Source organism: Hemicordylus capensis, chromosome 4 (assembly GCF_027244095.1).
Source record: "Hemicordylus capensis ecotype Gifberg chromosome 4, rHemCap1.1.pri, whole genome shotgun sequence".
NCBI lineage: Eukaryota > Metazoa > Chordata > Lepidosauria > Squamata > Cordylidae > Hemicordylus > Hemicordylus capensis.
In genome coordinates this window covers 271,838,211-271,910,299 of record NC_069660.1, presented here as the reverse complement: position 1 = coordinate 271,910,299, position 72,089 = coordinate 271,838,211, and the positions used below count along the sequence as shown (strand labels likewise).

The following is a 72,089-nucleotide window of genomic DNA, read 5'->3' as shown; positions in this document are numbered from 1 at the left end:
TCCCATTTTTTAAAGAGTCACTAGAATTGTTCAAAGCAGCTCTGCTTCAATTTGGAGGAAACTTCTCTGCTTTGGGCACCCCAGTTCAATTCTGGGCTTCAAGAGTGTGTGTTCTCACGTTTTTTTAGTATCTCCCTGTCTTGGGGAGGTGCAAGTTTCTTAGAAATTGTAGTCTTTTCTGAGGCTACTGTCAATGTAGCTCATGCACAATAACAAGTTAAACAACATTAACATAAAATACAAACACAAGAACAAATAAAAACACTGATGAAATTGAATTAAATCAAATTCTAAAATTAAATTAGATACTAAAATAAAAGTTTTATCTGCACACCTGATGTCAAGCAGTGAGGTATCCTGGCAGATGTCACCACCACCACCACCACCCTGAAAGGCTGGTGAGTCCTCCTCAGACCCCCCCCCCCAAATTTTGGGGAAATTCATATGAGAGAAAACATTGCCTGCATTTACTCTGTGCTGAAGCTCTTTAGGGCCAGGTAATTAAATAATCACTCTTCCTGGACTAGCATGTTTTACTTTGAAGTCCATTGTATTATACTGGCATGGTAGTATATTTCATGAGGAGTTTTTTCAACATTCTACTATGATAAGCCCTGTCAAATCTACCTGACCATAAGCAGACATTACGACACAAATATGATGAATATTTATATACCGCTTTTAAACAAAAAGTGCCCAAATCAGTTTATAAATAAATAAATAAATAAATAAATGGCTCCCTACCCCCACAGGGCTCACAATCTAAAAAAGAAACATAAGATAGACACCAGCAACTGCCACTGGAGTTATGCTGTGCTGGGGATGGATAGGGCCAGTTGCTCTCCCCCTGCTAAATAAAGATAATCAGCACTTTTAAAAGGTGCCTCTTTGCACAGATAGCTAGGTGACATTGTTAGGAGGTTCAGATGTGGGCCTCCATACAATCCCATCCCCCACTCCTTAAGGATATGTAAACATGCTCGATGTCGAACAGGTTCGATGTTGAACAAGTTTGACATCGAACCTTTTCAGTTCAATGGTCCAATATCTAACTGACCCCTACCCCCACCGGTTTGGTTCAGTATCAGACCAACCCCCCTCCCAGCTGTTCATGTGGTTCATGATTTTTTAGATTTTTAAAAACTTTTTTTAACTCACCCTCTCCAGGGGGCTTTTCTGAGGCTTCCGGGGGGTCTCTGGAGTTCCTCTGTCCCCTTCTCTCCACTGTTTTGGGTCTTTCCTGCATGGCAGAGACCATTTTGGAGGCAGCCATTCATACCCAATGGGCCTCTGCACACAAGGCAGGCCTGGAACAGGCCAATGACCACCAGGACCGGGTTATTTTTACCATAATGGAGGCCAGCAGTGGGGAAGGGGGAACTCTGGATATCCCGGCCCCGGCAGCCTCGGAGAAGCCCCCTGGAGGGGGTGAGTAAAATAAGTAAATTTTTTAAAAATTGTGAACCCCCCATACTGAACTGAGGGGAATTTGGGGGGTGCAGAACATAACTGGCCTGGTATGGTTTGGGTCTGGTTCGGGGCCAGCCGGTTTTGTGCACACCCCTACTGCTCCTAAGGAGACACATAGTTTGGACCCGTCTGCCCACAAGATGGTCTATGAGCAAGACAGCATCAACCACTGTCACTAGAACCATCATAGGGAGACCAGCAAAGGAAGGAGCCCAATAGCTGCTCCCTAGAGGCTCAAACTGGGTACCCCAACACCACAAATGAGCTTCCAGTTTGGAGAGCCCAGGGCAAGGCAGACATGGTTCACATGTCTTAACCTAGTCACATTGGTGTCCTCCTGACTTCAACACTCATGTCAGCTCAGCCATACCCCCCAGAACATCCTAATCCTCAGAATCAACATCCTACATCCTGCTCAGGAGATCAGGCCCTCAGGTAATGGCTAACTACCCCCAAACCCATTGTTCTCTGCCAGACACTACCCCAAATAACCAATAAGCCGAGGAAGCCCTAATTCAGCAAGTAGCCCTCACCATGTGAGCCATCTTTCACCATGTACCCAGCAGAAACCCCTCCAATTTGCTCAACCCATGGAATTCATCTTGGAGGTTGGGATCCTCTGCTCCCCCATCATCTCTTCACTTTCACCACCGAGAATCCAGGCTCCCTTTCCATCCCATTGAGAGCAGGTAGTATAGGGACTTCCCCACTTCCTCTGCCCCTGGGACATCTCACTTCTCTCCCCCTTTCTGGAGTATATCAATGAGAGTGTGATTTATGGGGAATGTTCTTACATAGTCTTCTTCCTTTCTCTTTTCCTTATTAGGCTTTCAGCAAACCTCAGCTCATCCTCCTCACTACAAATTTCAGCAAACCTCAGCTCAGCCTCCTCACTCACCTGATAGTGCAAGAAATAATTAATTTCCCTGATTCCATTTCCTGATTCCCAGCAGCCTCTTTTCTAGGTTTTGATTTCTGGATGGCTAGGGGGTTGTTTTTGACAGGGCAGTTTCAGTTTCAGTTTTGCCTAGAGAAACCATGAGTGGCGATTAGCAGCAGGGGAGTCACACAGCTTGTGGGAGGGGCCACAGTCCTGAGGTAGCTTAGTTTGGAATCAGCTCTTGAGAAGACAAGGCTCAGAACAGGGGATCTTTGTTTCCCAGAGCTTTGTAAACAGGAGTCTAATAACAGATATCAAAGGGATTTTGCACAGAGTGCAGGCAGGCATACAAACCTTCCCCCTTTATCACAAAGGAGACACCCAACAGGAGGAGAAAGTGAGCAATACACCATTTTTGTAATTTTCTTGGAGGACAGTGCATAAAACCTATAATTAGCTGACAACTGCAGCCAAGTCCCAGCTTTCATGTAAAGAAGCTCTCTGTATTCTAAATAGCCAATAAAACTAGTTATTAAGGTAGAATGCCAGCAGGGGAGGGGGTGCTTTCCAGTGTATTGCATTGAGTGTTGCTTGCAGGACTATCTGCCTAAGGGAAAGAAGTCGTGGGTGTGCACTCAGTGCAAAGAGCTCCTGGCTCACAGGGAACAAATTTCTTCCCTCAAAACCAAGCTGGCTGACCTGGAGAAGCTCAGGGAGGCAGAGAGGTATGTGGATGAGACCTTTAGGGGTGTGGCAGAGACATCCCACTCCCAGGCTGATAGCTCCTCTGCTGTTATGGAGAATGAAGGAAATTAGTCTGCGGAAGAGCAGGTAGTATAAGGACTTAGAAGGGACCACTTTCTTGGGTGATGCACCCATATCCTTTTGCACAGAGGATTTTCCTCGAGGGTTGGGGGTCTCCTAGTAATGGGTGATTTGATCATTAGGTGTATAGAGAGATATGCTGGATCTGGTTTCTGCCAACCAGGAACTGAATGATCTGCTTGTTGGGGAGTTTGATATAATTCTTTTGTCATGGACAGATCATCATCTGATGAGGTTTAGTTTGACTGCTTTGACCAACCTCTGCAGGGTTGGTAGACCAATTAGAATGGTCTGCTTCTGAAGGTTTATGGATCCACTCAGTTTCCAGACAACCCTGTGCTTCACACAGGTCCCAGTGTGATGGGAAGAACCATCAGCAGCCCACTGTGACCAGTCAGCTTGTCACTTTGCAGATAACGTTGCTCACATCCGTGCTGATTTGCACTCCAAGATTTTGGCAGATCCAAGAGACGTGCCTCAGTAACCATGTGGACCAATTGTGATGGATTATTTTCAGTTAGTGCAGTCTGAGGAAGTGGACAAGATCCTTGGCAGTGTGCGAGCAACATCATGCACTCTGGAGTCTTGCCTTCCATGGCTAGTAAAACCTGCCAGGGAAGGAACAGGTAGGTGGTTGGAGCCAATTATTAATGCTTCACTAAGGGAGAGTAAGATGCCATCAAGACTCAAGCAGGTTGTGGTAAGACCACTATTTAAAAAGCCCTCCCTTGAGTCCACCAACCTTGATAACTATCAGCCAGTTTCAAATCTTCTCTTTTTAAGCAAGGTGATAGAGCGTGTAGTGTCTGAAAACAGTGTCTGTGCAGCTGAAAAGGGTCTTGGATGGGGTCAGTGGTATTTGGGGTCAGTGGTCAGTGAGAAAAGGGTCAGTGGCATTTGATACCATCGATCATGGTATCCTTCTGGACTGCCTCTCAAATGTAGGGATTGGGGGTGGTGCATTGGAGTGGTTCCAGTCCTTTCTTGGGGGGAGGTTCCAGAAGGTGGTCCTGGGGGACTTCTTCTCGACTCCCTGGCTTATGGGGTCCCACAAAACTTACTATTGTTCCCAATGCTCTTTAGCGTCTACATGAAACTGCTGGGAGAGGTCATCAGGAAGTTTGGACTGAAGTGTCATTAATATGCAGATGACACTCAGCTCTACCTTTTTTGATATCAGATCCTAGGAAAGCAGTGGATGTACTGACCAGGGGCTGGAGGAGATGATGGGCTGGATGTGGGCTAGCAAACTGAGGTTAAATCCAGACAAGATGGAGGTGCTACTGGTCAGTAGAAAAGCCAAATGGGATAGGCTAGTTCAACCAGCTCTGGATGGAGTTGTACTCCCATTGAAAGAGCAAGTGCGCAACTTGGGGGTGTTGCTGAAGCTGGCTCTGCTTTTGGAAGCTCTGGTGGAGGCGATTTCCAAGTGTGCCTTTGCACAGTTTCGGCTAGTGAGACAGCTGCATCCTTTTCTTCATAAGGCAGATCTGCGCATGGTTACCCATGCCTTAGTCATGTCATGGCTGGATTACTGCAATGCACTTTACATGGGGGCAGTCCTTGAAGAATATGCAGAAACTTCAGTTGGTGCAGAATGCAGCTGCCAGGGTTCTCTCTGGAATTCCTTTTTTGGAGCATATTACACCTATTTTGAAAGAACTGTACTGGTTGCCAATTTGTTTCTGGATCCAATTCAAGGTGCTGGTTATTACCTTTAAATCCCTTAATGGGTTGGGTCCTGGATATCTGAGGGACTGGCTGCTCCAAAGTGTTTCTTCCCCCTGAACAAGGTTATCAGAGGGGCCTTTCCTCCATGTGCCAACATTTAGGAAGGCTAAATTGCCATGCACACAGGACAGGACCTTCTCTGTTGCTGCCCCCAGGCTCTGGAATGCTCTCACAATGAATGTCCATTCTTTGACTTCTGTGGCTGCTTTTAAAAAGCAACTGAAGAACTTTTTATTTGTTCAGGCTTTTACCCCTTAGGGGCTGCTAAGTCTCTCAGCTCTCCTGCTTCTGTTTATCTTTTTTGTGGTGGTTCTTTTTTGGTGTGTTATAGTTTTTATTGTTAAAGACTTTAAATATTATTTTATTAGTTTTTATTGTTTTAAGGCTTTAAATATGATTTTTTATGGAGTTTTATTGTATTTTAACTTTTGTTAACCGCCTTTGGATGCCTTATGAAAAGTGATATAAAAACTAAACAATCAATAAATCAATTAATAAAAGAATGGCTAGAATCCAACAAGCTAGAAAACCTAGGATGATCAGAGTCCTCCACAAAATCATTATGGGTGACAATACGAGGACTGAAAGGAAATGTGTTACTAGGGACCTGCTATCATTCTCTGGATCAAAACTCTGAGAATGACCTGTAGTTGGAGAAGCAAATCAGAGCGGTGTCAAAGAGAGACAGATCTGTAATAATGAGTGGTTTCAATTACCCTCATGTAGACTGGGCAAATTCACGTTTGGGTATTGACAGAAAGGCCAAATTTCTAGACATGCTAAATGACTGTGCCTTAGAATAGTTGGTCATGGAACCAACCAGAGAGAGAAGGCAACCTTGGACTTAATCCTGAGTGGTGTCCAGGACCTGGAGCGAGATGTCAGAGTTGTAGAACATTTGGGGAACAGTGACCATAGAGTGAGGGAATTCAGCTTATATGCAAGTGGAGCATTGCCAAGGAAGTCCAACGGACGCATTGGACTTCAGAATAGTAAACTTCTCAAAAATGAGGGGATTGGTAAAAAGGAAGGTGAAAGGGAAAGTCAGGAGGGTCAAATCACTCCAGAAAGCATGGAACTTATTTGAAACCACAAAAATAGAAACTCAGCTAGAATATATACCAAAGAGGAGGAAAGGTACCACAAAGTTAAGGAGGAGGACACCAGCGTGGCTAACAAGTAGAATCAGGGAAACTATAAAAGAGAAGACAACCTCCTTCCGAAAATGGAAGTCCTGCCCAAATGAAGAGAACAGGGAAGGAACATAAACTCTGGCAAAAGAAATGCAAGGAGACAATAAGGGATGCAAAGAGAGAGTTTGAGGAACAGATAGCTAGAAGTGTCAAGGGGAATAACAAAAATTTCTTTAAATGTATCAGAAACAGAAAACCTGCCGGGGGGGCGGTTGAACCCTTAGATGGTGAGGGCATGAAAGGGATTATAAAGGTAGGTGAGGAGATTGCAGAGAATCTGAATGAGTTATCTGCATCTGTCTTCAAGGCAGAGGATACTGATATACCCACTCCAGAACTGATCTTCTCAGTGTTGGAGGCTGAAGAACTGGGCCAATATAAGGTGACGAGAGAGGATGTTCTAAACTTTCTTGAAAAACTAAAAAACTAAAAATTAAGAAATTGCCAGGGCCAGATGGCACCCACCCAAGAGTTCTGAAGGAACTCATATATGAAATTGCTGATCTCCTTGCAAAAATATGTGCCTTGTCCCTATAATCAGGCTCTTTACCAGAGGACTGGCAAGCGGCTAATGTAACTCCAAATTTCAAAAAGGGATCCAAGAAACTACAGGCTGGTTAGCTTAGCTTCTGTGCTGGGTAAATTGATGGAAATTAAGGACAAGATTGTTAGGCATACAGAAGAACAGGCCTTGCAGAAGGAGAACCTGAATGGCTTCTGGAAGGAAAAGTCTTGCCTCTTTAACATTTTGGAGTTCTTTGAGAGTGTCAATGGGAACATGGATAAAGTTGGGTTAACACTGTATACTTGGACTTCCAAAAAGTTTTTGACAAAGTTTTCCACTAAAGGGTCTTGAGAAAATTTAGCAGTCATGGGATAAGGCGATAGGTTCATGTGTGGATTGATAACTAATTGAAGGAGAGGAAATAGAGCGTAGGAATAAAAGGACAGTTTTCACAATGGAGGGAAGTAGGAAGTGGGGTCCTCCAGGTAACTGTACTGGGACCAGTGTTCTTTTATGTGATCATAAATTAACTAGAAGTTGGGAAAGCAGCAAAGTGGCCAAATTTGCAGATGACACTAAACTATTTAGGGAAGAGAATCCAAAATAGATTGTAAGGAGCTCCAAAAGGATCACTCCAAACTGGGCATGTCACTGACCAGGAGATCGATCTTGGGGTTACATAAAAACATAAGAAGATCCCCTGCTGGATCATGCCACCTGGTGCTACTAGGAAGCCCATAGGCAGGAGCTGAGCACATGCCCTCTCTCCTGCTGTTACTCCCCTGCAACTGGTATTAAGATTCACCCTGTCTCTGAGGCTGGAGGTGGCCTATAGCCCTCAGACTAGTAGTCATAGATAGACCTCTCCTCCATGAAGTTATCCAAATCCCTCTTAAAGCCATCTAGGTTGTTGGTTGTCACTGCATCTTGTGGCAGAGAATTCTTGTGTGAAAAAGTACTTCCGTTTGTTGGACCTAAATTTCCCGGAAATCAATTTCATAGGATGATCCCTGGTTCTAGTGTTATGTGTGTGAGAGAGAAATTTCTCTCTATCAATTTTCTCTACACAATACATGATTTTATAGACGGCTATCATGTCTCCCCACAGTCATCTTTTTTCTAAACTAAAAAGCCCCAGGTGTTGTAGCCTTGTCTAATAAGGAAGGTGCTCTATGCCCCTGATCATCTAACTTGCCCCTCTTCTGTACCTTTCCCAGTTCTACAACGTCCTTCTTTAGATATGGTGACCAGAATTTTAAGCAGTGCTCCAAATGTGGCCACACCATCATTTTGTATAAGGGCATTATAATATTAGCATTTTTATTTTCAATCCCCTTCCTAATGATCCTGAGCATGGAATTGGCCTTTTTCACAGGCTCAGTATGCCTTGAAGATAGGTGCAAAGAACTCATTTAGCTTCTCTGGAACTTCCATATCTTTCTTAACAATCAATTTCACTTCCTCATTGTCTAATGGTCCAACCACCTCCCTTGCAGATTTCCAGCTTCTGATGTATTTAAAGAAGTTTCTGTTATTCCCCTTGATGCTTTTAGCTAAATGTTCCTCAAACTCTCTTTTCGCCCCCATTATTGTCGCCTTGCATGTCTTTTGCCAGAGTTTGTGTACCTTTCTGTTCTCTTCCAATTTCCAGCAGGCCATCCAATTTCTGAAAGAAGTCTTCTTCCCCTTTATAACATCCTTGACTTTAGCCATGCTGGCATCCTCCCGGTCTTGGTTGTACCGTTCCTCCTTTTTGAAATACATTCTAACTGCGCTTCTAGTATTGTGGTTTTAAATAAACTCCATGCATTCTGGAGAAAAGTGACTCTCCTGATTTTCCCTTTTAACCAAACTCCTCATTTTACAGAAGTTTCCTCTTCTGAAATTCAAAGTGTCTGTGTTAGATTTCCTTGGTGATTCTCTCCCTGAATATATGCTGAATTTGATCGCACTATGGTCACTGTTCCCTAAAGGGTCCATGGCAATGACATCACACATCAGGTCCTGGGTGCCAATCAGGATTAGGTCCAAGGTCACCTTCTCTCTGGTTGGTTCCATGGCCAATTGTTCTAGGGCACAGTCATTCAATGTATCTAGAAATTTGACCTCTTTGTCATTACCTGACTGTGAATTTACTCAGTCTATGTGTGGGTAATTGAAGTCACCCATTATTACTGCCCTATCTGTCCTTGACACCTCCCTGATTTCCTTCTGCAATTCCCAGTCACTGTCAGCATTTTGATCCAAATGGCAACAGTACATCCCCAGTAGCACATTTCCTTTCAGGCCTTGTATTGTTACCCGCAGGGTTTCTGTGGAGGACTCGGGTCCTCTTAGGTTTTCCAGCTTGCTAGATTCTATCTCTTCTTTAACAAACAGTGCTACTCCACCTCCAAAGCTCCCTCCCTGTCCTTTTTATAGAGTTTGTATCCATTGATAACAGTTTCCCACTGGTTCTCACTGTTCCACCATGTTTCTGTTATGCCCACTATATCTATTTCTTTCTTAGCAACCAAGCACTCCAGCTCACCCATCTTGGCTCGGAGACTTCTGGCATTGGCATATAAGCACCTATACACTGAATCTCTTACCTGGTGTGTGCTATCTTTCTTTTTGTCTCTTTGACCAGCTAGCACAGACTTCTGTCTGATCTTTATGTGGTTCTACTTCGGTTTTCTCTGAATCTTTTACACCCTCACACCTTAAGTGGTGGCATTTGCCCAACAGAAAACTGCCCAGCTCCTGTCGGCTATTCCCCAGGTGTCATTTTAAAAGCTGCTCTGCAATCTTTTTTATCTTAAGCACCAAGCCCCAAAATGTATCCCAGTGCTTAACAAATCTAAACTCCTCCTCCCGGCACCAACATCTCATCCATGCATTGTGACCCCTCAGCTCTGCCTGTCTCACTGACCTAGCGTGTGGAACTGGCAGCAATTCTGAGAATGCTATATTGGGGGTCTTTGACTTCAATATGCTGCCTATCAGCCTAAATTTGGCTTCCAGGACCTCCCAACTACATTTCCCCACTTCATTGGTGCTACATTTCATCACATCATGGGTTATGGTGAACAGCTCATTGAAAGTGTCAACTCAGTGCGTGGCAGCTGTGAAAAAGGCCAATTCCATGCTAGGGATCATTAGGAAGGGGACTGAAAATAAAACTGCTAATATTATAATGCCCTTATAGAAATCTATGGTGCAGCCACATTTGGAGTACTTCGTGCAGTTCTGGTCACCATATCTTAAGAAGGACATTGTAGAACTGGAAAAGGAGCAGAAGAGGGCCACCAAGAGCACCTGGAGCACCTTCCTTATGAGGCAAGTCTACAGCATCTGGAGCTTTTTAATTTGAAAGAGCCAACTACAAGGAGACATGACTGAGGTGTATAAAATTATTCATGAAGTAGTGGACAGACAGAAATTTTTCTCCCTCTCTCACAAGACTAGAACCAAGGGTCCTCCCATCAAACTGAAGGCAAGGAAATTTGAGGCCAACAAAAGGTGTTAAATTTTATGTTGCATGTTTTATATATTAATCCACAATAGTGATAGTTATCAATATAAATAAGCTTATATTTGGCCAAATGGAGAGCAGGTCTTGTGGTAGCAAGCATGACTTGTACCCTTAGCTAAGCAGGGTCTACCCTGGTTGCATTTGAATGGGAGACTACATGTGAATACTGTAAGATATTCCCCTTAGGGGATGGAGCCACTCTGGGAAGAGCAAAAGGTTCCAAAGTTCCATCCCTGGAGCCCCTGGTGGCACAGTGGTAAAACTGCCGCCCTGTAACCAGAAGGTTACAAGTTCAATCCTGACCAGGGGCTCAAGGTTGACTCAGCCTTCCATCCTTCCGAGGTCGGTAAAATGAGTACCCAGAATGTTGGGGGCAATATGCTAAATCATTGTAAACCGCTTAGAGAGCTCCGGCTATAGAGCGGTATATAAATGTAAGTGCTATTGCTATTGCTATTGCTATCTCCAAGATAGGGCTGAGAGATTCCTGCCTGCAACCTTGAAGAAGCTGCTGCCAGCCTGTGTAGACAATACTGAGCTAGATAGACCAATGTTCTGACTTGGTATATGGCAGCTTTCTATGTTCTATGTTCCTAACCAAACTTCAGCAAAGGCTCGGATTAGCAGTACAAGATAAACAGGCCTCTTGTCATCAAAGGGACCTTACAGAAGTTTGTGTCAGAAATTAACATATGCTGATGCTAGTATCATTAAAAGCGTTTCAGCATGGGGCATAAGAATAGGAAAACAACTAAACTGCAAACATCATGTGTGTGAAACTGGGCAATGATTCTGGAAATACTGAATAACTCACAGGGTGTACATGATCATGGTGGCATGCATAATCATAATGTGTACGTGATTAGACGCACTGCCAATTAGAATCTAATAAGCAATTGTGGTCATCAAGCTGTTTGTACTGAAGGTATAAAATGGATTGTATTATATTCTTTGGGGTCCGACAAGATATCTGACATAGGATCTGTCAGTCCCTCCCAACCAGTTGTAAACCTGCCTTACTTCTACACACTTGGATGGTGGTAAGATAGAAATAAAGCCTTTGCAGATTTTTTACCTAAGTTTCTTTTTCTTAGTGGGGTTCCTGTGACCAGCTTGCCAAATCTTTCATAGCCTAAGATAAATGAGAGAGGATTTCCCAAATAAACCTAACGTTTTGAACTGGATGCTTCATTTGGGCAAGTCGAAGTCCATTTGAATAATCCCTTACACATAATTAAATTAAGATCAATTTTATACCTAAGGAAATACATAATTAATCTGTGGAATTTTCTGCCACAGGATGTGGTGATGGTCACTAGCTTAGATGGCTTTCAAAGGGGCTTAGACAAATTCATGGAGGACGGGTCTATCAATGGCTACTGGTCTACACCTCCAGCTTCCGATAGAAAATGCCTCTAAATACCAGTTGCAGGGAAGCAACAGCAGGAGAGAGGGTATGCCCTCACTTCTTGTCTGTGGACTTCTCAGGGCATCTGGTGGGTCACTGTGTGAAACAGGATATTGGACTAGATAAGCCTTGGGCCTGATCCAGTAGCTCTGTTCTTATGTTCTGTTTCTTGGGGACAGTAGAACTTGGGAGAGTTCCCAAGAGTGTTCACATGCAATGGTTTTTCCTTCCATGTCTGGCAGAGACAATTTTAGTCTCCTCTCTTCCTGCAATTTGGCTTCCTGTACCCATGATGAGACAGGAAGTGGTGCTAGTAGGAAATGTTGCTTTGGCTGGAGTGGCTATTTTGGGCCAATTTTGGTGTCCTTATTTTTCTTTCTTTCTCCAAGTTATGGCTTTTAATGCCAATCATTTCAAGCTATTCTATATTTATTATTTGTTTGACCACTTAATTTAGTGTTTATACTGCTAGTTTTTATTAATCATTTGATCAAGTACCTGTTTTCACTTTTCCCCCTATTCTAGATATAAGCCAAGATCGTGAAATTAATTTCAAACATCTGCAGGAGTTTTGTTTGTGTTTCTGTTGCTGTATGTCAAACCCCATGCCACATCACAAAGCTGAAAATGAGGGAAATATCCCAAGTGAGTCTTGGTATGGAATGGATGCAGGTTTTTCCAAGAAAAGAGGAAAGGCATCTGGTCAAGAAACAAACTTCCTCACCGAGTAACTTGGGCTGCAACCACAAATTGAGACTTAAGAAACAGGGGCTGATATCCAGTGCAGCATAACACAGGTGGTACCAATCTACCCACACTGCTGTGGGCTCTCTGTGAAGTGCCTGTGGCCTTGTGCTTTTTCACAATAGTGCAAATGCTTTGAGGTTCTGCGCCCATGTTCCAGGAACACAAGTTAGATTGGGGGCAGTCAAGTGATGTGTTTCCTATCCAACTAGCCTTTCTGCAGTGCAGGCATGTTGACTGAAGTATTTTCACTCATGCACAAGACCACTGGTGTTTCACAGAGACAGCACAGATGGATCATCACCACCTGCGTTATACTGCCCTGGATGTTGACCAGACTGAAAATATCTAAGGGGCCATGCTTAATGGGGTAGCTAGCCTGTGTTCCATCCCATGTCTTCAAACTTTTCATTTTCAAAATTAAGCATGGCCCCTTAGATACTTTCATCTGCATCTGGTACTATTCCCAAGTCATATTATGCTCCTTTTCAGACCTGATACTCCTCAGATCCAGTCTCTCAAACTCCTCAAATAAAAAGCTGAGGAGAGATAAATTCCATGAAATATGATGTTTAAAAGAGCCAGTAAGTTTCTACCCCCCACTGTCTGCAAACAGATTTGGCACCAGTTGTGGTCCAATTAACTGTAAGAGTTCACAGGTAGCATTACAGAGATGACCATAAGAGACAATTCTATTTACAGCCATTTATATATGCTTTTAGAGCTCATTTTATACATCAGCAAAAGCAAACCAAGCCAGAAAGCAGTTGGGAAGAAGAAAATGACAGATGATAAAAGCCCCGTGTTCAATAAACTATGCCTTACCCACTCAATAATCCACAGGTGCTTGGAATTATTAGGGTATTCACAATTTACTTAATAAGTTTCACTTTTCAACAGAACATCCCTTCAAGCTTTTCCTTATTAAGAGTTGAACTGTATAGATTTTTTAAAAAGTTTTGTTCAGCAAGCACATTCATTGCTTATTGTGTATAATGCCAGTGTCAGATAACATATCTTCATGGCTGAAGGCACAAAGTTGGAGGGATATGATATGAGTGCTGCATTACATAAAGTTTTAAAACAGATTTTGGAATAATGTTCTCCTGCAGATAATTCCAACCAATTTGGATTTTTAAAATAATTTATGATCAACATGAACCATCATCATTTTACATGTTTTCCCCATTAGTGTTTCTGGAATATTAGGACAACACTAGAGGTCCATTCACATGTTATGTTCAACATTCATACGATGAGTGTGCTGTGTAGACAGGTACAAATCTGTTCACAGGTACAGTCATTTACACAGAGGCGTATCTAGGGAAAATAGCGCCTAGGGCAAACACTGAAATTGCGCCCCCTGTCCAAGCATCTGACACCCATCTTTCAGATAATGCTACCATAATATCAGCTCAAAAATACAAGTCAAGCTTGTTAATCTTTTAAGATTTCAAAAAATATTTAGCAGTGGGCATAGCCAGACCAAAAAATGCTGGAGAACTACAAATTTCAGTATGCTGGGGCTCATGAAATACTCAAATACTATGTGGAGGTGTACTTGGAAAACTAAATAGAAGTGCCTGTCTAATTCTCTACTATGTATTGTAGCATCACTATTACATAGGTTTTATAAATAAATGGAGAATTTGACTTTTCCCAGATACTCTGAGAATAATTAAAGGATATGCACAGTAAACTGTGTCACTGCTTGGAATATATTCTAGTCTTTCAGAAAGACAGTTAAAATGAGAGAAAGAGAGCAAGAAACTCCCAGTGGGCCTTAATACTACAGATTTCACACTGATTCAAAGACAAACTCACCATTAATAACCATATTATTAAGACATCACATTTAACTCACTTATCACAAGAAGCAAAGTAAGCGCAAATGAATACAATCCTAGCTCATAAACTTCAGCTCATTATTCACAAGCCCTGATTCTCTGTACATAGTGCTAATCTGAATATGTGTAGTCTTATATTATACTAATTTTTCAAAAAAAAATTCCCTGTAGCCCTTTCGGGGGGCTTCCTAAAGGCTGTGGGGGTCTGCCTTCCCCCTGCTGGCCTCTACGGCCTCGCAGGGACCATTTGAGCATGTGCGGTGGTCATTTTTAAAAATAATCTTTAAAAAAAATGGCCACTGAAAACAAAATGGCCGACACGCATGCTCAAATGACCTCTGCAAGGCCTGGCATGGCCTAGGGCCTCACAGAGGCAGTCTGAGCATGCATGGTGGCCATTTTGTTTTCAGCAGCCTTTAAAAAAAATAAATAAATTACAAAATGGCGCCCCCCTTCAAGTGGCGCCTGGGGCACATGCCCTGCCTGCTCCACCCTAGATACGCCCCTGCATTTACAAGTACACTTCCTATCTGTATCATGCATTTGGAAGGCCTTTATACAGGTTTACATGAATGCAGGTACAATCATTCATACAAAAACATTTTCAAGTATACAGATGTACACAGCATAATGTCTGAATTGGACTTAGGATTTGTATAAATTGATGGCCTGAAACAGAATGGGAGTATTGTCTCAGAGTCATTTTATACATTATGTGGAGTACTGGGTCAGAATTCTGGGCTGTACCACTTCAGAGTACCACACACCACCAACATATGTACAACACTCCCTGGTTGTCACACTGCTATCGGATCTTGTTTCTGTTGTCATTATTTATTAGTGTTGGCACAACAATCTCAGAAATGTGAAACTGAAAGAAATTTTCAGCATTGGACTCAGCTTCAAGCAAGATGATTCCTCTCTGGGAGGCAAGAGGGGAGGAGTGTCAGGCAGGAACCTTCCCTTTAACAGACTGACTGGCTAGAGTCTGGTAAAGCCTACGCCTCCCTCAGGCTCAATAGTGAAGAACATCAGCCAACCAGTTATGAGGAGAAGGGGGAGATGCTCTCTGATACCCACCCCCAAAGTTGACACAGACCTGAAAGAATCTTCATTAGAGAAGCTCGGGGAATTCTATTATTATTATTATTTCTTGTTTACACAGTCAGACAGGTGTTATTGACTGGTTTGTTTTATCCAGACATCGAGTCTTTCCCAAGGACCTGGGATGGCTGAATTTTATCATTGATACTGTTGGTTATTGTACATATCGTCGCAAATTATAGGCTGTTCCCAGTAAAGCTGCTTTTTGTAATTGGCTGATGGTGATTTCTGTGGCCCCTATGGTGTTGAGGTTCTCTTCAAGGTCTTTTGGGACTGCACCCAGGGCGCCAATTACCACTGGGATTATTTGAGTCTTTTTCTGCCACAGCCTTTCAATTTCAATTTGTAGATCTTTGTATTTGGTTATTTTTTCTATTTCTTTTTCTTCTATTCTGCTATCCCCTGGTATTGCTATGTCGATTATTTTGACTTGTTTTTCTTTCTTCTCGACTACAGTTATATCTGGTGTATTGTGTGGCAGATGTTTGTCTGTTTGTAGTTGGAAGTCCCATAATATTTTTACATCATCATTTTCTCCAACTTTTTCAATTTGATGGTCCCACCAATGTTTGGCTACAGGTAGCTTGTATTTTTTGCAGATGTTCCAGTGTATCATCCCTGCTACCTTGTCATGCCTTTGTTTGTAGTCATTCTGTGCGAACTTCTTACAACAGCTGATCAGGTGGTCCACTGTTTCATCTGCTTCTTTACAAAGGCGGCACTTGCTGTTTGTGGTGGATTTTTCGACTTTTGCTCTTATTGCATTTGATCTTAGTGCCTGTTCTTGTGCAGCCAGTATTAAACCCTCTGTTTCTTTCTTCAAGTTGCCATTCTTAAGCCATTGCCAGGTCTTGGTGATGTCTGATTTTCCACTTATATTGTGCAAATATTGACCATGCACGGGCTTATTTCTCCATTTTTCTGCTTGTTTCTTGACTTGTTCTTTCTTGTAGGCCTGCTTTGTTTCATTGGTGTTGAATAGTTTCATGTTATTGACCATCTGAAGTGCACCTTCTTCACTGTCCTTGATATATTCTTCAAGGCCTCTTTTCTCCTCCTCTGCTGTTTGATGGACTTGCAGCATTCCTCTTCCACCTGAGCTGCGAGGGAGGTATAGCCTATCGACATCACTGCGGGGGTGCAGAGCATGATTCATGGTCATGATTTTCCTGGTCTTACGATCTAGCGTCTCTAGCTCTGCCTGGGTCCAGTCTATTATTCCTGCAGTGTATCTGATAACAGGTATAGCCCAGGTGTTTCTGGCTTGTATGGTGTTCCCGCCATTGAGTTTGGACTTGAGGATTTTTCTAACTCTCCTGATGTATTCACTTCCAATTTTTCTTTTAACTTCAGTATGTGTGATGTTATCAGCCTGGAGAAAGCCCAAGTATTTGTAATGTTCTTTCTCTTCCAGGTTCTTGATCTTGCTTCCATTGGGCAGTTCTATTCCTTCTGTTTTTGTTATTTTTCCTCTTTTCATTATTAATGCAGCACACTTGTCTAGTCCAAACTCCATTGCTATATCGCTACTGAATATACGGACAGTGTTTAGCAGTGATTCGATTTCTGACTGGGACTTTCCATACAACTTCAGATCGTCCATGTACAGCAGATGGTTTATTTTACTGGATGTTTTAGATGTTTGGTATCCGAGGCCTGTTTTGTTTAGTATTTGTGAAAGTGGGGTCATGGGGATTACAAACAATAGAGGGGATAGTGAGTCCCCTTGGAAAATGCCTCTTCTAATGCTAACCTGTCTGAGTGCCTCGCCATTGATTGTTAACTGTGTATTCCACATGCTCCTTGCTTTTTTAATAAATATCTGAATGTTTTTGCTGACACCAGTTGTTTCTAAACATTTTAGTATCCATGTGTGAGGCAATGAATCGAAGGCTTTCTTGTAGTCAATCCATGCAACACTTAGATTGGTTTTTCTTCTCTTGCAGTTTTCTAAAATCATTTTGTCAATCAGCAGCTGGTCTTTTGTGCCTCTGGTGTTCGGGCAATTTCCTTTCTGTTCAACTGGAAGCTGTTTGTTAGTTAATAAGCGTTGCATCACTTCATCTGCTATTATTCCAGTTAATAATTTGGACATGGTTGGCAGGCAGGTTATCGGTCTATAATTACTTGGAACTGCCCCACCATGTCCTTACTGTTCTTTGTAGCATAGATATGGAGGTGACACAGACCTGAAAGTTGACACAGACCTGAAAGAATCTTCATTAGAGAAGCTCAGGGACTTCTTCATTATTATTATTATTATCATTATTATTATTATTATTATTATCCTGCTCTTCTTTAAAAGAACAGGGTAACACCTCTTTTCTCCACTATGTCCTTACTGATCTTTGCAGCATAGATATGGAGGTGGGGTGGGGGAGACTTTTGTCCCAGGATCCACTCCAGCCTTGCTACACCCCTGTCCTCCAGCCTGACTGCTCCTTCCTCCTGAAGGTCAGATTCCATATTACTGCTCAGCACTGGTCTCATGACACTTTTTATCATATCCTAACTGATCAAATTAATAACATGGGAGATCCCAGTCAATTGGGATCACATTGTGAATGGGCTGGCATAACAGAAATACATAGCAAATCATATTTGGTTTCTTGGCAATGCTGCTTAGGCCAAATGTTATTCCATTTCCAAAAATTTCACTAACCGTATTCAGACATTTGTCGTATTTGAATACTGCACAAGTGTCTATACAAATGTATGGTTTAGTCTGAACGACATACACACTTTCATTTTGAATGTTAACCTAGATACAAGTCCCTTTTGATGCACGGTTCAGTTAGGAAATACACTGAATACACAATGTGTAAGTGAACTAAATACACAAATAACTGTGCATGCATACACAATAAATAGATTGAATGTACACTGAACATTAGGGATGTGCAAACTGGCTGGACGTCAAGCCAGTCTGACGTCAAGCTGGTTCGGATAAACAGTTTGGGGTCAAACTGAACCACCCCCTGTTTGGTCCGACCTCGGACCGAACACCCCCCCCCCCCGACTGTTTGGGGATTCACGGCTTTTATATATATATATAAAGAAAAACATTTTTATTTCACTTACCCCCTCTGGGGGAGTCCTTAGAGGTGGTAGGGGGGTCCGTAGAGGTTCCCCCTCCCCCGCCGGTCTTTCTTGCAGCCCAAACCGGCCATTCGGCCAGCTCTTCAGACCGTTCAGCCTTCCCCCTCCAGTGCCGCAGCCATTTTGGAAGCTGCCGCACTTGTACAGTTGGCCTCTGAATGGCCAGTTTGGGCTGCAAGGAAGGCCAGCAGGGGGAGAGGGAACCTCCACAGACACCCCCCTCGCCACTTCCAACACCTCCCCCAAAGAGGGCAAGCGACATAATTTTTTCCCCTTATTTTTTTAAAGAGGTCCACTAATCAAACCACGGGGTGGGGGAGTTCAAGGGGGTGCTGGACCAAACTGGCCCTGTCTGGTTCGAGTCCAGTCCAGACTCGAACCGAACTGGGCCAGCCGGTTCTGTGCACATCCCTACTAAACATGTGTAAAGAGGGCTTCTGTTTGCAGCTATTCCATCTTGTTGTATCTGAGGAAGAAGTAAAACCAGTTGGGACCCACTATGATTTGGCTCCTGGTCATGTCTCATAGGAACATAGGAAGCTGCCATATACCGAGTCAGACCATTGGTCCATCTAGCTCTCAGCCCTGTATTGGAGATGCCCGGGAGGGAACTTGGAAATCTCCCATTCAGATGCAAACCAGGGTGGACCCTGCTTAGCAAAGGGGACAATTCATGCTTGCTGCCACAAGACCTGCTTTCCTCCCTGTCTCCTGCAGTGATCATTCACTTAGTAATTATGTATCTTATTTATTGATTGATTGATTGATTTAACACATTTGTATGCCACCCAAAATGCAAGTCCCTGGGCGGTTCACAACAAAACAATAAAAACAACAAATAAAAAGGTTAACACATTACAACAATTTAAAATTTAAAATGTTAAAACTATTAAAAACACTGATCTCAAAGAGCTGTAGATGACTCCTCCCCCATTGTCTGGGGGGATGTGTGGAGCAAGGTTTTTACCACACGAAACAGCTCTGTTTGTCTGCACTGAGCAGACACAATGGAGGCAGAGAAAAAGCATTTCTTCACCCCCACCCCCACCATGGAGTAGTCCCCAAAATGGGCTCTAGCCCGTGTTCAGTCAGATTCGTGACGACTCTTCCTCCAGCGTCGTTCCAGCCATCGCCCGAGTTGCTTCATCGCCCTAAGCTCCGAGGAAAACCAAGGAGCAGATTGGGCTCCACCAAGCCGGAGAGGGCATTTAGGAGCAACCGTGTCAACAGCCCGGGCCATCTCTCCATTCCAGAGATCAACCAGGGACTCGACAGGGTCACCAGCTCTGAACACTGGAAACTCCCCGAGGGCCATCTGGAATCCAAGCGGATCCATAAGCCTCCGGGGGTGGACCATCCTAATCGGCCCACCACCCCTGCAGATGGCAGATGGAGCAGTCAAACTAAACCCCACCAGATGATGATCTGTCCATGACAAGGGAGTCGTCTCAAATTCCCCCACCTCCAGATCATTTATTTCCCGGTCGGCAAAGACCAGATCCAGAGTGTGTCCCACCACGTGGGTAGGGCCCAATACCAATTGAGACAGGCCCATGGTTGCCATGGAGGCCATGAAATCCTGAGCCACACCCACTAGGGGGGCCTCAGCATGGACATTGAAATCCCCCAAAACAATAAGCCTGGGGGAACCCAAGGCCACTTCCGAGACCACCCCCACCAGCTCAGGTAAGGAGACTGAAGTGCAGCGGGGTGTTCGGTACACCAGTAGAATCCCCAGCCTATCTCGGAGGCCCACCCTCAAGGACAAACACTCAAAATTCTGAGATTGCCTGACCGGGCACATGGAAATGGGGAGGGTCTCTCGAAAGATAACTGCAATGCCTCCTCCCCAACCCTCGAGGCGGGGCTGCTGCACAATCTGGAAACCTGGAGGACAGAGCTGAGAGAGACCACCCAGCTCATCCAACCAGGTCTCCGTCACACATATCAGGTCAGCACGCTCATCCACAATCAAATTGTGGATGAGAGAAGTTTTTGCATTAACTGACCTGGCATTCAGCAGCAGCACCCTAATCCTTGAGGGAGTGTTCTCAGAGCTCCCTGGGGTCAGAGGGTTGGGAGAAGGGCCGGAAAAAGGAACAGGCCTCAATTGCCTGGACCGTTTCCCCCTGTAACGGCCTGCCCAACTCCCACCACCATACCTCCCTCTGCCCGCTACCTGTGATATTGCTGCCCCCACTCCATACCCACTTTTTCGCTCTCCCAGACATATCTCCCCAGACTAACCCACCACAGCTTCTTGGCTTAATAAAAACCAGAACCAGACTTATGCAATCTCTTGTTGGCTTCTTGATTGCAGGAAGAAGGATCTTCAGGACAGAAGGAGAAAGGTCTTCTGGGCCCCCAGCAGCTCGCCCCATGGCTGAGAGCCACAAGGGTGCGAGCCTCTTGGCGCGAGCCGGAGAGCCACAAGGACGAGAGCCCTTGTGCTCTCGCCCTTCGGCTCGCACCAAGAGGCTCGCGCCCTTGGGCCAGCCTGCCCTATATAGCAGCAGAGCCCCCAGCCACAGCAGCAGCAACAGCCCAAGGAGATCCTACACACCTGAGGAAAGGTGGGGCAGAGGCAAAGACAGCACAGTCAGTGCCCCACCCAAGCTGTTCCCTTCTTTCTTCTTCAATCAATTCATACATTTGATACCTCCTTATCTGGCAGCCTGGAGTAGTACATTCCAGAACCTCATTCTGTATAATATGTAGCTTCCCATTTCATGTACATGGCCTGTTTTGATGGTTTGATCACAGGAACACAGGAAGCTGCCATATAGGTATTCAGAGGCATCTTGCATCTCAGACTGGAGGTGGCCTATAGCCCTCAGACAAGTAGCCATTGGGGCGATTCTGGCGATCAGCAAAAATTGGGCTAGCCTCCGCTAGCCTGATTTTTGCTGATCGTCAGAACCACCAGGCTCGCAGCCGAGCCTGGTGGTTCTGGAGCGGCAAACGCGCTCTGGAACCCCTGCTAAAAAGCAGGTTTGCGAAGCGAGTGCTCCAGCAAATCTGCTTTTTAGGCTTCTGAGTAGCTGTGGCGTGGCTTCACGCCACACCTACTTATGAGTAGACCCCCAGCCGGGAGGCGAAAAGTCGCCTCCCGGCTTGGGGGTCTCCCCAGTATGCCCTGTGCACTCGCGCAGGGCATACTGGGACTTCCGGACGCCGCGTGGCCCCCGAGCTCCCCAGCCCCCACTGGCTCCGGCTCGTAGCCGGACATCATGTGGGAGGCCGATCCGGCCGCCCAGGGCTACCTGCCCGCTCATGAGCGGGGAGAGCGTGCTTAGCCCATTCTTCCTGCTCACTTCCCAAAACCGGGTCTCACGGATTGTGAGACCCAGTCCATTGATAGGCTTATCCTCCATGAAATTATCTAGACCCCTCTTAAAGCCATCCAGGCTGTTGGCTGTCACCACATCCTGTGGCAGAGAATTCCACAGATTAATTGTGTGCTGTGTGAAAAGTACTTCCTTCCCAGAGCGGATGGGGCCGTTCTGGGAAGAGCATCTGCATGCTTGCTTGCAGAAGGTTCAGATTTTCCTCCCTGGCAGCATCTCCATGACAGGGCTGAGAGAGACTCTGCCCATAGCCTCAGAGAAGCCACTGCCAGTCTGTGTAGAAAATACTGAGCTAGATGGACCAAGGATCTGACTCAGTAGATGGAGGCTTCCTATGTCCCTATGTAAAAATACTTAGTCAGACCATCGGACCATCTAACTCAGTATTGTCTACACTGACTGGCAGTGGCTCCCCAAGGTTACAGGCAAGAATTTCTCCCAGCCTACTTGGAAATACAAGGGAATGAACTTGGGACCTTCTGCATGCAGATGCTCTTCCATTAAGCTATGGCCCCATCCCCTAACAGAAATATATTACAATTCTCACATGTAGTCTCCTATCCAAACCAAGGTGGATCCTCTACCACAAGACCAGCTCTCTTCTTAAAGAATATTATTCTTTATTCACACAGACAGATGTTATTGACTGGTTTGTTTTATCCAGACATCAAGTCCTTCCCAAGGACCTGGGCTGCCTGCATTTTATTGTCAATTTTGTTGTTGTTGTTGTTGTTATAAATATTGTTGCAAAATGTAAGCTGTTCCCAGTAAATTTGCTTTTTGTAATTGACTGGTGGTAATTTCCGTAACCCCTATGGTATTGAGGTGCTCTTCAAAGTATTTTGGAATTGCACCTATTGTGCCAGTTACTACTGGGATTATTTTTGTCTTCTTCTGCCACAACCTTTCAATTTCAGTTTGTAGATATTTATATTTTGTTATTTTTTTCTATTTCTTTTTCTTCTATTCTGCTGTCTCCTGGTATTGCTATGTCAATTATTTTGACTTTTTTTTCTTTCTTCTCGACTACAGTTATATGGTGTATTGTGTTACAGATGTTTATCTGATTGCAGTCGGAAGAACCATAATATTTTTACATCTTTATTTTCTACATTTTCAATTTTGTGGCCCCACCAATCTTTGGCTACAGGTAGCTTGTATTTTTTGCAGATGTTCCAATGTATCGTTGCTGCTACCTTGTCATGCCTTTGACTTGCTCGCTACCACAAGACCAGCTCTCTTCCATCATCATCATCATCATCATCATCATCATCATCATCATCATCATCATCATTATCATTATCATCCTCATCATTTATTAATTCAGATTTATATATCACTGTTCAACAAAAAATTGGATTCTCATAATGGTTTATATATTAAAAATTTATGTGAAAATGGTTCTCAAAGGTCTCACAATATATATATTTTTAAAAAGCACAAGTGAGATACAAGCAATAGCCACCGGAGAGAAGCTATGCTGGACTGGTAAGAAATAGTTGTTCTCCCTCTGCTAAATGTCAGAGCTGCCACTTTAAAAGGGCCTCTGTAGGTAGCCTAGAATGGAACCTCAGGTAGGTCCATTTTAGCTTGTGTTGTACAGTATTTCTGTGTAAATGCAACCGTTATGCCTCTGCTTTTCAACTCTAGCACAGGCTGAAGTTTTCATTTTGCAAATGGAAAAGAATTCTGACTCCAGCACCTAATAGCTTACAACAAAATTGTAGCTATAAAACAAAAAATAAATGGAGGCAAGGAGCCATCTTTTGTAGTGTAGAAATATCTTATTCTGTCAATGTGATTTCATAGCAGGATGAAAAATGTCAAAAATGAGGATGACAAATCAGTCTAGTGAAGAAACATGACTTTCAGACAAGAGATGTCATTTGTCATGATTGCCATGTGACTGCACTTCCCCCTGTCTTCTCTTTTAGATGAATGTGATTTTTGTTGTTAATTTAAAATTATCTCAAATCAACAATGGGTCAGTGAAGAAAAACACAAGTACTGTATGACTGCTGCTGCTACTGGAAAGTTTTGAAATATGAATTGGGAAACTTTCCACATTATGAAAGAGGTTGTCATCATGAATTGTTAACTCATCAAATATTCTAGGGCATCTGTTCAGAAGTGTATTTTTCCCAAACATAGGTAAGCGTGTGGCTTTTGTTCAAAACGGACGCAGCTGAGGCCAGCTCTCTCAGCCACTGCATAATATGGGTGGTAATTAAGCCACAGCTTCAAGGTTGCATGGGCACAAGACAATTCAGCCTAATGAAGTATCGATCGGCTCCAGTCGAGGTAAAACAAGTTGACATTCATTTAGAGGTAGCAATGTGAATATACCACATTGCCACCAAAGAAAGAAGGTGGTGATGATGGGGGCGGGGGCAACAAGACTGAATTTTAATGTTGCAAACACAATTAAGAATCTTATTTACAGCATGTTGCTATCATTTAAACCAACGCTAATTATATACTTAGAACTCTGACGTAAAGATACTTAAATCAACAGAAATTACTGATGGTTAAAAAGCACGGGAGATTCAATGCTTCAATAAGAAACCACACTAGGTTTTTTCAATATTTAGAACTACATTTCCTAATTTTGAGCTTATTTTGAGATGGTGTGCAAAACCTTTGTTGCCATTCATAACATTATGATAACTTGCTATGACCAGATGTCAACATATCAGTTCGTTTAGAAACAAAAAAGTTGCTGACTGTGCAATAACTTTATGCTACTTTTCACATCATTTCTCAAGCTTCAATATTTTGCAGCAGCAGCAAAATTAAAAAAACCCTACAAAAAGCTACAAAACAAAACCCAACACCAACAAAATATAATTACTGAAATGGTCATCTTGTGACCACAATTCTTGTGACCACAATTCTTATGTGGTGTTATGAATTAGGCTGTCTTATTTGCATGAGTGAGCTTATCTTATGGTTCGACTTCACCTTACAAATGCAAGGTCATCTGATAGGTTATCATGCTTGTAATGCAAACCATATGATAGGTTCATAAGACTGTTAATAGTCCTTAGTGGTCTGGAATCGTCCCAGCCTTGATAATGTGCCATCCATAAAAGTTTGTGGGAAAGCAGTTTAAACATTTTGAATTCAGGACACAGAGGTTTACCTGGGAGTGCTATTACACACTTGCTATTTGGGAATCTGAAGCAGGATTAGCAGCTGTGCTGCCTGCCTGTTGAAATCTCCTAGCCTACCATAAGCTCTGCTTGTATATTTGTAAATATTACAAAGACATCAGAAGCCCCCAGTATTTTTCTCATCCAAAGAATTCTGGGTATAATCCAGATTTTGTACTACTTTGGGGAGTGGGGAACATTATTTATTTATTTAGTGTATTTGTATACCACCCCAAATCCACATCTCTGGGTGGTTTATAACAAATATAATACAAAAATTTTAGAATGTGAGCCCTTTGGGGACAGGGAACCATCTTATTTGTTTGTTATCTCTCTTTGTAAACTGCCCTGAGCCATTTTTGGAAGGGCAGTATAGAAATCGAATTAATAATAATAATAAAATCAAAACAAGTTTACAAATCTAATTAAATCTAATTAAAAGTTTGGATGAAGCTCTTTTAAGGCTCTTTTTAAAAGCTGTCAAGTATCGGGGGGGTGCTCTTATTTTGGTCAGGAGCACATACCAAAACATATTATGTTCAATATAGAAACATACAAACAGGAACGTAAATAAAAGCCTAAGAAAGTTGGGTCTGCATGGTTTTTGGAAATACTGCTAGAATTGTTTGAGGTGAACATTGCTTTAGCCAAGCAAGTCTCAGAATGACTATCATGACTATCTGAAAGGACGACCTCCTGGGAGACCCTTGTAAGCAGGCCAAAGAAGAAGTGGAATATAAATGTAATAAAGAAATAAATTATTGGAATGAACTATTTCTTAGACAAGCAGGAATGCTCACTCAGAGAATGAGAGGCAATTATGCGGTGAACTCATCACCATAGCATTTTGTGGCCCAGTCTGCTATGTCTGCAGGTTAGGGTGCTGGCTTGAAGGCTCAACTTCAAGCCAGGCCCAGTTCTCTTTGAGGTCAAGCCAAACCCACTGAGCCAGTTTGAGCCTGGTTCGAGGGTAGTGGGATGGGATAAAATTGAGTTTTAAAAGTAATGCCATACCACCACTGAGGGCTACAGCAGCCCTTCCCCCTGCTGGCTTCTCCCCGAGTCTCCCTCGGCTGGTTCGGCCTGTTTCGGGGCCATTTTGGCAGGTGATAAAATTGAGTTTTAAAAGTAATGATTTACTACTGCTGAGGGCTGCAGTGGGCTTTGGGGAGTGCTGTGGCAGCTGTGGGGGTGGGGTCATGGAAATGGCCAGTGCGCATGCATAGTGACCCAAAAATGGCTACCATGTGCAATGTCTGGTTCAAATCCACTTTAGCTTTGAACTGAATTGGGTTAAGCAGTTTTGTGCCCATCCCTACTAGATGACCATCAGGACCAGTTGTAGCATACAATGGGACAGTATAAAATACCCTGGAAAATCTGGTGGGAAGGCAGTAGAGTACTGTTAAGAATGGCCTTGTGTGGGGGATCCTTATTTCAGGGTCCATGGTACTGGAGAAGCTATCCTTTTATCTTTTCAACCAAATGCTTCTTCCCCTTTCACCACACAAATTCAATAAGGCAATGGGCAATTCAGGCAAGTAAATAGGCAACCCAGCCACGAAATGATGAGGAGAAATAAAGGTTTAAGAGTTTAATTTTCAAAAAGAATGTATTTTAGTTCCAAAATGAATGTATCACTATGTGCAGGTTTAGATTGGATGACTTATTATTTTACTTATGCATCTGGGCAATAAGTCTTAACTCAGTTCCTTGCCTTATCAAAACTCTAAGCACATACTTTTTCCCCTTCTGGGATTATTTCCCCATTGATAGCTTTAGGCTCGGCTGTAAAACAGCCTCCTTGCTTTAAATAGTTACTTTGTACTGGATGTAGGCTATTACGTATCCCTGAAGCAGGCTCTGCAGTCTGAAGTGATGAGTCCCTCACTGGAAGTTACTCTAAAGGGTATTTAAGAGACTTCCTCTCTTTTCTACACCCTTCTGTCTACTTTTCTCCTGACGACAGTTCTCTCTTCCATTTGCATGCCTATCCCCTCAGCTCCTTTCTTTCTCCGTTTAGCCTTTGCTCTTAGCTGGCTCTTTTTCTTGGCAGCTCACAGCTAACCTCTGTCTAACTGCCTTAACTGTCATTTCCCCACTGCCAACACCAACTTGCCACACCCACTTAGCAACTGAACCTTCTTAGCAACCACAATATACATATTAACCCTTTATTTAACCTTTCTTCCCCAAGACTCTTCATGGCTTGCTTGATTAAATCAAAGGTCCAGCACTTTGTCTCAGTGAGCAGTGAATAAAATGACCAAATCACAAGCACAACATATTGGTGACAATGGCCATTTCTGTATATCAGGTGGTAAACTGCAACAGGTATTTCACATCAGCGAGTTTGGAACTGTCATTTTTGCCTTGGAGGCAAAGGTAACGATAAATTCCATGCTCACCAGCACAATATGATGCTCCGAGCATCATTTCCAGTGAAGGAGAGATGAGGAAGACCCTAATTATTGGTATTTATCCCATAGCCCTTCCCAAAAGCATTGGGGGGGGGCTTGGAAAGAGAGTGGGGGACTATCAAGGAAAGGATGGCCCTCTGTAGTTCTAATAAAACTTAAAAATTCTTTTAAAAACTCTTTAGGCTTCTGAGTAAAATGTAGGCATTCATAATGAAACCTTGAAAAGAAAGAATGAATTTTGAGATGAAATTAGGAAAGTTCACCCCACAGACAAAACTGGCAGCAGTGATTATATGAACCGGCAACCACTTCTCCCCAGCTATGTGGAAGTGGGCTTTCACTGAATCAGACAACCCTTTCTACCACCACCTGCCCTGTGAAAATACCAAACCTCTGCAGGAGTGGCCCCAGGCTTGTTGAGTTCTGAGACCCAGAGAACCTGGCTTCAAATTTGGTTGAATGGGGAAAGGAATTGGTGGCAGTAGGGGTATAGTCCAAATTAGGCAAGGCCACGTTCCAGATAATTCAACTGAGGACCAAAGGGCAGGAGTCCCATCAGTGCACAATTTTTGAATAGATCAGACTTCTTTTCTGTGGGTGGGGGTGCTCAGAGTTCTGAAGGCATACAGTTAAACTGTCTCTGTGATGGCTTCATGCACTCCCTTCCTCATCCTCCTCCCTTCTCCTGGCTTCCTAACATCCATTGTCCAGGGGGAAGCTGGAGTGGGGGTGGTGGGGTTCTTCTGCATCATGCAGGAAAGTTCCTCACATTGAAGACAAGTTGCTCAAAGTGAAAAGCAGATGCAAATGAGTGAGTTTTAAAGAATTTGGTGAACTACTTTGGTTTGAGGCCCGCTAATAATGCTCAGGCATTTTGGGATTGTAGCATCCATGGCACCACTGAGCTTAGTCTGTAAGGTTTGCTGACAAACCAGAGAGTATTGTTTGTGTTAAAGTGCTTGTTGCTAGTTCAAGACACCGAGCACCTTACAGAGCATCAAATCCACCTACAATAGTTATCATGACTCTTCAAAGTAGTCAAGATTCTAAAGCAAGAGAAGAGGTTATTGCTGAGGCAGGTGGTCCAGATCCTTAGAGAACATTTCCCAGATACCTTCCCACTGCACTTTGCATTGCACCTTCGTATTTTGATGATGTGGTTTGTATTTTATTGCATTTTGAATTCTTTTGTGAGTTGCCTTAAATGTAGTTATGCATAAAGGCAGCAAATACACTGAAAAATAAATAAAAGTAACTGTATAGCACAAGGGTTTGTGATCCACCTGCTTCCAACAACCAGGGCAGGCAGCAACAGGAATTTTTATAATGTATTGGCTGACATTCTGTGCAATGTTAAAACTGCATAGCAGGAGCTGCGACAGTCGAAGATTCAGCATCAACGCTCTGTGCAGTGTGTTGCCGAACAGGGAAATGCGGACAAAGGGGGAGCGTTTTTCACAGCACATCCGTCAAGGACATATTCCTGAAGTCAAAAAGTCCTTCTGGAGAGAGGAAAGGGCAGTGAAATCACTGCCCCTCCACTTTCATTTCCCTGCTCAGGAGCACATTGCACAGAGCCGCAATGCTGTCTTCCACTGATGCAGTTTCCATGTGCAGTTCTAAAGCTATACAAGATGTCGGCCACCATTATTTAAAATATGTACATACCTCTTTTCAACAAAGAGTTCACAAAGCTGTTTACATAGCAAAAGGGATTTTAAAAAGAATGAGAAAATGGCTCTTCATCCCAAAGGGGTTCACATTCCAAAAAGAGACCTAGAGAGACATCAAAAACAGTCTCTGCATAAGACCCTATGCTGGGCTGAACAGGGGCTGTTGACTTCTCCCTACTAAACACAAGATAGCCACTACCTTAGAAGATGCCTCTGCCCAGTTAACAGGGGTCTCCTCATTAGTATTCTCTATTGTACAGTAGTAATTTACTCCTACAGTGAAAACACGACAATGAGCAGGTATGATTGTACTTGTGTGACTCAGCTGATGCTGATACATGTAAACAAAAGTGGGTGTATATTAGGGATGTTCATGGAATCAGTTCGAGGCCCTTTATGGCCCTCCAAACTAGTTCGAATGACCGGTGGTTCTGCCAGTTTGAAGTGGGGGGGTTGAATTTCAGTGCAAGGAGGGTGCACTTACAACATGCACACACACACCTGGTACTTCTGCTTACTTCCAGTCCAAGGAGTGGACGGGGCGGCCGGGAGTTACGCTGCTGTCCTGCTGGACTGGTTTGCACTGGAGTGCCAGCAGGGGGAAAGCAGAGCGAGGGGTAAGTGCACCATCTCCTATCCTTAAAGTCAACCCTCCCACCTTCAAACTTCCCCCATCTGGTTCTGTGCACATCTCTAGTATATCTATCTATCTATTATTTTGAAGAATGTATTTTGAGCAAAATAAAGTCATACTTCCTGATGGTCTATATATACAAATTTTGCGTGAATAATCCTGCAACTAAAATTAGATGAATGCACTATTTTTTTCTTACCTCTGAATATGCTCAGTGAAAATTTAAATACTTTTAAAAATAGGTTTTTTAAAAAAGATGTTCTGAATATCATACTTCTCGATTACCCACAGATACCAAATTTTGCATGAACAACCTTGCCATTTAAATTAGCTGGATGTGCTACCTTTTACATCAGAATATGCTCAGGGAAAGGTTTGAATATTTTAAAAATGTTTTTAGTAGAATATTTGAATATAATCAGCACATTTTAATTGTTATTGTTCTTAACAGATCTTTAACACTCAATAATCAGATCAATAATTACAAAATAACATCATGCCCAAGAAAAACAGAAGATCTTTCTCAGATTCAAATTTACTATGATTTAAATTTACCATATATGGTCATTATTCAATGAAACGAATAATGTTTGAAGCTGAATTCCTACAAATTTCAAAATGTTCTTTACTTTCTTTTTGCAAGCACATTAATAAAAATCATATTACATATATTTAATTTCTTGAACTTTCCTATAAGACCCACATCTCCCATCCAGTTACATCCTGTCTGGTTAGATAATATCAGATGGCCCTTTTGTCGATCCCTGATTTCCGAGAGGTTTGGGGCTCTAGAACTCGTGAAAGGGCCTTTTCAGTTGCTGCCCCACTTATATGGAACTCTCTTCCCCTTCATATTCGCCTAGCCCCCTCCTTACTGATCTTCAAATCTCAACTGAAGACTTTTCTTTTTCACCAGGCTTTTGCCCTGTAGTTTACTTCATTTGTTTTTGTTAGTTACTTTAGTTTTTAATTTAGAATGTAATTTTTAATGTTGCTTTGTTTGCATGTTTTGATGCATTGCCCAGAGTCTCTAGAGTGGGCAGTATATTAAATGTTTCTAATAAATACATAAAAATAAATAAGTATAATCTATGTAAAATGACTTTGCCTAGTCAGGGATGGGCTCACCTACGTGTGTGTGTATGTGTACCATGATAACTGTCATAGAGGAAATAAATGTGTACCTTCTGTGGGGGAGGTTACTTTTAATTTTCAGACTGTTTTTTAGATATGTTTCACTCAGAAATAGATGCAGAATCTGATAGATGGTTATCAAAAGCAAGCTAAATATACATTATTTTCTCAATAAGATTTCTGACATTGTAAACAAACCTGCTGCGCTCCTGATCTATGCTTGTCTGTGAATGGAAATGCCAGTTAAATCACCCAGAAATGATTGTGTACCAGTGGTGATTGGCGTGGGCTAGTCACCTTACGTGGCATGGTGGGCAAATGCTTGACTAACAAGCAAAAGGTAGCTGGTTCAAATCCCCACTGGTATGTTTCCCAGACTATGGGAAACACCTATATCAGGCAGCAGCAATATAGGAAGATGCTGAAAAGTATTATCTCATACTGCTCGGGAGGAGACAATGGTAAACCCCTCCTGCATTCTACCAAAAGAATGGGCACCATGAGTCAAAATCGACTTGACGGCACACTTTACCTTTATCCAGGATTTTAAATCTTGGATCAGACCAAGGCTGGCTAAGTACAGCCTCCCATGTGGCACACAATAGATTTAGGAGGATTTAAACAAGATTACCACTTTTAGATGGGTGAAAATTGGGAGTGTGCTAGGTGTGTTATCCTGGATAAGAGGTGAGTTAGCCTGGTCGCTGATCATGTGAACGTGGCCTTAGAAGATTTACAAAGCTAGAGCATTTTTCTTGCAAGGCCGACAAGTTCTGCTGTTTTCTCTGTGCAAATGTTTTATTTATGCAAGGAGAGTATTAATTTCATATTTTTCTCATCTTCCTAAGGTGCTAATTTTGTTTTTTACAGCTTACACCAACCATATTTTCCTTAGGAAAATACTCCCAAACAATCCAGAAATGTGCTAATGTGTCTAATTGCATCTCTGCTCCCTCCGGCAGACAGACATTCCTTTAAAAGGTAACTCATTAGAACATTCTTATTGCCAGATGTTAAGAGTCACATAAATTACTCAACTTCTGTATCAAGTGAAGACAGTATTTGTACTGAGGTAAATCTTAAAGTATTTTAATAATTAATACATAGCCACACAGAATATAGAGAATTGATGTCTGGAAATCAGAATATGCTCCCTCTTGGGTTTTAAACAGTGCTGTGCCTTTCCCAATTTTAAATATTTTGCGAATGCTAAAGACTAACAGTCTACCTTTATTAGGTAGTGCTTTCATCTGCATTTATTAATTCCAGAACCATGAAGGCACACTCTAAAATAAAAGGAAATCTAAGTAAATCACCATTACCCAAACTGCCAACAAACTTACCTTTCTACCCTTCTTTAATGCTTCTAGTGACTAGATTTAAAACAGTGGATACTTTTGTAGGAAATCTCTAAAGGTCTTGCACTAATGAAGACCCATGCCTCCAACCCCATTCTAAGATGTCATTGGAATTATGCACACAAACTTCCCTTTCGTATATTGCTCTACATTCTGCTCTGGAGTACAAAACCTCCCCTGCTAACTTGGCAAAGAGGCACCTTTTAATGTGGTGATTCTCTTTTATTTAGCAGGGGGAGAGTGACTGGCCCTATCCACCCCCAGCACAGTACCTCCAGTGACTGTTGCTGGTGTCTATCTTGTGTTTTTTTCAGAATGTGAGCCCTTTGGGGACAGGGAACCATCTTATTTATTTATTATTTCTCTGTCCCTGAGCCATGGTCCCTGAGCCATGTTTGGAAGGGCCATGTTTGGAAGGACCAAACCAAGCCATGTTTGGAAGGACCAAACCAAGCCATGTTTGGAAGGACCAAACCAAGCCATGTTTGGAAGGACCAAACATGGTCCCTGAGCCATGTTTGGAAGGGCGGTATAGAAATTGAATGAATGAATAAATAAATAATATAAAGATGTAGAAAGGGCTTTGCAAAAACACAGTCCAAGAAGCTATTCTCAGGAGCAGCAGGAACTGGGCTAAGAGGGCCCAGCCTGGTTCCTGCTCCTCGTGTGGTGCAATGGGAGCTGTGTGGTTCCTGGCAGTGGCTTGGTGGCAAACCTGCTTATGCAGCCCACCGCTTAACCAGGGATTTGCGAACGAGAGCACCCGAAAAGTGAGTTAAATGACTGTGTGTCACTGCAGCATGGCTCCGCACCATAACGACTCATGAGTAGCCTCCCAACTGGGAGGCTACAACAAGCCTCCTGATGTCGGGAGACTCCCCAAAAGGCACCGGTGGTTTGTGGGACTCCTGGGGGCCAGGAGGTCCCCAAACCCCACCACCCCAACCAGCTCCATGACAGGAGGGCTCCCTGCTCATCTGTGGGGAGAGTAGGTCAAGCCTTCTCTCCCCGTACCCCCCCCCTTTTTGGCTCTACACATGGATTGTGTGTAGAACCTTCAATTGTCTTAAATGGGATTAGATGAGGAAATGCATGTTGAAGTTCCAAGCAGCTTTAGATCACTAGCTCCCAGAAACACCCACATTTCTTCACTTTTCCACAGGATGGTTAATAGTTACCTGTGATATAACCTAGTACGGTAAAGGTAAAGTGTGCCATCAATTTGATTTCGACTCCTGGTGCCCACAGAGACCTGTGGTTTTCTTTGGTAGAACACAGGAGGGGTTTACCATTTCCTCTTCCTGCGCAGTATGAGATGATGCTTTTCAGCATCTTCCTATATCGCTGCTGCCCGATATAGTACCAGAGGGGATTTAAACCAGCAACCTTCTGCTTGTTAGTCAAGCATTTCCCCAGTATTGTTATATTCTGTCATACAATTGAAAGAAAGGGCTGATGATGTACAATGTGCTGAAATAAATGTTGATTTCAACACACTGTACATCATAAGCTATTTATATCAACACTTTGCATGTCATCAGATTTTGACAGATAGCCTTTCACAATTCTGTCATACTACAGCGTGCTGCATACTACAGAACTGCTGAAATTCAGATAAAGCATTGTTTTTCACTTTCTCAAAGATTATGTAGTCACAAAGCACCAGTTTTACTTCAGCATATGTGGCATCTTCTCTTTCAAGATCAGTTCAGTGGCAAAGTTCATTTGCGAGTTCAGTGGCAAAGCATATGCTTGCATGCACAAGGTCCCAGGTTCAATCACTGGCATCTCCAGGTAAACCTCAAAAAGACTCCTGTCAAAAACTCTGCAGAGCTATTGCCAGCCAGTGTAGATGATCCTGAGCTAGAAAGACAAATGGTTTGACTCAGAATAAGGCAGCTTCATATATTCCAGTACTATATTCTTACAATATAGTAAGATGATCTGCAAGCTCTAGTAATGCAAGTCAAAGAGCACAGTGAAAAAATGGGACTACAACTAAATGTAATGAAGACTAAACTAATGACAATTGTACAACAACTAGCCTCAGAATTGACAATGAAGACATTGAAGTGGTGGATAGCTTCTGCCTTTTAGGATTGACAGTCAACAGTAAAGGATCCAGCAGTCAAGAAACACGCCGCAGACTAGCACTTGGTAGGGTTGCAATGAAGGCCTTGGAAAGGATATTAAGATGCCGTGACATGTCTTTACCTACAAAGACTAGGACTATGATTTTTCAAAATCTGGACTTTGAAGAAGCAAGTTAGAAAAAACATTGACACTTTTGAAATTTGGTGCTGGAGAAGACTTTTGAGGATACCATGGACAACCAGGAAAACAAACAAATGGATCATAGAACAAATCAAACCAGAATTTTCATGTGAGGCACAAATGACCAGGCTCAAACTATCATACTTTGGACACTTTATGAGAAGACCCAACTCCCTTGAGAAGTCCATAATGCTGGGAAAAGTTGAAGGCATGAGAAGAGGACGACCAGCAGCAAGTTGGATAGAGATGATCACAACAGCAATAAATGCACCACTAGGGGTGTGCATGGAACCTGCTGGCCTGGTTTGGTTTGAGTCCGAACCGGACTCAAACCAGACCAGGCCAGTTCAGTCCAGCACCCCTTCAACCCGCCCCACAGTTTGTTTCAGTCTGGGGTGGGGTTCACGGACCATTTAAAATAATAATAACAACAACAACAACAACAACCTGGAAGAGAAAGAACGTTACAAATACTTGGGCATTCTCCAGGCTGATAACATCGCACACACTGAAGTTAAAAGAAAAATTGGAAGTGAATACATCAGGAGAGTTAGAAAAATACTAAAGTCCAAACTCAATGGCGGGAACACCATACAAGCCATAAACACCTGGGCTATACCTATTATCAGATACACTGCAGGGATAATAGACTGGACCTAGGCAGAGCTAGAGACTCTAGATTGTAAGACCAGGAAAATCATGACCATCAATCATGCTCTGCACCCCCACAGTGATGTCGATAGGCTCTACCTCCCTCGCAGCTCAAGTGGAAGAGGAATGCTGCAAGTCCATCAAACAGTAGAGGAGGAGAAAAGAGGCCTTGAAGAATATATCAAGGACAGTGAAGAAGATGCACTTCAAATGGTCAATAATGCGAAACTATTCAACACCAATGAAACAAAGCAGGCCTACAAGAAAGAACAAGTCAAGAACTGAACAGAAAAATGGAAAAATAAGCCCCTGCATGGTCAATATTTGCACAATATAAGTGGAAAATCAGACATCACCAAGACCTGGCAATGGCTTAAGAATGGCAACTTGAAGAAAGAAACAGAGTGTTTAATACTGGCTGCACAAGAACAGGCACTAAGAACAAATGCAATAAGAGCCAAAGTCAAAAAATCCACAACAAACAGCAAGTGCCACCTTTGTAAAGAAGCACATTTTATTTTATTTTATTTATTTATTTTTGCATTTATATACCGCCTTTCATTAAAAAGATAACCCCAAGGCGGTTTACAAAAGTTAAAAACATACAATAAAAACACAATAAAACATCATGTTAAAAGTACAAAAACATATAAAAACAGGCATAAAAACAACACAACAAATACAACAAATAGAAACACAGAGAAGCCGCAGTAGAAAACAATCATGTAAAAGCCTGGGTAAAAAGCCAAGTCTTTAAAAGATTTCTAAAAGCCGTGATGGAGTCCGAGGAATGAATGGCCACTGGGAGAGCATTCCAGAGTCTGGGGGCAGCAACAGAGAAGGCCCTGTCCCGAGTGCACGACAACCAGGCCTCCCTCATTGTCGGCACCCGGAGCAGGGCCCCCTCAGATGTCCTCGTCAAGCGGGCAGCAACCCTTGGGAGCAAGCGGTCCCTCAAATACATGAAACCGTGGACCACCTAATCAGCTGTTGTAAGAAGATCGCACAGACTGACTACAAACAAAGGCATGACAAAGTAGCAGGGATGATACACTGGAACATCTGCAAAAAATACAAGCTACCTGAAGCCAAGAATAGGTGGGACCATCAAATTGAAAAAGTGATAGAAAATGAAGATGTAAAAATATCATGGGACTTCCGACTACAAACAGACAAACATCTGCCACACAATACACCAGATATAACTGTAGTCGAGAAGAAAGAAAAACAAGTCAAAATAATCGACATAGCAATACCAGGGGATAGCAGAATAGAAGAAAAAGAAATAGCAAAAAATCACCAAATACAAAGATCTACAAATTGAAATTGAAAGGCTGTGGCAGAAAAAGACCAAAATAATCCCAGTGGTAATTGGCGCCCTGGGTGCAGTCCCAAAAGACCTTGAAGAGTACCTCAACACCATAGGGGCCACAGAAATCACCATCAGCCAATTACAAAAAGCAGCTTTACTGGGAACAGCCTATATTTTGCGACGATATGTATAATAACCAACAGTATTGATGATAAAATTCAGCCATCCCAGGTCCTTGGGAAAGACTCGATGTCTGGATAAAACAAACCAGTCCATAACACCTGTCTGACTGTGTAAACAATAAATAATAATTTTAAAAAAAATAATAATAACTTTGCCTCCTTCGAGGAAGTTGTTGGAGGTAGTGGTGCGTGTCCGGAGAGGCTCCCCCCTCCCACCGTTGGCCTTCCTTGCAGCCCAAACCGGCCATTCAGCTGGCTCTTCAGCCCATTTGGGCTTTCACCCTCCTGCGTGGCAACCATTTTGGAGGCCACCATGCCAGCAATTGGCCTCCAAAATGGCCACTGCGGCAGAGAGGAAAGGCCCGAATGGGCCAAAGAGTTGACTGAACTGGCTGGTTTGGGCTGCTAGAAAGGTTAGTGGGGGGAGGGGAACCTCCAAGGACCCCCCCCTCCACTGCCTACTACAACTCTCCCAAATGGGATAACGTTAAATTAAAAAAAAATTAACGTTCGCAAACCCCCAAACAGTCGGGGATGTTTGGTCCAGGGTCAGACCGAACAGGGGATGGTTCAGTTTGACCCCAAACCTTCAAAGCAAACAGGTTCGAATGTTGAATGCGTCGAACGTTGAACCTGTTCACACATCCCTATGCATCACTGAGAGACCTTAAAGGCCAAGTTGAAGACAGATCATCCTGGAGAGAATCTATCTATGTGGTCACTAAGAGTCGACACCGACATGACGGCACTTAATCAATCAATCAATCAATCAATCAATCAGTATTCTTACACTGCAGAAATCTTTTCATTTTTATAGCTTTTCTTCCTACTGACTGTTTCTGCTCTTTGGTTTGTTTGTTTTTAATAAACTGTTGTAGACCAGTGCTCTTGTTCTACCCTGGCCCTTCCCACTTTGGAAGTGCTATCATTTACAAAATGTATTTCTGCAATATTATCATTGTACCAAGGGCTAGTTTGCACAGGCTTAGTTATCATGTCTGGATCAAACATGTGGACAACTTATACATGTGGAGCAAACAACAGAGAAAGAGTATTTTTGTTACTTAATCCATTTTCAGTGGAATAATTTCACTCATCTAGCTGCGATCCTGAAAACAGCTAACAATTTGAGATTCTTTTCATGTCAGTCCCTGCCACTGCTGTAAGGGGGTGGGGGGTGGAATTCCCTTGCTGATGCAGACACTAATGAATTAATGTTTCCATAGATTTGATATTTTCATCTTATTACATACTTTTAAAAAGTTTATTTTTATGCTTTTGTACTGAACCCCAAGTAAGGGCTTTTTAAAAGGAAAGTTCAGAATAGTACAATAGTATGTGACTGCAATTTGTGCACTTAGCATATGTCACTACAATACACACCTGTGCATTTTCCTTCTCTGCGCACACAAACTTCATTGCCTAGAGTCACATTCCATGACACTTAGATGCCTACCTAAAGTGTAAGAGAATCCACAGAATGGAAATTTGATGCCACTATTGCAGAAATGGGTCTTTGGTGAAGACTTTGTGGAGAACAGAACTGTCTTTGGCAAGCGGAGGAGAAATGGGTGTGCCTGATCAGAGTGTGGGTTCTAGCATAGTCTGGACTACTCTGCATACTTTCCCCATTGTGATCAGTCACATTTTACTTCATCTAACATAATGTGACTTTTGTATGATTTGAATTTCTAAACTGCACAAATGTCCTTCTAAAACTGCACTTTTCCTCTTGAACTGCACATTTTGTGTCTGGTTGGACATTTAAAAACAAGCTGTTCAGGTAAGAACTAATCTACCTATTTCCTTTCACTATAATCTTACCGCCCATACAAGTTAACCCACGTCAGCCTTAAATGTTCACACGTCTGCCATCTTGAATCACGGTGGATGACATCATCACAAACTATGTCATTGGGGCATCCCTGTGTATCCCTAGACCTGTAGCAAATTTGGTTCAATCCAGTTCGGTGGTCCACAAGTTAGCCCACTTGCACTTCTAATGTTCATGCATCCACCATCTTGAGCCATCCCTATATGTCCCTACAGCTGTAGCAAATTCAGTTCTAATTTAGTTAGGTGGTTCACAAGTTAGCCCACTTGCAGCTCAAAGGTTCACATGTCCACCATTTTGAATTACAGTGGATGACATCATCAGAAATCACACCATTGAGATGTCCCTATGTGTCCCTACAGGTGTAGCAAATTTGGTTCAAATTGCTTAGGCAGTTCACAAATTAGCCCTCTTGCACCTCAAATGTTCACACATCCACCATCTTGAATCAGGGTGGATGGCATCATTACAAACTACACCATTGAGGTGTTCCTATGTGTCATTTACTACAACTGCACCAAATTTGGTTCAAATTGGTTAGACAGTCCACTAGTTAGCCCACTTGTGCCTCATGGGTCTTCATGAGTCTGCCTTCTTGAACTGGGGTGGATGACATCATCACAAACTATGCCACTGAGGCATCCCTATGTATGCCTCAGTTGAGTACAGTTGAGTACAACTGTACTCAATTTGGTTCATATTGGTACTGACATTGCGAAGTTGATAGGGTGGGGCATACGTTTGGATACATGGACAACAGAAACACACAGTATGCTGGGTCATCTCATAAGCTTACTTTCCTTAAAGAAAGTAGGCTAAAAAAGACAGAAGTGCTACCATTCACAAATCGCAATGCATCTGCTTTCTCTCATGTGCACGTTAAAATTAAGTTAGGGGAAAATAACTATGAAACAGACCCGAGTGTGACTTGAATGGGAGAAAATTGTACAGCTTTTTAGCCAGGCATTTTAAAGAAGTCTTTGCATAAAATAAATCATGAGCCCTATCTTACTGTAGCAAGTATATGGACATGCCAATTCAGAGGGACATAATGAGGGGTTTGAAACTCAATAATTTGCTTACGATGAAGACAGACATAGAGGCTATTCCCACGATCACTGGAAAGCGGGCTAAGGGAGCTTAGCCCACTTTCCAGGGATCGTGGGAACCACCAGGCGAACCCAGTGCTTCCAAGACAGTCAACCCACCTAATTCCCCCTCCCCTTAAGTGAGGTTAATGGAGCGAGCGCTCCGTTAACCTCATTTGGTTGCAAGCAGCTTCCCGGGCTCAGAGGTCTCTCCAGGATGCCCCGCACACCTGCGTGGGGCATCCTGGAACATCCGGGGGTTGTGCAGCCCCCAATCCCCGCAGCCCCCTCCGGCTCCATAACGGAGCCGGCAGCCATGTGGGCAGCCGATTCGGCCACCCAGCTATGAATGACTGCTCATCTGCGGGGAGAGTGGGCTAAGCCCACTTTCCCCCAGACCCAGAAGAAGCTCTTCTCACCGATTGTGGGAAGAGCTTCATAATACAGTAAAAGTTCTCAGTGAATTCTTCATTTGCTATGCAAGCCAAACTTTTCAGCCAACTTGAAAAAAATGCAGACAGCAAATACAGCTCAGCTGTCAGACTTGCCCCTCCTCCCATGCTTCTGGAAAATGATTCATCCATTCTTCTAGCAAATTTCACACCTCACTTGCCAGTTTCTATTAATGCACCCATTCAAATACATATTTAATTCCGCTGTGCTGGTGTGTAATCGTTGGCACATGTTCCCTGTGTTCATTCTCAACTCCTGATGTGTAATTAAACACTAATCTCTTTGGGACATCCATTTACATGAAGAGGGCCCCAGAGAAGCAGGTTGTTGCTGTTAATGATCAACGGAAGCAGCAGAACATGTGTAAGAATGCCCTCCGTTGGAACATGTGTATTTTCTGAAGTTCAACTTGCTATTGTTCTTAGTAACTCACAGAGAATTGTGTGTTAGTGTATATTTTTTTTAAAAAAAGGAATGACAAACTTAAGTGTAAATGTTTATCATGAACCCCCCCCCCCCATGCTTTAATTAGAGGTCAGCTCCATATTCAGTAGATATGTGCTATAGGAGCTTATTGGTATTTTAATGCATACTATGCCTAAAGATTGCTGAAAAAACACACATTCAGTTAAAAATTAGCATCTGTGTTTTGTTACTTCTCTGATAATTTGCAGATTTTTCAGATAAAAATGCACTAACATTTTCATGTGAATAACTGCATTTTTCAGCACACCAAATGGGGATTTACTTTATTCATATGTAACAGAGCATTTGGAATGGTTTTTGTATCTGTGCAGTAAAGTGAGCCAAAAGAGGCCACAACTGTACATTACTGATAGGCATTCCATACAATGTGTAAGAAAATGACAGTTCCACAGGGACTGGAATGCTACTCCAAACCTTCTTTATATATTAAGGCAATGCTGGAATTGTGATGCTCTTTGGAAAGGGATACATTTTAATAAAAAAATGTCCTGAATTATTTAAAGTAGGGTTCTGCTTCACTAACAAGTCTATGTATTATAGATACAAAAATTCAAGGCCCATCCTTTTGAAAACTAAATGCAATAACAACTGTATTATCAAGTGATTCCATCAATCTTTTCTACCAAAAGGTATCAACATTTACCCAGAGTTTATAAAGAGTGACTGAAACAATTGTGGTTTCTGCACTGATTTTTTTTATAATTTATCTCAAAACCCAAATGAATAGAATATTCTTTCCTGCTCATCAAAATCACATAATGGGAATGTTGAGGCAGTCATACAAACCATCTCACCAAGGCTGCTTTTTGGCAGTGCTTTATTAAAGTTACATAGTACCCTGCCTTATACTGAGTCAGACCATTAGTCCATCTAGCTCAGTATTGTCTTAATAAGTAATATTTCCCAGTCCTACCTAGGTACGCTAGGCATAGAAACTATACCTTCTTCATGCAAAGCAGCTGCTCTTCCAATGAGTTTTCATTCTTTCTGATAAAGGTGGGCTTTAGGAAGGAACTGAAGGAACTGAAAGGAAGGAAGGAAGGAACGGAAGGAACTGAAAGATGCAGTAGTGGATTTTTGATGCTTATTTTAGAAATTATTCTACTCAAACTAAAAATCAGGAAGAGTCAAATATGTATACGATGAATATTTATATTCTGCTTTTCAAGAAAAGTTCCCAAAGACATAGACAAATAAATAAATGCACATAGACAAATAAATAAATAAAATAGCTCCCTGTCCCCAAAGGGCTCAAAATATAAATATAAATATATTTATTTTATTTGTTTAATTAATTAAATCTTAAAAAGAAACATAAGATAGATACCAGCAATAGCCATTGGAAGAATACTGTGCTGGGTATGGATAGGACCAGTTGCTCTCCCCCTGCTAAATAAAGAGCATCACCACTTTAAAAAGGTGCCTCTTTGCTCAGTTAGCAGGGTACTAACTGAGCATACTAGAGAAATAACAAAAAAGGAATGGAATGGAATATGGTGTACACATGGTCCACGACCATGTGTACACCATAACGCATGACAAGTGCATCAATAGACATTAATCTATTTCCACCATGGTTGCACATTGTGGGAAATTATTATTGGCTACAGTTTCTCTATATGCAGACCCATAAGAAAATACTTAGGAATATGTGCCCTCACCTCAGGAGTGTTTTCCTACAAACAAGTGTAGTTAAAACGGGGGGGGGGGGTGGATTGCTTGTGAGCCAACCTCACAAGATGACTCTTTGTGGGGGGAGGGGTGACTCTTTGTGCAGGGAGTTAGATGACTCTTGGGCGGGGGAGGGATTTCCTGCCTTTATTTAAAGTACATTGAGCACTCAAGATGGCATCTGCACATGCTTAGATGCCATTTCCTGCTCAGAACAGGGAACCTCCTGTTCCTAAGCAAATGCAGCCGGCAGACAGAGAGCCTGGCTGCTTCATACAAACAGTGCTGCTCTGGGGCAGTGGAGGGGGGCGTCAGAGCTGCAGTGGAGGGGCAGGTAAGACCTGCCTTCCTCCTTTTAAAGTGCCCACTCACCCCACCCCAAATGATTCCGCTGGAGCCGCTTGAAGCATTTTGGCACCTGGAAATAGAGATGCCGAAACACTTCGAACACATCCCTCATAACAAGCATTAGGGGGGTGCACAAACTGTTCAATCACAAACTGGTCTGCCAGAAACTGGGCTGGTTTGATGGTTCAATTACCGAACGGCACCAGGCTCCAGAGGTGGGCCAGCCGGTGATTGAACTGAACCAAGCCCGATCTGTGGTGGACTGGCTCGGACCAGTTTGACCATTTCAGGGGCTATGCTTGTAAAGGGGAATCCAGTAAGCCTTCGCCTTTACAAGCCAAGGGGAATCCTTGTTTTAATGAGGCTTCTAAAGCATGGTGGGGGAGGGTGGTGGTGGTGAGAGGGCACCTTCGAAAGCAGATGGAATGTGCTTCCTGGTCTGGTACTCCCCCCAGCAGCCCGCCCACCTGGCGTGGCCTGATTCTGAAACTGGTCTGGCCTCCACGCATCCACAGAGGCCAGGTCAGTTTCAGAACCGCGCCATGCGAGCAAGCTCCTAGGGGAAGTGCCGGACCTGTAAGCAGCTTCCATCAGCTTTTAAAGGTGCCCTCTCGCTGACCCCTGCCCTTTACAAGACTTATTAAAGCCAGGATTGCCTTTTGCTTGTAAAGACAAATCCTCACCAGATTCCCCTTTACAAGGATAGCCCCTCGAGCCGTCAAAGTGGTTTGAACGGGCTCAAACCAGTTTGATCAAATGGGCCAGACCAGATGGGCAGTTCAACCAAACCGGTTCACAGACCAGCGATTCGCTTCCTATTTGGCTCTAATTTGATCCAAACCGCTAAAATCAGTCCATGCACACCCCTAACAAGAATATCTTGTAAAAGATGTTCTCTTGAAATTCATACAGATCTAGAGGGGAGGCAACAAAATTAAATGTATTCTACCTACTTAGAATGTATGTGTGTAGAAATGGATTGTACAGTACATACTTCTATATAGGGTTAACAGTCAGTTGCCTTTTAATTTAAAAAATCTTTACCGTTGCACCCTCTGTTAGTGTTTAGCATGTTCTGAAGTCAGTATCCTCTAATCCGATCTGCACAACTCACACAATTAGCTTGCAGGAAACCGAGTTGAAGGCTGTGAACTGCAGTGCCATGTACATTCTCCCCCTTCCCTTTTAACTTATTTTCCTAACTCATCCTTAAAAGTGCTCCCCCTGCCCTTAATGTGTGTTTGTGTCTCTCGTCTTGTGACATGCCTTCTAACTATAAGTTTTCCTTAATTGGCAGGTTTGCATTTGAGTTTCCTAGGTTGCCTGACCCCCTTGTTCCTCATTCTGCAGTGTCAGGAAACAGAAATGTCATTGTTGATTAGGGGCCTGAACCCTCTGGTCCTCTGTTTCATACAGTAGGCAGTCTTGTTCTGTACATACTTTAGCTGCAGGGTCAGCCTTAGGGGAACTCTAAACAAGTGTCCACATGGGACACCAAATGGAAGGGGCATGGATAGGGGCAAGTGTTCTTTGTGCTCATTTGTCTCCCACAAAAAGTCACTTCTGTCCCTTTAAATGCAAAATATCTGCTGGTATTGCCCATACAGATACAGTTTTGTGCCTCTGGCTTAGTACACATGGCACATCAGTGATGTTAATAACATCACTGCCAAACATTATGACCCAGAGAGGATCCTCTACTAACACCTTTCCTCTGAACTGAAGTGTTAAAGCTTCATTTTTGATTCCGAATATCTCTGCCATACCAACTCTAATTCTGTTTGGTTCCCTGTTATCTCCTCTTGCTTGAGGCACACCGAAACTATAAAGATGGCCCTCCAAGGCTGAGGTAGACCACTTATAACCTACACATACAGACAAACAGAGTTGAATGTACAGAGAGAGAAGACTCCAACCTATGTGGAAACCTTTGCTATATCCTCATTTACAGTATATTTAGGCCCAGAAGACCACAAGCTAAGGGGACAACCAAGGTTTTAAAACAGTGCTATTATTTTGTAACAATGCTGCCAACATTATCTGAACACAACTCAGAAGCAGAATGTTTATATTAGTAATAAGGCCCGTAGCCAGTCTAAACGTCTGGGGGGGGGGTGTCACAAAAGTGGGGGTGGGCCAGGTTATATAGCCTTTTAAAAAACAGTTTGCAGCCTGTGGCACTTATACTGAAGTGGTGCAAAAGCCCACAGAAATTGCAATTTTCTAAATCAATGTCTTTAATAAAATAAAAATTCACATGGTTAAAACAGTAAGTGGGTTTCCTTAAGCAATTACAACAGGAGTATGCTTATCAAGGGAGGAGAGATGGTCTTCATATAGCTATCATGAGTTGGCCCCTTTGCTAAGGAGGGTCTGCCCTGGCTGCATTTGAATAGAAGACTACATGGGTGAGCACTATGAGATATTCGGGGCCACTCTGGGAAGTGTACCAGCACGCTTGCATGGAAAAGGTTCCAAGTTCCCTACCTGGCATCTCCAGGTAGGGCTGAGAGAGACTCCTGCCTGCAGCCTTGGAGAAGCCACTGCCAGTCTGTGTAGACAGTACTGCACTAGATGGACCAAGGGTCTGACTTGGTATTAGGCAGCTTTCTATGTTCATCTCCATACTCCATTTATAACAACTACAAATCCACATAGTTTAGAACTTTGAACTGTTTTCATTAACCAATGACAACAGAGTATTTTTATTTATAACAAATAAAAATCCACATAAACTGTAAACTGTCTTCATTAAGCGACCACAACAGGAGTACTTCTTGTTTATAACAAAAGTGTTCTCGCCTTTGGAGAAAAAGATTAACTCAGTCTAAAAGCATGGGTGCTTGCTGTGATTAGGCCAAGCTAGGGCCTTGTCCAACACACTGTTCTGTGTTGCTCAGTGAGCAGCCAGATAGCAGCTGGTATGCCCACAAGTAGCAGAGGGAGAGGGATTCCCCTCTCCTGCTGCCTTGCTCCCCTGCAATGTGCATGCAGTGAAAGGCATATTGCCTCTGAATTAAGCATGAAAACCTTCCTTTTAAAATGTGCCCATTTAACATAGCAGAAATACAGAGGCCAATGTAAAAGATCGTCAGAGCAAAAATAAACCATGGATCTGATTATCACACACAAAGTGTGCCAAACAGAAAATTTCCAGGGAACAGGGTCTATATTAAGTGCACATGCTACTGCTACCCTGTCCTACATCTATTCAAAGCCCTATGCCAAGCCATTCCAAGAGATCTAAAGGGTTGAGCATAAAAAGGGGTGCATTGCCCTTTTTTATGAAGACAAAGGGCAGTGCAAGAAGTTTGGGTAATTTTCTGTCTTGAAACAAGCCACTTATAGGACCTTTTTGAAGTTTAAAAAAAGTTTTTTGAAAATATTAAAAATTAGAGGATTGACCAATCCATTTCAAATCTAATTCAAAATGTCCTTCAGCCCTGCCCTACATCCGTGCCTATTTCAAAGCCCTATGCCAAGCCATTCCAGAGATATTAAAGGAGGAATAGATCACACATCCGATCGTCCCCACACGTGCACCTTCTCCATGATTCTCTGAGGCACAGTGGTGGTGATGGCAGCAGGGCAGATGGCAGGCACACTGGGCAACAGCGGTGATAAGGCACAGGGGCGCAGCAGGGCAGATGGCACAGGGAGGCAGGGATGGGCTACCGGCCCATGTTGGTGCATGTCTGTGCTATCTATGGGCCCTGCATGTCTGTGCTATCAAGGAAATCACTTTAAACAACAAAGCATTAAATTAAACAACACTTTACATTAACAACAGTGAGCAAATTCAAGCCTCCTGCCTGCTCCACTATGGTCTCTGATTGGTGCTGGGCCTCCTAGCACTAGCCCATAATCCCTGGCCTGACAGTGATGGGTATGTACCTGTCTGCGTGTGTCAGCAGCACTAACAGGCAGACTGTGACACATCTGGTGTTGGGCGAGGGTGAGCCAGAAGTGGTAGATGTTCCTGTCAGTGGGTGGGGGTGACCATGAATCATTCACTCTCCTCCATGGCAAGTTCAGGATAGCCTAACAGAGGGAAGTTGGCCTTCAGGAAGACCAGTTGCTTGACCAACTCGGCATCCAGCCATGAGCAATATGCATCCAGGGGATTGCTGATGAGTCAATCCAGCACTCCAGTCCTCAGCTGACCTGCCAGGGAGATTGCTTCCCCAGTGATGAGTGTGGCCTAGAGCTCACCCATCATCTTCTTGAGGAGAAGAGCAGTGAGAAAAGCCTGGCTCAGTGTTACTGTCTCAGCACGCAAGCTTTTCGTAGCAACAAAGAATGGCCCGAGTGTCGAGACAACCTCGGAAATGAGCTTCCAGTCCTGGTTGGACAGATCACACACATCCAAACTATGCTGCCTTACCAGGCTGTGGATGGCTGCCTCTTGCTCCTGCAGGTGCTAGAGCAAGAGAAAGGAGGAGTTCCACCAGGTAGGAACATCCTGGGAGATCAGGTGTTCAGACAGGCCCAGCTCAATGTGCCTCTCTTTGTATGTATGTATGTGTTTGTTTATTTCGGCCAAAGGCCAGCATAAATATAAGAAAAAGAAACAACAACAACAACAGTAAAATACATAAAATACATAAAACATTAATACCTTCAAATACCATATACATGACTGATTTCATTCAAATAAAACCGATTAATCTGAATTGCACAAACCGGCATCTCGTGCCTCAATCACTCTAAACCGAATCTTGCTTGCTATGTGCCTCTCTCTGGGAATGCGCCTTGCCTTTTCACTCTGATGGAAATGGCCGGCTATCTTGTGACACTTCTCCACAAGAGTGGCCATGGGAGCAGCAAGGCCTGTGTGTGGGAGCCTTCTATCTCACCCAGCCTTTGCCTCCTTGAGGCCAAGCACATTCTGCACACCCAGGTTCAAAGTGTATGCAACACAGCAGATGTGCACAAATGGACTCTGCTTGGCAATCCTGGCTATGTTAGCTGTATTGTCAGTGACCACGAAGCCTTGCTGGAGGGTTGGTTCCCCAGAAAGCAAGCATCCACCTGTTGGTCCATGGCCCCTGACAATTCATCCGAAGCGTGGTTCATAGCCGCCACATGAAGCACTGCCCAATGGGGATTCACTCCATGGGAGATGATGTCCATGCTAGCAGTGCCAGATGTCCCCTCTATCTCCTGCCCCCACCAGTGACCAGTTAGGGTAAGGAAAGCAGTCTGCAGTCCACTGTGACTGGTCCACAAATCAGCAGTGAAATGCACACTGGTGTCGAGCCCTGCTGCATGCAGCAGTCCCAACACAGCCTCCCTGAACACCTAGTACAGAGAGAGCACCACCTGCCTGCTGAAGGTGGAGCATGAGGGGATCTTGTATTTGGGAGCAAGCAGCTGGAGCAGCAGATAGAAACTGGCATTCTCCACCTTCTGAAATGGTTGCTTGTCCAAATGCATTATCTCCTCAATGGCCTGGGATATCAGATGTGGTTTGGGGCGATCAGACCACTTGTCCAATGACTGCACCCACCACGCAGTCAGCTTTTCCTGCTTGGGAGCAGGAGCAGCTGCCTTGCTGCTGTTAGTCAAGGGTACGCTAGGCCTACTGCTGTCAGTAGGAGCAATGCCTTTGCAGGTACTACCACATCACCCTCGTCCCAAGACGATGGTGATACTGATCTGTGCCCTGCAGTGGGTGCAGACAGCATGGGTTTGGTCACCACGACAGAGCTTGAAGTGATCCCACACCATGATGTCAGCGGCCCTGGGCCACTTTGGTGGTGGTGGGGTTGCTTGATCTTTCTGTGGGTCACCACCACTGCCATCAGTCCGGGCTAAGAAGGTTCAGGAATGGGATGTGCAATGACTTCCTCCTGTCCCTCTGTAGCAGCACACACTAGCTGAATGTCATGGGATGGGCACCTAACTACCCCAAACCATGAAAAAATAAAAGCTGGGGGCAGGAGGAAGCCAGCAGATGTGGGGGGGGCATAGCCCCTAGTTAAGTCACTAAGTGCTGGTGCTATGTAAAATACAGCAGTTATTGCAAAAGAAAGGAAAAATGGGAGAGACGGATAGGCACAGGGCACAGGCTCTGTCTCTTCAGCAGTCCACAAAAAGTCTTGCTTGCTGGCAGGCAGCAGGCCAGGTGCCTGCCGCCCTGAGCTGCTCAGAGAGTCAGTGATTCAGCACAGTGATTTCAGCAAAAAGGAGAGGGGAACTCACTGAGCAGGCAGCAGCAGTCTGCAAGAATCCACTCCAGAAGGCAGCAATCAGCAGCCAGTGCAAGGCCAAAAAGCCAGTGCCAGGCTGCCTCAGAGAGTCCCCGTATATTCATTTTCAGATGCCTCCTTCTACCTCCACTCCTCTCTTGTTCCTCCCCCAAACCAATGGTGGCTCAATTTCCCATGCCAATCATAGATTTGAATGATTACAAGTCAACCAAGAAGCAAGGAGATTGCCAGCCAATCACTATTCGGTGCCCGAAAACCAATCAGAAGCATTAGAATGGGTAAACAAAATGGCTGTTCAAATCCATGAATCAATTTGATTCGAATCACAAACTATTCGATTCAAGCCCTAGAATCATCATTGAATTCAGTAGTAATTCAATTCAAGGTAAAATTGGTAGAATCGACCCAATTCAAACCAAATCAATTCACATCTATACACATCCCTATTGCTGACTGCTCTCTGGCCTGCATTCTTGCTCCCGAAGAGCCAGGGCTTCTTGGGGCCAGTGCTGCTGAGCATTAAGGGCCCCTCACCCCCTGGTTTGAGAGCTCTTCACTGCCTCCTGAGGCCTGACAACACCATACACTATTTGAACAATACCTCTGCCTGCTACTTTGCACCTCAGACTATGCCGGGGAAGTCTTTACAAAACAGTCTGTTGGGCAGAATGGAGACAGGAAGTGGCCAGTGCTGTCAGGATTTCAGTTGTATATTAAAATGTCCGCATGACCCACATACACTTAAATGGGTGTGCTTTGGAGGGTGTGCTCATAGGAAACAAAAAAACTGTATGACATATGTGGTATATGCCTGAAAATATGGTACATGTTATACCATGCTTGTAGCTGATGTACTAAAAAAAAAACCCAACCCCTCTCTAAATAGCAGTCATGGGGCCTGATACAAATCAAGATTGTGGTGTGGGCTGAGGGAGTCTTTAATTCTTTGCCTCCACTACAGTTGTGATCTGTACTGGACTTCCCCGTGACTGCTTTTTTCCTTGGGAAGGAAATCTCCATCAGTGTCAATGTTTTCTTCTCATGGCAAGTAACACATCAATTCACATCTGATTAGATGCAAAGCAGTGACAAACCTTGGTAAGCGCCTCCATTGCTTCTGGAATCCTCTGAGCCACGTGGTATTACATGATATGTTACTCCATGTTGCAGCTGGATTTGACTAATTCAGCATCAGAGATCACATGGAGTGTCTGTGTGTACATTTTACCAATCTCACCTTCCCCTGTGCTGAAAAGATGTCCCTGTGCTGCCTGAAAAGATGTCCTGCTGCCCTCAGGGACATATTTTCTAGTGGCACATGGCTCTTTCAAGGGAAAAGGGAGATCAGCAGAATGTGCCCCTGCACATGAGCACCCATTTGGCATAAGCCAGAAATTCTTCAGCATCACCAGTGTTTTTTCATGCAGTGCAAGTACTGCATATATCAGGATGTCAACCAGCCACCAAATGCTGGTTGCAGAAATGGCAAGGCTCTTTGTCTATTCCAGAAGATGGAGATGGCATAAATAATGAAGACACAAGACTTTTAACAATGATAGGAATAGGGGAGGGTTATTGGAGATAGAGGAACAGCAAGATGAAGAGTGTGAAGGTAGAAATGGGTTCCGCGAACAATAATTTAATGAGTTTGTGTGAAGCTGAAAAGCAAGAACCTGTTTACTTAGCCATCGCTCTCTTGTCTTAAAGGACAAAGAAAGAATATTTTTTAATGCAAACACTGCTAATCATATTACAAAAAGGCATTGCTGGTCAGAATCAAGTTACAAGATGTCCCTCCAGGGGAAACACAGTAAATGGAAAACATTTGTGCTCTTAGAAAGATAACAACCAAGAGAGGGGCACATTGGTATCTTCCAAACTAATCAAGCCTCTCAGAATACACAGAAGCATAGAACAGAGATATAAAAGTAGCTGCTCATCAAACATTCATCACTGGATGGAACTGATTTGGCGGCGGGGGGGGATCCTTTTGCTTCACTCCTTGTAATCTGTATGCAATTCTGTCTTTTCTAAGAGTCAATGTTTGACTTTAACCCATGGGTATCAGCAGGACCTTTTTTGTGGGGGGAAGCTATATTCACTTACCTGGTAGTAAGCCCCCCCCCCACACTGGACACCCATGCCTGAGGGTTATTGGCCATGCCTTCTTCTTGTTACTCATTAGACTAATGTGGTTAGGTATACTAACCAGTGTTCTATGGTAATAAGAGTATGCTATGAAGAATGTAACATATTTGATTTTCAAAATCTGATTGGTCTCCCCAGTTGTACTGCTTCCCAGAAAATATGCATATGCAAATAAAATCTTTCCATATGAAGCTAAGTTGCTGTAATAATGAGTGCCTTTTATAACAAACTATTTAAAAAAGAAGTTATGGTGAGGAAATCAAGATCTGTGCAATAGCATCCTCTATGGATTGTATTTAATTGGCTAAAATTAACTCTAAAAGCTAATATGATGTTGAGTTAGTTGTGTACAAATTGTCCAAATAAAAGTCATCTATCAAGCCCAAAATGAAATATATCAATCCACTGTTTCATGAGATATAGCACTGAAAACTTCTTGACAACTTGTCATTAAAGATGCAAAGACACTTTACACTACAGAAAAGCTATTAACCCTGACATTTTGTTTGAGTGCCATATGACTTTTTGATTAGTACTTAATTTCTAACTAGGAAAGTAATCCCTCCACTTACCACTTATAAGCTTGTGACTGAAAAGGGCTTCTTCCAAAATGAAGGCTTCATTTAACTATAGTTAAAATCCTCTTATTGGTGAAACTGATTTGGAATCAATATGATCATCTTGGTAAAGAGCAAAATGCAAAGTAGAAAATAGGCAATGGTGAAGTAATTACAGCTTACATGTAAGATATGTTTGCAGATGATTTATCTTTATATAGGCCACATTCACACGTAATGTGGAATGGCAGTTGATGCCTGCGGTTCCGCAGATGTTATGTCCGAATCAGAAGAATTGCAGTTGGGTGCGGTGACAAAACTGAGGGTTCTGATTTATTTATTTATTTATTTATTTATTTATTTATTTATACCCCGCCCAAACTTACATCTCTGGGCGGCTAACAACAATTAAAACACAAATAAAAGTTAAAACAGTTAAATATATAACACATATAAAAGTTAAAAACAATATAATAATTTTACAACCATAAAATTAACAAACAATATTTTAAAATTAAAAACCTGACAAGGCTTGGGTTAAAAAAAAAGGGTTTTCAAATGTTTTTTAAAAATAGCCAGAAATAGGAAGGATCTAGTAATTGATCTAGTAACTCAGCAGGGAGCACATTCCACAATCTCGGGGCAGCACCTGAGAAGGCTCGTCTCTGTGTGACCACCAAATGAATTGATGGTAACTGGAGACGGACCTCCTCAGATGACCTCAATGGGCGGTGGGGTTCATAGCAAAGAAGATGCTCTCTTAAATACCCAGGACCTAACCTGTTTAGGGCTTTATAAGTTATAACTAGCACTTAGTATTTTGCCTGGAAACCTATCAGCAGCCAGTGTAACTCCATCAGCAAAGGAGTAATGTGGTCTCTTCAAGATGACCCAGAGATCAACCTGGCTGCCGCAGTCTGAACCAACTGAAGTTTCCGGACTATGTACAAAGGCAGCCCCACGTAGAGCGCATTACAAAAGTCAAGTCTGGAGGTTACCAACAAATGTACCACTGTTTTGAGGTCATTGATCTCGAGAAACAGACGCAGTGGCGTATCAGCCGGAGCTGACAGAAAGCACCCCTGGCCACCACCTCAACCTGAGAAACCAAGGAGACATGAGGATCCAGGAGTACTCCCAGACTGCAGACCTGTTCATTTTGGGGAAGTGTGACCCCATCCAGAACAGGTAGCTCAAGTTCATCTCTGGAGTTCTGACCCCGCACAATAAATACCTCCGTCTTATCTGGATTCAGCTTCAGTTTATTCTCCTTCATCCAGCCCATTACTGCTTCCAGGCAGGCATTTAGGGAGGATATGCCAGCTCCTGAAGAAGTTGACATGGAGAAGTAGATCTGGGTGTCATCAGCATACTGACAACACCGAGCTCCAAGTCCCCTGATGATCTCTCCCAGCGGTTTCATGTAGATGTTAAAAAGCATTGGAGAGAGTATGGAGCCTTGAGGGACACCATACTTAAGCTCAGATTTTGAAGAGCAACAATCTCCAATTGACACCATCTGGAACCTGTCTGAGAGGTAGGAGTGGAACCACTGTAAAACAGTGCCTCCCACCCCCAACCCCCTCAGACGCTCCAGAAGGATACTATGGTCGATAGTATCGAAAGCAGCCGAGAGGTCCAAAAGGACCAACAGAGTCACACTTCCTCTGTCAATTCTCAATTGCAGATCTTCCATCATGCCAACCAAGGCAGTGTCCACCCCATAGCCCACCCAAAAACCAGTTTGAAATGGGTCTAGATAATCAGTTTCCTCCAAAACCACCTGGAACTGAGAGGCCACCACCCTCTCAATTACCTTGCCCAGCCATGGGAGGTTGGAGACAGGCCTATAATTGCTCAACTCTGAGGGATCGAACGCAGGCTTCTTTAGAAGAGGTCTAATAATTGCCTCCTTAAGACAAGGAGGCATCCTGCCCTCCCTCAGAGAAGCATATATGATTTCTACCTAGCCACCTACAACAGCCTCCCTGCTAGATAGAATAAGCCATGTTGGACAAGGATCAAGAGAACAAGTGGTAGGCCTCACCGATCCAAGCAGCTTGTCCACATCCTCAGGAGTTACAAACTGAAATTGATCTAGTTGAATTGTATAAGAGGAATTGTTGGACAGCTCCAGTTCAGACATCAAATTAATTGTGGAGTCTCCATCTAGGTTGGCCCGAATCCGAGAGATTTTGTCTGCGAAAAATTCATTAAACACATCACAGCGGGTGACTGATGCTTCCAAATTCTGGTTCAAGAGAGGGGGGGCAGATACTAGCCCCCTCACAACCCTGAACAACTCCACCGGACGTGAACTTGCAGAAGAAATACGAGCAGAAAAGAATTACTTCTTTGCCGCACGTATTGCCTGTGCATAGATCTTTAAGTGTGTTCTATGTCATAATCTGTCAGATTCGAGTCGAGTCTTTCTCCACTTGCACTCCAGTCACCTACATTGCTGCTTCAGCCCCTGTAGATCTTCCGTATACCAAGGGGCCAATTTTGAAGCCGGTCAGAGGGAACGCTTAGGAGCAATCGTGTCTACTGCCCTGGTGAGCAAGTTATTCCAATTCTCAACCAGGGCATCAATAGAATCACTGGCAAAACATTAAATCCTTCCAAGTCTTCTTGGGATCCTGCTGGATCCAGTAACCTCTTCGGGTGGACCATTCTAATAGTCCCCTTGCCCCTGCGGAGATGGGAAGTGGTTGTAATCCTAACCATAACCAGATGGTGGTCCGTCCATGACAATGGGGAAATCACAGGAGTCCCCACCCACGGAACACCACCCTGATCAGAGTAAAAGACCAAATCAAGCATGTGACCTGCAGTGTGCGTTGGTCCAGAGACCACTTGGGATAGCCCCATAGTTGTCATGGCCGCCATGAACTCCTGAGCTGCCCTGGACAGATTGGTCCCAAAATGAACACTGAAGTCCCCCAGCACCAAAAGTCTGTGAGACTCCAACGCAAGTCCTGCGACCAAGTCCGTGAGCTCAGTAAGGGACTCAGTTGGGCAGTGGGGTGATAAGTACACCAACAGAAGTTCCAATCTATCCCTGGTCCCCAAACTTAAGTACACACATTCAATATGGTCTGATACCCTAATAGGGACCCTGGTAAGGGAAATGTCATGCTTATAGACCACAGCCACTCTACCTCCCCACCCACATCCCCTCACCTGCTCCTCTACAGAATATCCTGGAGGAAGAAGCTGTGACCAAACTGGACCACTAGCTTCCCCCAACCAAGTCTCAGTAATACATACCAGGTCAGCCTCTTCATCCATAATCAAATCTCGGATGAGTTCTGGTTTATTTTGGACTGACCTGGCATTGCAGAGGAGCAAGGTGAGGCTATGTGGGTTGTTTGCAATGCCCCTCGAGGTCAAAAAGCTGGCAAGACAGTTGGAAATTTCTGACTACCTTTCCCCTGGAACAGCCTGCTGACCTGCCAACGTTACTTCTTCTATTCCCCACCACCACCGGACTAGCTGCCCCACATTCAATGAAGGCACCCCTGGTCTCCCCATCTCCAGGCAGACCCAAACACATTACCCAATCTCAGTGACAAAGCTGGCACACTTACTACTACAACTTCTCAGTCAAACTGAATAGAGTGCAGCCCAACCCTCAGCCCTACACTGAAGGCCGGCGAGCTTCAGCGGCTGCCTGCAGGCTGCCTGCACCGCTGTCTGCGCCGCCTGCTGCAGCCCTTCTCTTAAATAGCCCCCCCCCCCCCCGAGGCCTTCCTCTCACAAAGGACCCTGGATAGGGCTGATGTGAGCACTCAGTGCCTGCAGGTGGTGAAAACTGGCGCTTGGGGAAGGGAGGATCCTAATTAGGCAGCAGGTCTGTGCTGGGCTCACTTGGTCTTTCCAGCAAATGAAGGGTGGGGAGGAGTAACTCCAGAGCTCCCAGCTGTCCAATGAAGGAGGCTTGATAGTGAAAAGCCACAGCTCACCACCTCCACCTATCTGAACTTGGAACTCCTATCTGAACCCTAGGGTTGTAGTGAATTTCATCACCACAACACGAGGTTCCAGGCAGCCTGCAATATGTCCAAATTTGGAACCGCAGACTGCTGGCCTTGGAACCAAAGTTGAGGGAGGAAGCTCCTCCCTCAACTCCGGCCTGATTAGCTGTGCAGGCTGTCCTTCGAGCAAGAAGGAAGCCCGCACAGCCAGCTCCCCTGCCTCTCTGCAGTCTCGCTGACTGCAGAAAGCGAGCCCTTCTGAATGTCCAAATTCGGATGGGAGAGTGAAGGGAGGTGGGGCACGGAACTATGGGTCCACTGGACCCATGATTCCACATTACATGCGAATGCGGCCATAGTATTAGTTGGCTTGCCATTTGGCAGATGTGAGCAAAAGAAAGATCAATTATCCATGTTTAAATTAGCTGATTCTGATTATTAATGATATGTAAGTATGCCTTCTCAGCAGGTATTTTGATCATCTGTCATACTGTAAGATTTATTAGACTTCTCAGAACTAATTGGTTCTAATTAAATTGTTGTAATGTTTTAATTGAATTGTTGCAGTGTTTTAACTTTTACTATATCATTTATTTTGTTTTAACTACTGTTTTAAGTTTTCTGTCGTCAATTATTTTATTTATTTATTTATTCATTCATTCATTCATTCATTTATTCATTCATTCATTCAATTTTTATACCGCCCTTCCGAGCTGGCTAGTGTTTTAACTAGTGTTTTAACTTTTTGGTTTTTTGCTTATTGCAAACCGCCCAGAGATGTGAGAAATGAGCAGTGCGGAAAAATGTCAAATAAATAAATACATACATACACACATACATACATAAATTTACCACTTGAATACAAAGCTCCAAATTCCAGCTATTGCCACATGTGAAAGTGACTTCATGGCCTAATTTTGATTCCTCATAGACTATGAAAGTAATATGACCATATGAAGCTGCTAGCTACAGGGCTATTTCTAGGGCTTTGGATGGAGGTATTTCCCAGCCTTTCTCCTGAAGTTCCTTTTAATGGGTACTACCAGGAACTGCACAAGCAAGCTGCTGATAGCATCTGTAGCTGACAGTTTTCTGCTTAGAAACAGACTCAGGACTGGTTTGGAAATAATATTTTTGGATAATTACCATAGCCCAAATCTGAAAGTGGTCTACTAGCAGGAGCTGTTGTTTAAATACATGAGCTTATGGTAAGAAGAAAGTATTTGAGGATTGAGTCAGTAAATGACTAGGCTAGACAAGTGAAATGGTTGTAAAAGAGCACAGGGCAAAACCCTGGCCATAACTTGATTTATAATAACATTAGCGACCAATTAGGTGTTGTTTGCCAAAGGAGACTGAAGGACAGCAGCCAATATGAAGTGGAGAACATTCAGGGCAGTACAAGCCTGCATTGCCCAGGAAAAACAGCTACCTTCCTGGTGGTGGCAAAAGCACCCTACCACCACAAATGGCCAAATAAACTATATAACAGTTATAAAGCCGACACAAAGTTACAAGCGTCTGCTGATTAAATCAACCAAAATAATTAACAACAAAGGTTACAATGTAGCCAGCAATACAAAAAATATCCTAAAATTAATATCCAAGGCTAATTAACATGCTGCCTTTAGTTGCCACCATCCAACAAAACAGAAAAATAGCTACCTTCCTAGTGGTGGGCAAAACAGGCCCCCCCACCACACACCACCACCACCAATGGCCAATGAGGCAGGGAGGCAAAATTTCCCCACAGCACCTTCTAAGCAACCAGGTAAGATAACAGGGTGGGAAGATAACAGAGTGGGATGGAGTGTGTGACTGCTTCCTAACAGGTTTTAAGAAAAAGTGGAGCATGTGAAGACTGAAACTTCTGTTAATGCAATGGCTTGAGGGGCAGAGACAATCAACCCAATGCTGGCCTATCATGACTCACTTCAAGCAGCAGTAGGGTGCAATTGAGACAGTAAGTGGCTAGGCCAAACAAATGAAATTGTGTTAAATGGGCACAAGGCAGAATCCTGGCCATAACTTTATTAATAATAACATAAACAACCAATTAGGCTTTCTTTACAAAAGAAGATTGAAAGACAGCAGCCAATATGAAATAGAGAACATCCAGGGCAGTGCAAATTTGTGCAGACATCCAGGAGTCTGCACAAATAAACTGTATAACAGCTATAAATCTGACACAAAGCTCCATTTGTCTGCTGATTAAACCAACTGAAATAATTAACAATAAAGGTTACAATGCAGCAAGCAATAAATACCCTAAAATTAATATTCAAGGCTAATTGCCATGCTGCCCTTCAGTCTCCACTGCCACAGGTGGACCCAGAGCCTTGCTCGGGCCCATCCCGCCAAACATAGAAAAGCAGATATGCCCACAGTCAAACCCCACACATAAGCTTTCCCACCCTCCTGAGAAAGAGGAATCATATCCCTGTCAAACAGATTTCCTTTGGTAAACTCAGGCTGGATAAACAAAATACGACCCCTCCAAGAAACAATTTGAACAGCTCTGAATCAATCTTTTTCTTGGACCTATTAAGTGCACTGACTTCCTGAGCCCCAGACCACCACAGCTGAGGTAATACTCAACCATGGTGATGGTGCAGCTGGGACAGATCTGAAGGACACAATTCAAATTGTGTTGGCAACTAACAATATAAACTTGAATATAGGGACAAATGCAATGTCATTCTCACCCAGATGAATAATTAACAAATGCGATGGCTGGTACACTCAGTTTAAGGATTGGACTGCCAGCACCAGGTCCCTCCATAACATCACTCTGCAGAAAGCCCAATGAATGTCAGAGTGAGACCTGAGCCCAAGCTGTGGATCCTGGCAGCTGTAGGATGCCCAGTAAGGATTGCTATGACTGATGATCCACATCTATATGTGGTCCCCACTGGCAGCTGCACCTATACAAGAAAACAAAAGCGATTATTAACTTGATGCTTTAGAACAGGCCCTTTCGGACATAGAGTCGGAATGCATCTGAAGATCAGTGCCCAATCTGCTTTATGTCCTCAACCAAGGTGCCGTCAGATGCTGCAACAGAAGCAGCACCTATGTGAAAAGAATGTGGGCTAAAACCACCTGCAAGAAAACCAGCAAAGCTGAGTGCCTTCTTGAATATGAACTAGAATTGGAACTGCGTCAGCAGGGTACAGTCCTGATGGATTAAAAATGGACCAACACTGGTAGGCTTCCTCCCCAAGTAGTCAGTTACTGCTACAAGGGAGCATATACCCTGCACAATGCCACCCCTCAACTGAATCCCAGCTCCCTTACCCAACTGTTCCATCTTGGGAAAATGTAATTGCAAATAAACTATAGAGTCCTGCACTGAAATATCTTGGAACAACAAATAATGGTTAGAAAAGTCAAACTTGGACCAAGGCAAGAGCTCACTTATATGAAAAGCTGCAAAAAAAAAAAAAAAAAAAAACAGCAGCATGAAAGTGACTCAGAAAAGGCAGACTTCTAAATCAAAAGAACAAATTAGGGGCAAGGCAGTAAGTATTCAAATAAGCACAGGGACCTGAGCAGGCAATCTAGCATATGTGGACTTACCTGCTACCCTGGCCCAACTTTGAACGGCTCTGCAAACCTTAAAATCTGTGCATGGGTCTGGCTGCCCACATGCCTTAAGGAAGAAAGATTTTGCTGCCAGCCACTGCAAGAGGGAGTGACATGACAAACCCCAAGGAATTCCAAACAAACAAACACTCTCACCAGAACCAGATGCAGTGGAGAAAGTCCAAAATTGCCCCAAAGCTTTAGATTATGCAGCACGAATTGAAGAAGCCAATATGGCAAGAAGGAAGTGATTGACCTTGCTGTGCCACACAACCACAGTTCCGGTGGGAGGGGCACTGATTCCATGCCTGCCTCCAGAGCAAGCAGCTGGAAACAGGAAAACCAAAAGCGCAAAAGGGCATCAGCAATCCCTCTCCCTGATGGCCTCCCCCTAGTTTCCAGTGGCTGTGCCGGCCCGTTTCAGGGCTGTTTCAGCCCTGTTTGCATGCACAGCAGCCATTTTGGGGGCGCTGTGCATGTACGTGGGTCATTTATGGCCCAGGCAAATTTATTTCATATAAAGAAGATGGTGAACAAGCTGTAGGAGACTGGGAATAAACAACTGGGAAAGATGTCCTTTATCTTCAGTGTGATCTCTGATGTAATGAAGTCCTGAAAAATTCAAAATGAGACATTTTCAAAGAGTGTATTCCAAACTCGATGGACCATCCATTTCACCTGCTAGAAGTGCACTGATAATTACTTATTATTGTGGCTGCTACTTATTACCCATGAGTGGCAATATACATGGTTGTACACTGAAAAGCAAGTGACAGGTTCAAACTGAAGACTCTGGAGGAAAATTAGCACCAATATGTTTCTTTAGTTACTACAAAAGCTGAAGTGAAAAATCATCCTTTACCCTTATGGATTTCATATGCAAGCTCTGAAAGCATTATAGCTAAATTTATCTTACATAGCTGAACACAACAGCAACAAGGCTACAAATTCTCTACAAGTTTATGATCCAAGGCATAATCCTTGGCTTACATGACTTCCACAAAATATTGATTCCCTGTAATACAATATACAATGGAAATAAACAGTTTACTCCTATGAGATGTGCTTATAGGTTCACTTAAGTGTATGAAATTGTCATATAATCCTCCCTCCCACAAAAGATAGTTTAATAATTCTACTAGCCTTAGTCCTCCTCTCCAGTGTCATTTTCTTTGCTTTTTAAACATGTTTTGGAGCATTTGTATCACAAACATTTCAGTTATCAATTCACAAAAAGCCCAACATTTATTAATCTAAATATCTATCTATCTATCTATCTATCTATCTATCTATCTATCTATCTATCTATCTATCTATCAGATTTGTACACCGCCCCATCTCTGGGCAGTTAAAAATAGTATAAAACAGTAAAATATATACAAAAAGTTAAACCAATTTAACAATTTAATAATCATCTCCAAATTAAAACCTTGAAATTTTTAAAGAACTGAAAAAGCTCGGGTGAAGAGGTGGGTTTTCAAATGCTTTTTAAAAATTGTCAGAGATGGGGAGGATTGTATCTCAGTGGGGAGTGCATTCCACAGTCTCGGGGCAGCAACCGAGAAAGCTTGTTCCCGTGTGGCCACCAGGCAAGCTGGCGGCAACTGGAGACGGACCTCTCCGGATGACCTCAATGGGTGGTGGGGCTCATAATGAAGAAGACATTCTCTTAGATACCCAGGGCCTAAGCCATTTAGGGCTTTATAAGTTATAACCAGCACTTTGTATTTTGCCAAGAAACCTACTGCCAGCCAGTGGGTTTAGTCTAAGCCAAATAGTCTAAGCATGGAGCTATAAAAATACAACTTATTTTAGTTTATTAAGATAATAATTTATCTATCAGGGGGAGAGCAACTGGCCCTACCCATCCCCAGCACAGCAATTGGATTCAAACTTGACCGGCTTGGCACTGCCCCCCAGAACTGGGCCCCCAGCTTGGTTTAAATTCAAACCAGTTTGGGCCTGGTTCAAAGCTCCTACTTTGCTGTAAAAAGGGTTTTAAAGGGTTAGTTACAGCAGCTGCGGCAGCCGCCGGAGGATGTGTGTGCCACATCCACTGCCACTGCTCTGCTCCCTCCCTCCCCCCCTCCCCCATGGCTGCTGTGAGTAACGCTTTTAAACTATTCTTACTGCAGTAAGGGCTTCACACTGGGCCCAAGCCAGCCCAGCCAGTTTGGCTCAACCTAGAACTGAACCAAATCTGGTTTGATTTGAGGTTGAACCTTTGAACCGAGCTGGTTCAAGTATGAATTGGCTCAATTTCGAGCCAGTTCACACACACCTACTTTATGGCATATAGGACATCCCTCCCAGTATTCAACGTTAATTTTATATCCACAATTTATCTATATCTAGAGGTTACCATAACACAGACCTGTTCAACTTAGCCCCCCCACCACCACCATTGTTTTTTGGAATACATCCCCATAATCCCCAGCCACAGTGGTTAATAGCCAGGGATTATGGGAGTTGTAGATCAACATCTGCAGGAGGGCCAAAGTTGGGTAGCCCTGCCATAACATAACAATGTTTAATGTAACTAGTAAAGGGGAATTGAGACTAGGTGTAGGAGTAAGTGGGTTATATTGAACAGGGCGTAAGGGGGTATATACTGAACAAAATAAAGACAAGAAAGAGGAAACATTACCCCCCAAAAAGGTAGTTTGATGACCTCTGTGTCCAGGAAAACAGATGGAAGTCATATTGGGATTTTTCCATAACATTGTCTCAGTTCTTTTACTAGACATGCTTGTCTGTATATTTTGTCTCTATGTACTGGCTTGGTGGTGGAGTCACAGTTTGTCTGCTTTGTTCTTGCTGTCCTGAATTCAAACTGAGAGGTTCTACCTCTCACTGCATAAGAGACTGTTAGTCTGTTTATTGTTTTCTTAGCCTTTGTTTCAGTTAGTAATAAATATCAAACTCTTGTTTCTCAGTTAAAGTTGCTTCCTGTACAATTACTTATAGAGGATAAGTAATTTCTCTGCAAGTAATTTATCTGAGGGTGCATGTCCTGTTCCACCCCCCTTAATGCTGTGCTGGATTTTTAGGGGCTATTCTCACGGTTGCAGAAAATCGGGCTAGCCTCCGCTAGCCCGGTTTTCTGTAATCGTGAGAACCACTGGCCTCAGCTGCAAGCCCGGTGGTTCTAGAGCAGGTAACCCGCTCAAGTACCCCTGCCCTAAAACCAGGTTTGCGGAGCAAATGCTCTGCAAACCTGATTTTCAAGATCGTGAATAGACCCCTAGAGGGGAGGCGAAAAGCTGCCTCCCGGCTCCAGGGGTCTCCCCAATATGCCCTGAGCGTGCAGGGCATACTGGAGCTTCCAGGGGCCACGTGGCCCCCGAGCTTCCCAGCCCCCGCCAGCTCCGTCACGGAGCCGGCAATCATGTGGGCAGCCAATCCGGCCACCCAGGGCTCTCTCCCCACGCACACTCCAAAACCGGGTCTCACTGATCGTGAGACCCGGCTCTTACTTTTGTTAGTAAGGTACTTACTTACAAGTATGTAAGCAAAATACTTTTGAGCAGTTCAGAACCTACATGGGTTGTATACTAGTTGTATTTGTTAAATGCTGACAGTGAGAAAAAGGTGTTCATGTTTGAGCAAGAAGTAACAGATATAAATGCCCCTTTATATAGAAAGAAGTGATGGTTAAGGTTACTATTCATAATTTTCATCATCAGCCTCCAGGCACACAGTCCAATTATCCATCTTATTTATTATTTATTTATTTAAACTATTTATATCCCGCCCATCCAGTACACTACTGCTCGGGGTGGCTCACAACAATAAAATAGATACAATATACAATAAAAGTAATAAAATTAACCAAATCAAGTAAACAAGTTAAAAGTCAGGTTAAAAACCACAATCAGTATTACGTTTCAAATTAAAAGTTATTTTAAAAGCTAAAAATTGAGAATTATGAAAACTTAAGAACCTACCAGATATAATCAGCATATATCTTGATTTGTAAAATTATACAAAATTCATATGTCATGAGGTCAGACGAATTTCAAATTGGCAGCAATGTGTGGCTTAGAATCATACCATATGGTTGCTGCATCCATTAAGATGTTGGGAGAGGCATCTATAGACTGGCACAGATTGAAACTCACTTACTGCGCTCGTGTCCTTCTACCCTACTATTAGCCTGGGTTAAAAACCCGGACTACCTGGTCATGGAGCACTGGGATTGGAACAGATCTCAGCGCTTCTCACAACTGGCTCTACCCAGGTAGGGTTGCCCTAACCTGGGTAGAGCAGGTCGTGACAACAACCTTAATGTGTAGCAAAATCCTTGCTTCCCTAATAATGTGCTTTGCCACACCTTTGCTCCCCAGACTAGTTCTTCTAGAGCTAGGCCTGTCTTCATTGCATGATTGATCGTTTCAGATGACCACCAGTCACTTGTACAGTAAGATGATAAGCAGCCATCAATTCTTGTCCATCTTGAAATCACCCCTAGAAGAATATCTAACTGGAAATGGAAAGTAAAGTAAAAATACAAATGTAAAGGGAAATTAAAATGTCCTAATAAAAGCAATAATAAATAACCAATAACTGTTAAGTAATAGCCACTCAGTTCCAAGTTAGGTGCTATGCTTTGGTCAAGCCACTTGTGCATCCATCTTGGCAAGAATACTGGACATGACTCTTGTATAATTTGTGTTACAGATCATTCATGTTTTAAAGAATTGAAGCTCAACTTTATTGATTTCCATCCCACCCTGCTATTTGCTAGTCAGATTCATAGTCGTCTCACCATCTTCTCTCAGACACGTAAAACATCCTCTCTAATCTTAACTGATGGACCCAATTACAAAGGTAAGATAACTCTATTATTAAGAAGAACTCTAATATAATAAATCAAACTATAAATAACCTTAAAGGACTCTTCTACACAGAGCCGTACTTAACATATGCTTTATTAAGTAGAGTTTATAAATTATACAACCTTTCTCTCCGATTCACAGCATTTCTATTCACTGTGAGAGCCCTATTTCAAATAATTCTGTAATGTCAAACCAATCAAAAAACCTCTTGAAATACAAGGCATTATATATTTCATAGATATTGCATTCAAATTCTCTTCCACTTTAAATTTTAATTGCCTTGAAAATGTTCAATAAGTCACATAGACCACACTATATTTTCTATTTCAAGACTATATACTCACAGAAATACTTTAAACTTTAAATACTTTAAACAGTAGCTAAATATTATTTGTCTTTTCAAAGACACAAATTCTCCTTTAAAATCTGCCAATTAAATATATCTATGATGGCCACCTTGTCTTGCTTAAATTTGGAAGGGAGCACTGGCTGAAAATGTATCATTTGGCCCCTAAACTTAGGTTTCACATATCTAATGCTACTTGGTTTACCACACTTATTAAGGGTGCAATGTGATCTCAGCTGCTTAATGGGTAAGCCCCTATATTGTAAGGGCCAAGAACTGGTTATTGCTGAATGTGGTATTGCTGACCATTTCTCCATAATCCTAAATAGACTAAATTAGTTCCTACTTATAGTCTGTCTGCAAATATTTTCTTAGCTGCTGTCATGACACAAAATGTTCACAAACATTCTAACTCTGAGACAGTATGTATGTATGTATTTGATTTACTGTATATACTGCCCTTCCAAAAATGGCTCAGGGTGGTTTATTTGAGTACAGACAAAGAGTGCAGTAGCTATGAAAAAAATAAAATAATAATTTTGATGGGGAAAATATACAAGACTTAGAAACAGTATATGAAGTGAGGGATACTTTTATGCACCAATCATATCAGTGGCCACTGATGTCTAGTTCCTTGTATTTGATGAGAAACAGAAAGGGCTACATTTCACAAAATGTTTACCCTTCAAGAGGCAGAATCCTCATACAGGGCTAGAATTCCAGAAAATAAAGACTGTCGAGATTACACTGGAAGGGAGTGTTTCAAAAGGCGTGGCAATGGTGTTGGCCAGACTGAATACACACTCCCAGGGGCAGGGACCTGCTAAATGTGCACACTCAGTTTTGATATTGCTTCACTACTCAGTAAGGCCAGTGGTACAAAGGTCAGCTACATAAAGGAGCTTAGCTAGACATAATGAATGTGACACTTGCTTAAAATACAGTGAACAGAATACATATAAACCCACTTAGAGTCACCACATATCAATTTCAGAATCCCTTTGTTCTCATGCTGCATACAGAATTACAATGAAAAATATTTCAGTGCTTTCTTCCTATATGCTGATGCATCTGAGCAAAATAAGAAAAGTGTTGTTTGCTTGCTTGAATTTAGTCTATGTCTATTTTTTATTCTTAACAATCTAAATAAATAAAAACCAAATTCTTTTTCTTTTAGGGAGGGGAAGAAAGCACACGAGAATACTGTCCCTCAGAGTGATTACTTATAATAAAAAAGAGGAATGCAATTACATCACAGTAATGGAGATTTCTTTTGTAATTCACAAGTACCAGGATCTTAAGAAGCCAATTAGACTGCTCTGGATATATTTCAAACATGAAGGCAAAGTGCTAGTAAAGTGGAAATACCATAGTACCAATTCTAAAATTATCATAGCACTGCTGTGATTTACCTAATTCAAAGTAAACCTCTCTGATATTCTAGTGGCTCAAAATTATACTGTTCGGTATTGGCTTGTCTATCTGATTACAACCTGCTAAAGGCAGAGGGTGGAGTGGGGTGAAGGACTGAGCATTTTTACTAGCAGTCATTTGCCAGCTGGTAGATGCTGCTGAAGAAGAGCCAATGAGCAATCCTATCCATATTTACTTGGGAGTAAGTACCACAGTTTTCATTAAGACTTGTTCCCAAGTTAGAGGATATAGGATTGGAGCCTCCATGATGTTTCCGCCCCCTCTTCTGCCTAGCATAGGCAGCAGTAATCATAAAAGTATGTGTCATATCACTATTATTTACACAACTTTGCATTAGTGACATGGACAATTTCTGCTCTAAGTAATGGTAATATAGTCTAGATGCAGGCTATTGGGTGTGAATTGCTGGGATTATTTCTTCAAAAATAGCTCCAGGATTCATTTCCTCTTGGTTTTGCAATTATATTGCCCTCCTTCCAAGAAATGTCAAATTATCATTGTTTTATTTCTCTTTCATACAGCTCATTTTAAGTGAAGAAACCTATCTTTCCTAATATTTTAGTCCATGTAACAGAAAGCCAGTGTGTTGTAGTGGATAGCGTTAGACCAGGGAGACTTGAGTTCAAATCCCTGCTCAGCACGAACTTCACTGGATCATCTTGAGCCAGGCATTCTCCGTCAGCCTAATTTACCTTTGTGTGTGTGCGCGTGCGGGGTGGGGGGTGGGGTGGAATAACTGCATGTATGCTGCCCTAAGCTTCAATGAGGAAAGGCAGGATATAAATTGGGGGGGAGGAGTTATCCCCATTTCTCTGCCTGGTAGTTGTCTTGCTTTACAGAATATGTACACTCTGAACTATTGAGAGTGTTTCTCATTATTAATCTGCTACAAAGTGAAGTCTTCTATGTACTATATATTTATTTTAAAAATATTTTTCATTTTTACAAGTCACAGAAAGAATTGCAAGAGGAAATCCTAACTCAGGCTGCTATCATTCTAAATCAATTGAGGACTGATCAAAATTGGTCATTTGGAGGAACAGGTAGAATATCCTTTCAGTTGCGATTTGTTGTATATTTCAATCAGCATTCATTTTCAGCTGATCCAAAAAATGGATTTAATGATCTGGTCTTTTCTGGAACTTCACTGAGAGGAAAACATATTCCCAAACACCTTATCTGCTCCCACTTGTACACTACAGCACTGGCAGAGAAACTATAAGAAGTAAAACAAAAAATCCAGATGCTATTTAAATTGTTGACAGTTCCAAGCAATATTAGATGAGCTATTCTAATGCATTTTATATATTATAGTCTCATGCTCCTTATTTCAGCAGCAAGTCTATAGTCCCAGGAACACCATTTCCAACAAAAGTACATTGAAAATGGCTAGATGTTCATGGATTATTATTGATTTTTGTCTTCTAGGGTTTAGACCATTAAAAAAAAGGAGAAAATGAGGCTATTCACATGAGCATGCAAAACCAGGCTAAGGGAGCCCATCCTGGCTTTGCATGCTTGTGTGAACCACCAGGATCACAGCTGATCCCAGTGGCTACATGGTGGCAAACCCTCCTATGTAGCCTCCTAATTAAATGAGGTTAAGGGAGTGAGTGCTCCCTTAACCACATTTAATTGATTGTGTGTCTGCCGTGGATGCTTGAAGCCTTAGCAGGCACACATGGGGGAGGAAGGATCCCAGCAATGCACTGCGCACTTGCACAATGCATTATTTGGGCTCTGGGGGTGGGGGTTTCGTGCGGCTGTGCTTCCCTGCACCCAACTCCCAGAGCTCTGGGAGAGGCACAGCAAGGCGTGGGAGAGCCGCAGGAGAACCACCACTTATCTGGGTGGCCAATCCACCCGCCCAACAATGAGTGAGTGCTCATCTGCGGGAAGAGTCAGGCAAATCGGCTCTTCCAGCAGAACGCCAAGAAGCTTTTCTTATCGATCATGAGAAGAACTTTAATATCTTCTTCAAAGCCTAAGAAGCGATGATACAAATATATAGCTACTTCTACAAATTTACTCAAGTGGAACCTAATGTTTGACAGGAGTCAAAAACCAGTTTACAATAGACTAGGTGGAAATGGCATGAGTAAGGAATATCAGTGAAACAGGTTCAAGTCAGTTCAAGTTTGCAAACAAGGCTTGAGAGTCTCAAGAGTGTGAGTTTAAATGCGACTTGGATCCTTCAACTTCTCACAGGGGTTTGTGGGTTCAAACAAGCTCACACCACTACCACTACCCATGGGATGGAAATGGACAGAGCTGCCCAAGGCAGGCTGTACTTTGGTGGCGATGAGGAAGTAGCCGTTGCATGGCAGTTTCTTTTAAAAAGAGCCACAGCCCAGTGAGGTGTTTTTACTTCCTCCTGGAAGTTACAGGAAACATGTGAGCCATTTCTGCAATGGACTACAGTTCCAGAATAGCTTGTACCTTTCTCAAGACTTCCAGCAGGAAAGGGGGTGGGGGGAGAAAAGAAAAGAAAAGAAAAGAAAAGGAGTACCCTACCTGTGGTATTTTTAATACCACAGGCTTTGCACATTTTTAAAATAGACTGTTGCACAACTACTGCTCCCTCACCTCTGCCAGGACCAAATTACAGTTGAAAGAGCCTATCCTGCCATGCTCAGCCTGCTAAGTAAGTACAGGGAATAAGACTTCAGGCAGGTTCACACAAGCTCCTGAAAGTGTGTAAGCTGGGGACAAGTGGTTCCCAATGAGAATGTGCTTTAGGTGGGTGTGTCATGAGAACCCACACAAGTCCAATTACCATTCGGTATTACTGACTTCCAATGGACTTTCTCCCAACTTTTGCCCAATGCTTGTCATCTAGATTGGAAGCTGGATGGAAGAAGGATCTCAATAACAAGGTTTGGGCAGGTTCACAAGACACATCTCTGGTTCCCTGTTTACTAACTTTTGGGTAGCCTTATGAACCCATAGGAACATAGGAAACTGCCATATACTGAGTCAGACCATTGGTCTATCTAGCTCAGTATTGTCTTCACAGACTGGCAGCGGCTTCTCCAAGGTTGCAGGCAGGCATCTCTCTCAGCCCTATCTTGGAGAAGCCAGGGAGGGAACTTGAAACCTTCTGCTCTTCCCAGAGCGGCTTTATCCCCTGAGGGGAATATCTTGCAGTGCTCACACATCAAGTCTCACATTCATATGCAACCAGGGCAGACTCTGCTTAGCTATGGGGAAAAGTCATGCTTGCTACCACAAGACCAGCTCTCCTCTCCACCCTTAGTAAGTCTACAAGTGGCTAACTAACTTTTTCCCCAAATCAAGAGAGATGTCTCCTAGTTCTTGCAGGGACCCATGACATCCCTAATGCGGATGAGCTTTTCTTGCTTCCAGACCATTTGCCAAAATAAGCAAAGAGCAAGACTGTTTCTTCACCTCTCTGTCTTTTTTTATTTGTACACTTTATGTGAATAGGTAGCATTTGTGCCAGGCTCCAATAACAGACCAACCCAAAATCAGTGGGCTCCATCCTGCAAAAACCAGGTTCTACTTCCTGGTTCCACATCTAGACCAGAATTTTTGATTTTAAGTCTATGCAACCCTACCCCCAAAAAGACCTGGAGCTCATCAGTGTAACTGTATGGCTATTGTTGTGTTATCCCTTCACCATAAGAAATGCAATATATGAACCTGGCCAAAGTGATCAGTGCATGGCATGGCTTCAGTAGGCATATTACTTCCTACAGGTGTGTGTGAATCTATCTCAATGAGTTCAGTAACAATGCTTGCCTAAAAATAGATGAAGACCATCATTATGCTCCTGTCATAATCATGCACTTGTCATTATACCCTTGTCATCATTATTCCCTGAACTCTGGAAATCAGAAAAAGGATTGACATTATGACATTTTATTATTCACAGCACAATTTACTTTCTGGAAGAGATCCACTGCAAAGAATACAGCCCATCATTTAGACTCTAACAGATTCATGTTCTTCCCTATGACAGTAGCCTGGAGGATGAAGAACCTAAGCAGACTGTGGATTGAATAGGCATAACCCAAGGGACTGAAAAGAAGAGAAATGATCACAAAATGTTAATAAAAATACTAATGTGCTGCTCCTCATCATTCAATAAGGAACAATATTTAATTTTCAGAATTACATTCAAAGAAATGCTGCACCTAAAGCCTTATTTTGTTAACCACAAATGTTGCCATCCTCAAAGCCATATACAATGGTATCAATCAATGATAATTTGTACAATGAATGCATATTATTTGGTGTATGTGTGTATTTGTTTATTTCAGCCCAAGGCCAGCATAAATACAAGAAAAAGAAACAACAACAACAATAAAATATATAAAACCGTATACATGACTAATTTCATTCAAATGAAACCGGTTAATCTGAAATGCACAGCCTGGCATCTCGTGCCTCAATCACGCTAAACCAAATCTTGCTTGCTATGAAAAAATTTTTTGCTACCCTCCTGTAAACGTACTCTGACTTAGTAGTAAACAGAAAAAGGACCTTGTCCCCATCAGAAGGGCAATTAGAATTGTAATGAATTAATAGAAGGGAGAGAAGCTTTCCCCTTAATTCAGTATAAAATCTACATTTCAGCATCAGATATTCCCTAGTCTCCAGTTCACTGTTCTGGCAGGGGCATAATCTTTAATCATAGGGCACCTTCCTGAAGCATCTTTCCAATACCACCATATGAAGGGCATTAAGTCTAGCCGCTGAAAGAGCCCTACGATGATCTCTGTTGGAGATCCTAAGTAAATATTTAGCAGGGGAATGACTACTGATTTGATCTCCTAGGAATAGGCCAGAGCCTATTTGGGCAACATCCCCCTGCTTCGTCATATCCCAAATATGTTGAGTTATGGGCCATTTTGACCTTGCTGTGGCCCAGAGTTCTAATCGGGGCGGGGGGAAACCCAAGGACACTAACATTGCATTAATATCATTTTTCCAGTGGGTCATAAAGCCATCCTCCAATATCAAAGGAGCAATGCCCATAGGGTAAAAAATCAGATTAAGCCAATAAGAGCAAACCATTTTCCAGAGTCTCACTTCTACAGATGGCCACCCGATCCCGAGCCTAATAGCAGCATTTGAAACTGAGCAAGGTAGTCTAAGAAGAGACCTAATAAACTTAGACTGGACCGGCTCCAACTTCTGATAATTAGTTTTGTTCCCTAGCGTGCCTCCCACTAGGAGCAAGGCAAGAGCCTTGGCCTTGAAAAGCTCTAAAGGTACTTGCAATGAGTCAGCTCGTTTCTTTAGGTGGAAGGAGCAAATTGCTGAGGCTGCTTTCTGGGCGTTGGCAATAACATAATCCCTATGTGCTGTAGTGCTTCTATTGGACTGTAACTCAACTCCAAGATATTTAAATTGTCTGGTCTGCTCTAAAGTATGCCCATTAAGTATCCACATAAGCGTCCTAGGTCTAGCCACAAAGACCATGATTTTGGTTTTATCATAATTCAAAGACAGTTCGTGGTCATTGCAAAAATTGGCCAGCTCTTTTAAAATTCGCTTAAGTCCAACCCTTGTCCTAGAAATCAACGCAGCAGCAGCAGCGTACAATAGCACATTAATATGTTTTTGAGCTAATTTGGGTGGGTGAAAGTCCAATTTCCTCATACGTTCCACAAGGGGGTTGATATAAAAATTAAATAATGCCAGGGCCAAAATACACCCTTGCCTGACACCAGTCCTGGTTGGAATTGGATTAGTCGCCTGGCCTTTCCTGTTTAGCCTTACTTTGAGGGTGGTGTTTTCATGTAATTTAGCCATCAGCAAGAGAAGTCTCCTGTCGATATTTGTTTGGGCGAGCCTCTCCCATAATTTGCTCCTAGAAATCTGATCAAATGCTTGTTTGAAGTCAATAAAAGCAGTATAGAGTGCCCCTGGGGATTTCCCTGTGTATTTTTCAGCGAGATATTTGAAGGACAGTTATTGAGTCCGTGGTGGATCTACCTGCCCTGAACCCATTTTGCTCATCTGCCAGGATTTGATTGACATCAAGCCATTCCATGAAGTGCCCCAATAGGTGCCTGGCATACAGCTTTCCAATGACACTCAGTAGGCTAATAGGACGAAAATTAGCTGGTTGATCTTTGGGACCCTTCTTATAAATGGGAATAACGATGGCAAGTCCCCAGTTCTCAGGGATCTGGGCTGTTCGATCAGCAAAAGAAAAAAGGGCTGCCAGGACTGGTATCCACCAATCACTGTTTTCCTTTAAACACTCTATGGTGATATAATCTGAACTCAGGGCTGTACCAGATTTAGACTGGTTCAACAGGGAGGCTATTTCGGCTTCTGAAACAGGCGGCCAGTGAGGAACGCTCTCTAAGTTGCCCATTACTTCATAGGAATTTCCGGAAGCTGCATATAGCTTAGTAAAATGTTGTTCCCAAACCCATGCAGGGATTCCACTCTAGGAATGGAATCCACTCTCGGAATATCCTTGCCCAGATATCTGGCAATTAAATGCCAGAACAGTGAATGATTCTTTAATTGGGCAGCTGAAATCAATCGTGCCCAATCCGCTGCATCAGCTTCAACTTTTCCCCACTTAATTAATCTTTAATATTCCCTCTTAAGTTGTATAAGAACGCCACTTATAGGGTGAACATTATAGGGAGTCGTCCAATATACTTATAGG

The 72,089-nt window shown here is 43.0% G+C and overlaps 1 protein-coding gene across 10 annotated transcripts; it reads left to right on the top strand.

Annotated features, from left to right (window-relative positions):
• The first annotated feature begins 27,169 nt into the window (after positions 1 to 27,169).
• Positions 27,170 to 69,780, top strand: LOC128322653 (uncharacterized). 10 transcript variants are annotated; one of them, XR_008305850.1, is made up of 7 exons: positions 27,632 to 28,050; positions 29,437 to 29,529; positions 31,551 to 31,661; positions 63,497 to 63,646; positions 65,178 to 65,257; positions 66,384 to 66,477; positions 69,330 to 69,780. XR_008305850.1 is itself a non-coding variant. In XM_053244341.1 (6 exons), exons 1-6 carry the CDS (start codon positions 27,272 to 27,274, stop codon positions 69,458 to 69,460), a joined length of 570 nt encoding a protein of 189 aa, XP_053100316.1. In that variant the 5' UTR covers positions 27,170 to 27,271; the 3' UTR covers positions 69,461 to 69,780. The 10 variants fall into 10 exon arrangements, 4 of the variants coding, with proteins under 4 accessions (XP_053100316.1, XP_053100314.1, XP_053100315.1 ...); XR_008305849.1 differs by lacking the exon at positions 31,551 to 31,661 and adding an exon at positions 29,838 to 29,919 and having other exon boundaries at positions 27,637 to 28,050; XM_053244341.1 differs by lacking the exons at positions 27,632 to 28,050; positions 31,551 to 31,661 and adding an exon at positions 27,170 to 27,293.
• The last annotated feature ends 2,309 nt before the right edge of the window (positions 69,781 to 72,089 follow it).

What these genes read in the sequence shown, in the direction of transcription:
- LOC128322653 (XM_053244339.1), top strand. Translation starts at nt 27,272, where the DNA reads ATGAGGAAGACCCTAATTATTG. An exon ending in AACATGAAGGCAAAGTGCTA is followed by an intron (nt 65,354 to 66,383) that starts GTAAAGTGGAAA and finishes CATTTTTACAAG; the next exon opens with TCACAGAAAGAATTGCAAGA. An exon ending in TTGGTCATTTGGAGGAACAG is followed by an intron (nt 66,478 to 69,329) that starts GTAGAATATCCT and finishes TATTATTCACAG; the next exon opens with CACAATTTACTTTCTGGAAG.